Source organism: Erinaceus europaeus, chromosome 21, assembly GCF_950295315.1.
Source record: "Erinaceus europaeus chromosome 21, mEriEur2.1, whole genome shotgun sequence".
Taxonomy (NCBI): Eukaryota; Metazoa; Chordata; class Mammalia; order Eulipotyphla; family Erinaceidae; genus Erinaceus; species Erinaceus europaeus.
In genome coordinates this window covers 20,753,567-20,825,655 of record NC_080182.1, presented here as the reverse complement: position 1 = coordinate 20,825,655, position 72,089 = coordinate 20,753,567, and the positions used below count along the sequence as shown (strand labels likewise).

At 40.7% G+C, this 72,089-nt stretch overlaps 1 long non-coding RNA gene across 1 annotated transcript; it reads right to left on the bottom strand.

Annotated features, from left to right (window-relative positions):
• Positions 1–19,489: 19,489 nt before the first annotated feature.
• On the bottom strand, positions 19,490–35,313 carry LOC132535247 (uncharacterized). Its single transcript, XR_009547016.1, has 2 exons — positions 35,061–35,313; positions 19,490–19,660 (listed from the first exon to the last, which is right to left on the bottom strand). It is a non-coding gene; the product is annotated as an uncharacterized LOC132535247 (long non-coding RNA).
• Positions 35,314–72,089: the final 36,776 nt, after the last annotated feature.

Sequence of the window (72,089 nt, the reverse complement as noted above, 5' to 3'; positions counted from 1 at the left end):
GCTAACTGCTGGAGGCTTGGATTTATCTGGGTATATCTGATGACTTCAAACTGCCAGACAGGTATTTTGCAGAGTGATTTGCCTATAGGGAGAGAGCTTACAACCAGGAAGAGGACATTCCTGTGAAACCAGTTTCATAGCCCCATAGGTTGAGTCCAGTCCCTGGGAATGAATTTTGTGAAGATAAATACTGCAGCAATGAGGTGTTTCTCAAAAGTGTGGACTCTGAAATACCTGGGGAACATTGTTACAAACATAGGTGCCTGGCTGGCTTTTACTAGAGCCCATTTGAATCAGAATCTCTGGTGGGAGATCCTAACAATTGGAACCCCAGAGGATTCTGGCGTTTATCCAAAGCTTGCTGCTTTATGTATAACACAAGGTCAGTCTCACCTGAGAGCTTATAAGAAGGGCAGAATCTCAGGCCTCAGTTTCAAATCTTTTGAGTCAGAGTCTGCATTTTAACAAAAATTGTTGAGGTGATTTCATTTATTCATCTATTCATTTTTGCAGTTAGAGCTACTGCTAGCTTCAGAATCCACTGCTCCTGTTGTTCATTTTCTTTTCTTTTCTCTTCTCTCTCTCTTTTTGATTGAGACAGAGAGAAATTAAGAGTTAGGGGTGTTAGAGAGGGAACATTGCTTCACAGCTCACAAAAATTCCCCCCTGCAGGTGGGAAGCAGATGCTCCACGCATGTGCGAACACTCAGTCCCTGATCCAGGTGATTTTTAATGAACATAAAATTTGAGAACCACTGGCCCAATGTTTGAGAACCAAAGAGCCTTAAGGTTTCTTTCCCTGACAGGAGTGAAAGAGAGATAGTGAAAAACATCAGACTTTTTTCATGCCTGGTGTAGCCCCTCCTCTAGGGAGCCTAGAATGATTCTAGCACAGTGAGAACTATAGGGGAAGTATCAAGCTGCTGTCCCCAGGGTTGGCGTCTCTGAATGCACCTGCAGGCAGCAGAGACATCCCTGTAGACTCTGACCTCTGTAAGAAGGAGAGGTACTCAGGTGATTTACCAATGGTAGATGGAGGCGTGAGGGTTGGAGCATGGGATTGGGAGGGAGACTAGGGCAGAGGAGAGAAAACAATGGCAAGGACTATGTGTGGAAGCTCTGTGTAGCTGAAGACTTTCGCAAGCATGAGTGTGATTCCCAGAAAGGAGAGACTGTGGAGCTTTTGGTGGGCTGACAGTGTAATACACTACCATCGTGGGTGAGACCTGGGGACATAACCCATTCAGAGTCTGGGAAGGCTTGGAGAAGGCAGGTTACATTATAGTTTGTTATACAAATTCAGTGTAATTAGAGGAAGTGTTCATGTATCCCAGTGATTCTCAAACAGGGTTTAATTTTAGGTCCTATGTGGCCTTTGGCAATGTTTGAGATACTGCTATCTTGTTGGGGGAGGCCATGAGCTTCTGTTAAATATCTACAAGTACAGGGCAGCACCTCTGACAAAGGATTATCTGGCTCCAAACCGTTGATAGGGCCTGGACTGAGAAAATCTCAATTATCACCCAAAGATGGATTTGCAGGAAAAAAGCAAAAACAGTGTTCTTTTTACCATTTTACAATTGCCACTGGTGTTTTACCACAGGGGCTGAACGGTAGCACAATAGTTATGCAATCGACTTCCACTAGAATAAACTAAAATTGAGCAGTGTTCCAGTTTATTTAAAAAAAAAAATCAAGGGAGTCAGGCAGTAGCGCAGTGGGTTAAGCGCAGGTGGGGCAAAGCTCAAGGACGGCGTAAGAATCCCGGTTTGAGCCCCCGGCTCTCCACCTGCAAGGGAGTCACTTTGCAAGCAGTGAAGCAGGTCTCCAGGTGTCTATCTTTCTCTCCCTGTCTCTCTGTCTTTCCCTACTCTCTCCGTTTCTCTCTGTCCTATCCAACAATGACAACATCAATAACAACAATAATAACTACAACAAGAAAAACAAGAGCAACAAAAAGGAAATAAACAAATATTAAAAAATTAAGAAAGATTGCTGCAGAGGGCTAAGTTTGCAAAGAGAAATCCTTTTGGCTGTCAATGAAGCTGATAACAACATCACTTCAAATTGACAATTTTTTTTTTTACCTTTGCAGATATTGACATTAAACTGATCAGTCTTGAATAGCTGATAGAGTCTCCTGATCTTTTGAAAATAGTGGGCATTCTATTTGTCCTGTTTCTTCATTTTCTACTCATTTCTCTTCAGTCCTATCGGTTTTGAAAAATAATGACGAGTGACTCAGCAGTGATGCCACCTATTCGTGCTGTGTGCTGGGAAGTGTGTTATCAGAACCCACCACTCCGAACATTCTCACTTTATCACATGTCGCCTCTGCACCAGGGGAGGCGAGGAAATAATTATACAGCATACACTGGCTACCAGCTCTTGCTTGTCTTATCTGATCAGTTCTGAGCTTAAGAAACAAATTACACATATATAGAAATTACATTTTTGGAATAACTATTTATTAGGTTTTTATTTCTGTTATCACTGGGCCACATAAAAAACTTACAAAATAAAGGACACACAGAGAGAGGATACTAGCAAGTCAAATTTCCAGGCAGGGGGAAAGAAAGAAAATACTTGAGAGGGAAGCCTTTGGACTGCAGCAAAAATCAATCAGGAGACATAACAACTTTTGGGGGGCTAGGAGGTGGCTCACCTGATGCAGTGTACATTTTTTTAAAAAAATATTTATTTATTTATTTTTTGCCTCTGGGGTTAGTTATCTGCTCCTGGAGACTATTTTTCCTTTTTGTTGCTCTTGTTATTTATTGTTGTTATTATTATTTTGTTATTGTTGTCATTGTTGTTAGGTAGGACAGAGAGATCAAGAGAGGAGGGGAAGACAGAGGAGGAAAGAAAGATAGACACCTGCAGACCTGCTTCACTGCCTATGAAGCGACTCCCCACTGCAAGGTGGGGAGCTGGGAGTCGAACTGGGATTTTTACACCGGTCTTTGAGTTTTGCTATGTGCGCTTAACCGCTCCGGCTCCCTACAGTGTACATTTTATCATACATGAGAACCCAGGTCTGGCCATCACATGGGAGGGCCTGTACTGCAAACCTTCATAGGTGGTGTGGAACAGTGTTGTGGTGTCTCTCCTCTCTTTGTCTTGTTCCTTTGCTGTCACCCATTATGATACAAACAGACAAAACAAACGGAGTTTACCAAGAGTGGAGGGCTCCGTGAGTGTGCAATTCCAGTGACAATCCTGGCGGACAGAGAAGAAAAAAGAAAAAAGAAGTCAAATTATTTCATTTTATGGAAAGTTAAAGTTAAAAAAAGACACATGCTATAGGTAAAAAGTCATGGGATTTTAGAGCAGGCAGACTTTTGTGTGAATCCTGGCTTTGTGACATGCATGACTATGGGCTTGTTCTTAATGTTGCTATTCCAGTTAGAAAAGGATAATACTGCCAAAAAGAGGACAAATACCGAATGATCTCACTTATAGGTGGAAATCAAGAAATAGAGACAGAAAGGGAAAACACAAAGTAAGGTTCAGATTGGGTGTGGTGTGTTGCACTAAAGCAAAAAACTTGGAGGGAGGAGGAGGGAAAAGGTTCAGAGAGCCGTGGGGGCCTGATACATGATGATGTAAGATGACCCAAGTTGTGGATCAGAGTCTGCAAATAATTTTTATGCAAATGAGAAACTGTACCCTCGTGACAACTAACAACTGCTTTGTAAATCATTACCCCTCCCGATAACAATGATGAGAAGAAAGACATAATACTAATTATCTCATGGGGAGTGTATTGGGTAGCTGTTGCTGTGTACCAAAGATCATAAAACTTCAGCCTCAATACATTCCTATTTAGGTCATGCACCTTTGGGGCACTGGGGGGAGCTGGGAGTCAGATTATTTGGGTTGAAGTGTTTTCATTCGGAGAGCCTCATCCTCTTCCTGGGACCAGAAAGTCCGAGAATGCTATCTCCTGTAGTTCATGTTCTTGCTGGTATCAACATCTACAAATACTCTTTTGACTAAAACTTGTTACATGACCAAATCTGAAAATAAGGGGAGGGGACTTATATCCAACCCAATATGAAACCAAAGCAAGTCACGCAGGTAAACTCAACTTCACTAGTTTTGGAAGTTTATGCTTCCATGAAAGTGAGGGGGAGGAATGAGCATTTCAGAACAGTCATCTAATCTAACACAGGCTATTAAAATGATTAAATGAATTTATGTCTGTAAGGCACCTTGCATAATGTCTGGCACTAAAATGTTTAATAAATATTAGTTCCTTCCTCCTCCAAACTCTGACTTTACAATGAAGAATGAGGAACATAAACCTAATTTCAAAGATACAATAACTATTTTAAAATAAGCTTGGGTTCTGTATTATGAACAGGTGTGAGAAAAGGAATGAAAGGAGAGAAAATAGATGTTGAGGACAATAATAAGAGCAAGAATGAGGGTAGAAAGAAACAGCATCTCTTCAAAATTCTCAGGTGTTAAAATGGGATAAGAAACCTAATACATCTATCAACAAAAGGAAAAAAACAAATAGAAATATAGTAATAGGATAGAGGAATGACAACAAAAAGAACTAGTGGGAGGAAATGACTTATGGGAATCATCATGATATCCAGGGAGCTTTTTACCCCCCAAATATACACATCTTTCTTCCTTCCCATACCTCTCAGATTACAGATGATATATTTTTTTCACATGGACAGACTAAGAAGGGAGAGGAGCGTTCATAATCAAGTCATGTCTTGTGAGGTTTATGAAAGACTAATCAGTTTTAATCTCTGTTTACGAGGTCACTGAATACACTTTAACCTCAATACTTTAGAAACTCTAATAAGAATGTGGCTATTATTTCAAAATGCTCAAAATGAGCAATCGTTTTCCAAGAGTGTGCAGTAAGGCAGAGAAATAATATCATAGGGATCACATGAAATTGACTTGGGTATTTTCACTGTGATTATTTGGTCCACACAGAGAAGAGAAAATTCTCTGTATAACTTTGATAACAAATTTTTTCACATTACTTTTTTAGTAAGAACATGGAAGGAAGTTCTGTAGTAGCCAGCGAGGGGTCTGGTTACCAGTACAGGACTCATGTGCATAAAGATGACATTTTTTAGCCTTGAGTTTGATTCTTGCTGTCATGTATGTCATGATAGTGGTAATTCTCTTTCTCATAAATAAATATTTATTTATGAGTGTGTACTCCTATGTTCATAGCAGCACAATTTATAATAGTTAAAACCTGGAAGCAACCCAGGTGCCCAACAACAGATGAGTGGCTGAGAAAGCTGTGGTATATATACACAATGGAATACTATGCAGCTATCAAGAACAATGAACCCACCTTCTCTGACCCATCTTGGACAGAGCTAGAAGGAATTATGTTAAGTGAGCTAAGTCAGAAAGATAAAGATGAGTATGGGATGATCCCACTCATCAACAGAAGTTGAGTAAGAAGATCTGAAAGGGAAACTAAAAGTAGGACCTGACCAAATTGTAAGTAGAGCACCAAAATAAAAACCCTGTGGTGAGGGGTAGACGTGCAGCTTCCTGGGACAGTGGGGGGTGGGAGTGGGTGGGAGGGATGTGTCACAGTCTTTTGGTAGTGGGAATGGTGTTTATGTATACTCCTAGAAAAATGTAGACATATAAATCAGTAGTTAATTAATATAAGAGGGGGGAAATCAATTGTATGTCTCAAAGTTTTTCAGAACACAAACTGAATCTTTTAAATATATAAGCTGTGTATTTGATATGCGGACTCTCTCAAAAGCCTAGACCAAGTAGATCAGAAGCATCCAATAACACAGCTATATACAAGATACTGGGTACTGTACAGCAAACCATAACAAAAGGACTTTTCAAAGTTAACCCAATTACCAAATAATGTGATGATAACATTAACTATTGATTGTCTTTTTGAACCCTAAGACAGCAGGAACCTCACATCTCCACTATAGAGTCCCTACTTCCCCCAGTCCTGGAACCCTTGGATAGGGCCCACTTTCCTGTATGACTCTCCCAGTCCATATCAAATAATATTGCATCCGCCGATCACAACCTAACGAACGCAACGATTGCCACCTCAACATGCTTCACTTCGGATTGTGTCCAGAGACTTCACGTGTGGAATGACAACCCTTCAGCTTCATTACTCGGGTGAGACCTTTCCTTTCATAGTATACTCTAATTCCATCTCAGGTGGTTCACTTTCTAACAAAGTCCCCAAACCTAGATATACACCAGTTTCTGTGAGAGAAAGAATATGTTCACACGTATCCGTAAACCACTGCAAAATATATACCTGAAAGCAGAAGTACACTAGAGTTTGCAATGAGTACCTCCCTAACACTTCCTCTCCACTATTTCAAGCTTTGGGTCCATGATTGCTCAGCAATTTGTTTGGCTTCGTATGTTAACTCTCTTTTCAGTCACCAGGTTCCAGATGCCACCAGGATGCTGGCCAGGCTTCCCTGGATTGAAGACCCCACCAATGTGTCCTGGAGCTCAGCTTCCCCAGAGACACACCCTACTAGGGAAAGAGAGAGGCAGACTGGGAGTATGGACCGACCAGTCAACGCCCATGTTCAGCGGGGAAGCAATTACAGAAGCCAGACCTTCTACCTTCTGCAACCCACAATGACCCTGGGTCCATGCTCCCAGAGGGATGGAGAATGGGAAAGCTATCAGGGGAGGGGGTGGGACATGGAGATTGGGTGGTGGGAATTGTGTGGAGTTGTACCCCTCCTACCCTATGGTTTTGTTAATTAATCCTTTCTTAAATAAAAAAAAAAAAAGAAAGAAAAGCTTCCCATCAACATTAAAAAAAAAGATGCCTTTTTTACATTATTATTATTGTTATTATTATTATTATTTTAGATAGAGACCATGACAGGCAGAGATAAAGAGTGAAATAGACCACAACACTGGGGGCCAGGTGGTGGTGCACATATCACCATGACCAAGGACCTGGGTTCAAGCACCCACCTACCCCCACCTGTAAGGGGAAATGCTTCATGAGTGGTGAAGCAGGTCTGCAGATGTCTATCTTCTTCTCCCCTTATCTCTCCTCCCCTCTCAACTTCTCTCTGTCCTGTTAAATAAAAATAAATGAAAAAAAAAAGAAAGCTTCAGTGTTGTGGGGTCTGTGTTGTACACAAGGACTTGTAACTTTGATCTCAGCATCAAATATGTCAGAGTACACTCTGTCTCTCTACCTTATTTTTGTACCTCACCTTTTCAAAAATATTTTTTATTTATTATTGATTGGGTAGAGACAGAGAGAAATCAAGAAGGAAGGGAGAAATAAAGGAGAGAGAGAGAGAGAGAGAGAAGGAGAGAAAGACTTGCAGTACTGCTTCACTGCATGTGAAGCTTTCCCCTTGCTTATGGGGACTGGGGATTTGAACCTAGGTAAATTATAATATGTATGCTCAACCAGGTGCGCCACTGCCCAGCCCTATTTTCTAGAAGACAATAGAACCTTCAACATAGTAACACTCTATCCAAAAATACCTTCTAGATTAAGATCAAATTTGACTTGGTTAACAAGGAATAAAGGGATCCCTATTAAGATTTTTATTTTGACAGTAGTATTTAATCAGGTGCTCATTATAAGGAGCACTAGCAAATTGTCTTTGGTACATCTCATGCTTAAAGAAACAAAGCCATCAAAATTCAGCTTTCTCCATTTTTCATTTTGAAACCTCACTTGCTTGCACCATCTTATTTTGTGGTCATACTGCTGATAGTCAATACACAGAAAATGCTTGGAAATTGGGGCAAGGTCAGGAAAAAGTCATTTTTGCTATTATAAAAAGCAAAAATCTGGGGGCCTGGAGGTGATGCACCTGGGTAAGTGCATATAGTAGTACTATGCAAAGACCAGTGCAAAGAGCCGGGTTTGAGCCCCCACTCTCTACCTGTAGCAGGGAAGCTTCATGAGTGGTGAAACAGGTCTGCAGGTGCCTATCTCTCTTTCTATTTCCCCCTCCTCTTAATTTCTTTCTGTTCTATCAGATAAAATAGGAAAAAAAATGGATATTTGTAGTGCAGGCACTGAACCCTAGTGATAATCCTGGCAGCAAAAACAAAAAGTAAAAATCACACTCATCATGGATTGGAGGGCTTATGGGGAAGCAAGGATTCTTCCCATACTCACATTCCTTGGAAAGAAAAGCAACAACAACAAGCAAACAAACAAATAAACAAAACAACTTTGTACAGCTTAAATAAATGAGAGTGCTTTCCTTTGACATTTGCTTTGTTTTTGGTGAGTTTGTCTTATAAATATTCAGGGTTTTACATAAAAAAGACAGGTCTGGAATATAAAGAAGTAAATATATAAATCAATAAAGTAGGAATCTCTTGAAAGGTACTGTAAACTAGCAGCCTGATGTAAGGAGCAACTTAAAAAAAGAGTCCAGAATGCCAGAACATTCTAGCACTTTCTATCTGCCATTTCCACTCACTCCTGCTGGCCTCTCTGTTCTTGCTCCATCTAGCACACCACACTCATGCCACCTTCAGACATTTTCACCTATTCTACCCTCAACCTGGTGAACATTTTCTCACTGTGTGTTCCTTCCCCACTGAAGTGTAATTCACTTTAGAGACCTATCTGACCTTACCTAGTATCTTTCCCCGAGGCTCTCTTCTTCTACTTTATTTATTATTATTATTTTGTTATTTTTATTGCCATCATGGTTAACACTGGGACTCAGTGCTGGCACTATGACTCCATGGCTCCTGGCGGCCATTTTTTCCTTTTCTATTTTTTTATGTTATTATTTTTTTTCTTTATTGGGGATTAATGGTTTACAGACAATGGTAAAATTCAGTAATTTGTACATGCGTAACATTTATCAGTTTTCCACATAACAATTCAACCCCTTCTAGGTTCTTCTCTGCCATCATGTTCCAGGACCTGAACCCTCCCCCTAAGCCCAGATTTTTTTACTTTGGTGCAAAACACCATCTTTTTTTTTTTTTTTTTTTAAGTTGAATAGGACAGAGAGAAATTGAGAGGGGAGGAGAAGATAGAGAGGGAGAGATAGTAGACTTTCACCATGCATGGAGCATCCCCCCTGCAGGTGGGAAGCGGGGGCTTGAACCTGGGTTCTTGTGCTTAGTAGTATGTCTGCTTAACTGGGTTAGCCACCATCCAGCCCCAGGGCTCTCTTCTTTAAGTGGGTATTACTTACTATTACTTCCCTTCTCACCACTTCATATTAGCTTCATGAGATTACACATCCATTTGTTTTATTTGTCTGCTGTTCCTACCACATCAGACTGTTAGCTCCATAAGAGCAAGAACTTTGTCTCCCTCATGACTACTTTCTCAGCGTCTAAGTAGAACTGAAAGATTCTTGACTAGATCAGTGTCTTGTTCATAAAATGTATTTCAGTTAATTTTGTTAAGTGGGTGATTTTTGTTAATTGGTGGATAGATTAGACTATCATTGGTAATATTAGGCTATGGCCTGTAGGTCGGGAGGGACATCATTTTTGACTATTAATCACTGTTCTAAAGATGAAGATATCCCTAATGTGAAGAAGGGCAATTAAGAGTTCTATGAAAAATTTACTTGAATGTGTGTGTTCATGTCTCAAAAAGCCAGTGGTCTCTGTTGGGCTTGGGACACTGTACAATGGTGGTGTGCACTGTTAACATAAGTGAGGCAGGGACTCAGCTCTCAAGGGGGTGATAATCTACAGTTGGAGTGTACATAGACTCATCTACACAAACAGAACAGATACTGAGAACTAGCTTTTTTTTTTTTTTCCTCCAGGTTAATCACGGGGGCTTGGTTGCCTTTTGTGGCACAGTTAATATGAAGAGATAGATTGAATTTCCCTTGATGACTAAGTAGTTCTTTTTTTTTTTTTTTTGTCTCCAGGGTTATTGCTGGGGCTCTGTGCCTACACTATGAATCCACTGCTCTTGGAGGCCATGTTTTTTCCATTTTTGTCACCCTTATTTTTGTTGTTATTGTTATAGTTGTTATTGCTGTTGTTGGCTAGGACAGAGAGAAATCAAGAGAGAAGGGGAAGATAAATAAGGGAAGAAAAAGATAGACACCTGCAGACTTGCTTCACCTCTTGTGAAGTGATCCCCCTGTAGGTGGGGACCTGGGGGCTCGAACAGGGATCCTTAAGCTGATCCCTGCGCTTCTCACCATGTACTCTACCACCTGGCGCACAGAACTAGCATTTCTTGTCTTTTCCATGAGCTGGTGTTTCCTGATGACCTAGATGTCATAGAACTCTCTCATTTTCTTTGACCTGTAGACATTTATTCTTTCCTTGCATAAACAGGATACTGTACAAAGCAGAAGAAGAAGGGCTGATGCAAATTTGACTTTTTAATTAATTATTTTATTTTATTGACACCAGGGTTATTACTAGGGCTTGAGGCTTGGTATGTACACAACAAATCCACTGTTCCTGGTAGTCATTTTTCTTTTCTTTTTTTTTTTTTTTTGCCTACGGGGTTATTGCTGGGGGTCGGTGCCTGCACTATGAACCCACTGCTCCTGGCAGCCATTTTCCCCCATTGTTGCTGTTGTTATTGTTGTTGGATAGGACAGAGAGAAACTGAGAGGGGAGAGGAAGATAGAGAAAGATAAACACCCACAGATCTGCTTCACTGCTTGTGAAGCAGCCCCCCCCCCACAGGTGGGGACCTGGGGACTCGAACCCAGATCCTTGTGCTGGTCCTTATGCTTCGCATTATGTGTGCAGCGTAGCACTGCCTGGATCCCCTAATTTCCCTTTTTTTAAATTTAATAGACCAGATAGAGAAATTGAGGGGGAGGGGAGATGGAGAGACATCTGCAGCACTGCTTAACTGCTTGTGAAGCTTTTCCCCTGTAGGTGGGAATCCAGGCTTGAACCCAGGTTCTTACACATGGTAATGTGTGAGCATAACTAAGTACACCACTGCTTGACACCCTCCCCAAATTTGACTTTTAAAAAGTTTGAAGACAATGACAGAATTTCTTATTATTAATTTTTTATTTCATGGTGAGTGAGAATGCTATGCAGCCACTTATCATAGAAGATGAAAAATTGTACCCGTGTGTCTTCATATTTATGTTAAAAAATTCATTCATTTATTTAGAGACCTTCATCACTGATTCACTGCTTGTGAAGCTTCCCCTCTGCAGGTGGGGACCAGGGAACTGAACCCTGGTTTTTGTGCATTGGGGTGTACTACCATTTGGTCCTCCCATTTTCATTTTCTGTTCAGAGAGGGAGAGAGGCCAAAAAGGAGAGAGAGAGAAAGACTGAGACTGGAACACTACTCTGTCACATGCAATGCTAGGCATGTACTCTGTCACTGGGTTACCTCCCCTCCCTAGCCACTACTGTAAGATTTTTACTCATCTATTCATCTAACAGGATTTATTGGGACATCTGTTATATAATAAGGCAAGCAGCAGAAACTGGAATACAAAAGCTATCCCAGCATAGTCTCTGACTGCAGGTTGCTTCTAATTTAATAAAGAGACAATCATTCGGGCAAATCCAGCACATGGGGTAAGAACACAGTAGGGCTGACAGAGAGGACGCAGAAGGGCCTGCCTCCCTACTCTGTGTGGGCAGTGAGGGAGATCTGAGCATGTTTCCTGCAGGGGCTTGTGACTAAGCAGGGTCTCTGCGGGGTAGCCTGTATACCATTTATACCTCTCTAATATAGCTGATTATGTATTGAGTGTATGGTATTTGCGTCACTTAAGGCTTTGTTTCCTAGTAGTGTGTTAAGTAGACATTCTCTAAGTCTGGAAGAAAAAGGTCTGGGGGCAGGGGATTTACTAAGGGCAAAACCCTGAGGTGACACTGTCTGGAATTCAGTCTGGAAGTAGCAGAGAACTGAGGGACGGTTGGGTGCCAGTCAACCAGGTGTCTCTGAAGAATTGAAGGCTAGGATGGGCATAGCACCGTGTCTGAGCCCCTGGCAGGGCATGTGGATGGGGAGATAGAGAGAGAATCTCAGGCAAGGTAGATCCCTGCCCTGGCTGGTGTCATATAAATGGCCGTGCCATCTGCTGGGGTGAAAGGGAAGACAGGCAGTGTGGATGCACAAGCAGGCAAGGAGTGCCATATTGCTGACTCTAAGAGGCTGAAGCATGTGCTCTGCCCGTGTGTCCTATTTTATTACTTGATGTCTTTGTCCCTTTTTCCTTTCATCTGCTCACAGAAATTGTGCTGAGCTACACTGAAGGAAAAGGAATCTGCTTTACTCACAATTTTTGATACTGAGGGGGCATTAGAGTGTATACGTTGCCATGTGCAAAGAACAGGTTCAAGTCCCTGTTCCCACCTGCAACAAGTAGGGGGCAGTGAGCTTCCTGAGTGATGAATCAGTGCTGCAGGTGTCTCTCTCTCTCTCTTTGTATCTCCCCTTCTCTTGAGTTCCCTCTGTCCTATCAGTCAATCAATAAATAGAGGGGCCAGGCGGTGGCACACCTGGTTAGGCACCTAGCCCCTACAATAACACTGGTGGCAGTAAAAAACTGACTAAATAAATAAATAAGTAAATAAATAAAAGTTTTATGGATATGATTTGTCTGTAATGAGGATGGACTTAGCTAATCACTTGAAGGCTTAGCTTGAACAAAAATTTTGACCTTCCTGAAAGTAAGAGAGGATTTTTCCCTACTTCTCAACTTTTTTTTTTTTTTTCCTTTTTTTAAACCAGAGCACTGCTCAGCTCTGGCTTGTGGTGGTTCAGGGGATTGAACCTGGGACTTTGGAACCTCAGGCATGAGAGCCTGTTTGCATAACCATTATGCTATCTAACCCTGCACTTCTCAACTTTTGAGCTGAGATCATGACCTTTCCCACTTTTAGACTTAAAACAGAACACAAGATTTTTCTTCTTTCGTATTATTTATTTATCTTTATCTAAAGCCTTTTTAGCTTTTAGACTAAAATTATACCAGTAGGGTTTTGGGGTCTCCGGGTTGCTAATTACAGATCTTGGGAGTTCTCAACCTCTTTAATCATGTGAGCCATTTCTCTGTCTTTCTGTGTGCATGCATTCCCCCCCCCCCATTTATTCTGTTTTTCTTTTGTTCTTTTTTCTTCTTTTTTTTTTTTTTACCAGAGCACTACTCAGCTCTGGCTTATGGTGGTGGTGTGGGGAATTAAACCTGGTGCAATGGAGCCATAGGCATTAGAGTCTGTTTGCATAACAATTACGCCATCTCCCCTACCCTTCTGCTTTTCTTCAGAACACAGACTAACACACTGAGTTGTCTGGAACCTCTGAAATCTTTCAGCCTCCACCCTTTGCCTCACTCAAGACACCCTAGCCTCACTTTGGAACCCATTCCTCTACCTCCTCATACACTTCCTTCCTCCATTTTCAAGTTTCTTGAAGACATGAACAGGGGCCTAATTAGGATCCAAAACACTAAATCTAGTAGTTGGTCCATTTTCAGTGTATAGTAACTGTTGAATTAATATAAATAACAAATTGTAGAACAAGGCACTCATTTGTTCTGCAAATGAGCTAGGCATTGTTCCAGGAACAAGAATAGGTAGTTTAATGGAAGAGTTTATCTGTTGAGATGCTCACAGACTGGCAAGGGGGCCTGAGGGAAAGCAACTTTACAAGAGGGAGTAGACCCGGATTACGGAAGTCCAGGAAATGTGGTTTGTTCATTCCTGTGGGCCCCAGGGAAGCTTGGTTTACCTGAGGAAGTGCCACCTTGCAGAGTTTAGTAGGAGAGAGAGGGTTTCAGTGCTTAAAAATAAAGTGCATTGTAGGTGGATGAGAGGGGGAAGGAGAACTGGGCATGAGACTTTCCAGGGAAGAGGAGTGGCTGGGAGATTACATAGGTGACAAGGCGCAGCGGTGGGGAAGCAGGGTTCTCTCTGGCTGTGTTGGGGTCAGGAAGAAGGCATGTTTGTGGAGAGCAGGTCGAGAAAGAGAGCAGCTGCCTGCACTTGCTGATGAAGACAATGATAATGAGCATGGGAGGGGCATGGAACAAAGGTGAATAAGAGGAAGTTGATAAAAAGCAAGTAAGGATCAGGTGGTAGTGCACCCAATAGAGCACACATGTTACCATAAGCAAGGACCCAGGTTCAACCTCTCCTCTCAACACACACTTGCAGGTGAAGCAGGGCTTCATAAATAGTGAAGCAGGGCTGCAGGTCTCTCTCTTTCTCTCTCCCTCTCTACCCCCTTCACCTTCCAATCTCTCTCTGTCCTATTAAACTGTTAATTTTTTAAAAAAAGTAAATAAGAATGGCACTTCTCTAATTTCACATGCTATACAGAAACAACTGTCCTGATTATGTAGTTTTGCAAACAAATTTGATCTCTAATAGAGATCAAAATGAGGAAACATATCCACCAATGTTTTTGCCATCCCAGGTGAGTGTTTTTCACCTTTGGACCCTTCCTGGTTCAGCAGGAAAGTCTGCAAGGTTTTTCTATCTCTGCAATCTAGAGAGCTGATAGGATTTTATGGTTCACCGGTCTCAAGTTCATGGTTTGGTGCGTCGCTTGGCAACATACAAGGGACAGCTGTGCTTCTCTTTGCAATGTCTTCTGCAGATGCATGCTGGCTTTTGCTGTAGAACCTCAGTGATGAGGTTTCAAGGAAGAAAGGGGAGTGCAGGAGCTGTGTGGAAGCACCTTGTTAGCTCCAAAACACCCTGCTCCCCACCCCTGAAAAAAAGATGGATGTATGTGGCAGAAATCAAAGAAGGTAGATTGTTTAAATGGTGGATGTGGTCCGGGAGGCAGTGCAGTAGATAAAGGGCTTGTAATATTCTTCCTCCATCAAGGAGGAAAAAGTCTTGTTCATTTGATCAGTCCAGAGCTTTCTCTCATTCTTTTCTAGAGTTGGTAAAAGTGAACAAATAGGATAAAACAAATATGACAAAACCCCTTCAACTTAAGTAGTAAAGCTGCATAAAAAGGTGAAGAGCTGAGAATAAAGAACTAAGGTAAAGAAAGGGCAAGGACCACCAGGAAATGGAATAATTATCTTACAAACACAGTGATATTAAAATTATTAAATTATTAAATTTATTATTAAATTTATTAAAACACAGTGATATTAAAATGACATAAACACTGGTAAATGTTTAATACAGGCTTTCTGAAAAAGTAAAGATTTCTGTGTGCAAACATACAGACAAGCCTGTTAGAGGTTTTATTGTGTAGTACACAATTTATTAAAATGATAAACTATGTAATATTCTTCATTATAAATTCTCTATAAACAATTGATCCTCAGAGAATGCTTTCACTGATTTTTGCTGAACTCTTGTAATCCACTGCAACTGACAAATGAATATAGCTCTAACATAAATGCTGGTTAATATTTTCTTTTATGTTAACAAATTAAACATAGGAAAGTGAAGTGGCAAGGAGTGTGCTTAACTTTACACATTTGTCTACGATATGAGTGACTTCTTTGCTGAAAAGAATAATAGGTTTTGAATATCAAAATAATACTTTCTTAATTTTTATGCTCTTTATAATGTAATGGCTATGGACACAGCATTTTAAAGTTTAATGTTTATTAGGTTTTTTTCCCCCTATGACTGCACTCTAGCCAATCAACAACAAAATCAAATCCTGATTTGTAGTTATTTACTGATGTCATGTGAACACCTGCATCATGGCCAAACTTATGCTACCAACGTGATTTTTCTAACTTTATTATTATATTTTATTTCTATAATACAGAGATGTAAAGAAACCTTAAGAATGAGGGCATGCCAACATGACTGAAGGGGGGACTGTGTTTACTTCCCTGTACAGTTAACAACAAAGTTGCACTGATATTTGGAAAAATCTGCAAAGAAATGGATCAGAAACCCAGAGGAACAAGTCTTCATAGTAGGCGTCAAAAAGTCAGGATTCCTGTGTTGAGGACACAGTGAGACATATACCTCTAGGAGAGAAACGCATGCTGTGAAAACCATTATAAGGGGAGGGGGGAAAAAAGCTCTATAATGTGTGGAATTTGAATCTAGGAAGCAGGGTGTGAGGGAAAGTAGGACAGGTTTTCTTTTTTCTTTTTTTTTTTTTTATTAGTGATTTAATAACGATTGACAAGATAAAGGGATACAATTCCATACAATTCCCACCACTAGAGCTCTATATACCCTCCCCTCCATTAGAAGCTTCCCTATTCTTTTTCCCTCTGGGAATATGGACACAGGCTAGTTATGTGGCACAGAAGGTAGGAGGCTGGCTTCTGTAATTGCTTCTCTGCTGGAAACAGCCATTGACACATCAGTTCATACACCCATCATGTATCTGTCTTTCTCTAGTGGGGTAGGGCTCTGGAGAGGTGAAATTCCAGGACACATTGGTGAGGTCATCTGACCAGACATCAGGTTGGCATCATGGTAGCACTTGCAACTTGGTGACTGAAAAGCATTAAGAACTAAAGCAGGGAGTCAGGCAGAAGTGCAGTGGGTTAAGCGCAGGTAGTGCAAAGCACAAGGACTGGCGTAAGGGTCCGGGTTCAAGCCCCCGGCTCTCCACCTGCAGGGGAGTCGCTTCACAGGTGGTGAAGCAGATCTACAGATCTCTTCCCCTCTCTGTCTTCCACTCCTCTCTCCATTTCTCTCTGTCCTATCCAACAACAATGACAACAATAATAACTAAAATAAGGGCAACAAAAATAAATAAATAATAAAAAATAAAGAAATAAAGCAGAACAAAGTGTTTAATAACCAGGAACCTAGAGGTAAGAATATAGCAGATGAGATTTGGGGGTCTTCATATTGGAAGAAGTTAGGAAGTCTGTTCTAGAACTATTCCAAGGAGCCCATGACTTTACTAATTTTTGTCTGAGCTCAATAGCTAACATGCAGGTGGACTGAAAGTATGTCTGGGAAGATGGAGTTAAAGTTGGAAATAGGAATAGAAAGCTGGGTCAGAGCAGAGAGAAGCTCCCAAATATGAGGAAAGTATATAAATACTGTTAATTGTAAACCCAATCGATCTGACCTAGGGCCCATGTCTATTCATATTTAGCACAGGAACCTGTGTAACCTTTGCATCCCTGTAGGTCTGAACTCACATTCCATGGTCATAGGTAGGAACATTCTAGACTGCACTCATTTCAGGACTAGTTTTCCTCACATGGCAGAGTATGTTAACCCAGCCTCCCTTCAGAGAGTGGAGCAATTTTCACCACTGTTGTTTTACATTGACGGCAAGCTCCTGTAGAGGCCCACAAGAGGGTTTATGATATTGTTCCTGATGGATATGACCAGTCATGGTGGAGAGAGGGATCTGTTAGAGGTCTAGGTCTATTTTATCTATGTGGAAATTCCAGGATTCCCTGACTAGGGCCCCCAGATGATGAGGTTTGACTCTCCCTCTTTATGGAAAAAGTCATCCCAGAGCACTGAAGTCCCAGAGATGACAAGAACAAACAAATTAATGCTAGTAATGGCTTAGGAAAAAAGAAGTTTACTTATCTCCTGATAAATAGTCTAGAATGAGCTATCTTGGATATGGCTGTTCTGCTCTAATATGCAGAGATCCTTTAAGCCTTCCACCTTACCATTGCCCTGTAAGTTTCTTGAATAGTCACATGACTAAAGTGGGCTCACTTCCACACTGGTACTAGAACTAGGATGAGAAAAACAGGATCCAGGTCAATCTTTTAGGAGAATACAGAAAAGCTGCTTGCAAGTTGTGGTATATAGACACAATGGAATACTACTCAGCTATTAAAACTGGTGACTTCCCCGTTTTCAGCCCAACTTGGATGGAGCTTGAAAAAATTATGTTAAGTGAAATAAGTCAGAAACAGAAGGATGAATATGAGATGATCTCACACTCAGGCAGAAGTTGACAAACAAGATCAGAAGAGAAAACACAAGTAGAACCTGAACTGGAATTGGCATATTGCACCAAAGAAAAAACTCTGGGGTGGGTTGGGGGGAGAATACAGGTCCAGAAAGGATGACAGAGGACCTAGTGGGGGTTGTATTGGAAACCTGGGAAATGTTATGCATGTACAAACTATTGTATTTACTGTCAAATGTAAAACATTGATTCCCCAATAGAGAAATTAAAAATAAAATAAAGTCCTCTACTTAAAAAAAAAAAAAGCTGCTTGCTTTGTGTTTACCCACACACTGGTCTAAAGTAAGTCACATGATCACACTTTGGTGCAGGGGAGACTGAGAGTTGTAATTCATTTTCCTTGGGTGGTTATCTGACTTGCTAAAACATAGTGGTTCTCTTACTAACATGATGGGGAAAATGTATAGTTTTTCTAAGTCTCTGATTAGAATATCTCCTAGGACAACCATGTGTCAAAAGAACTAATATTGCCTGTATACTAGACATTTACATGAAACAATTAATGAAAACAATACTCACAATTAGAATATGTGTCCTGTGGCAAATACTGTTTCTAATAGACAGGTAATACATTCATTATTCCTATATCTGTATCATTCCTCTGTTGTTCTCCTGTCATCTTTAGCATCTTTTGGAGATGTTAAAGTAGGTATTTTCCAGGGCTACATACTTTTGTTGATCAGTCAATAAATGGTCATATGCCTACCTGTTCTCATGAGAAATAGGAACTAAGAGAGATTCCTGCCAAAATGAAATGAAATGGTATTGATTGATAGAGGCAGAGAAACTGGTCCGTGGGAAGTTATTTCTCAGCTTTCGTGGTGAGGGAATGTGGCTAAGGTTTCCAGGAATTTGAAATTTTATTAGAATCCAGAAATCTAGACTTTTAGGCATATAATTTCTACTTATAAAATATTGGGGGGCCAGGTAGTAGCACACCTGATTAAACATTCACATTACAGTGCAGAAGGATCCAGGTTCAAGCTCATGGTCCCCACCTGCAGGGGGAAAGCTTCATTAGTCATGAAGAAATGCTGCAGCTATCTCTGTCTCTTTCCCTCTCTATGTCCTTCTCCGCCTCAATTTCTCTCTGGCTCTATCCAATAATAAATGATAAAAAAATTAAAAATCATATTGGCTCAGACATTTCAACATCATTCTATGGATTAAAAAGAAACATCTCTGTAAGTTGAGAATGGTCTCCATTCTCTGATACCCATTTTGAGGAGTTGGGTGAAGATGGAAAGTAATATTTTATAGTGAAGATGGAAAAATTATATGTACTCAAGGTGAATAATAATGATCATATCTGATTTTTTCCACAATAAATCTGGCTTTGAATTAGGAATTTTCCTTATTTCATTCAAGTGGGTGGGAAGTTTAGGATGGATACTGTAGCTATTATGCTTTATTCAGGCAGGAGATATTTAAAATCGGTTTGAATTGGCTTTGATTTTTGACCAAATTTCATTTTCAAGCAAACTGCCTCCCTTTGTTAATGTCTTGAGCCCCCCCCCCCCCTTTGGGAGGGTTGTGATAGTGTAATAGAATCTCAAGAAGCTTGCTTAAATTATCCTTTGTGCACCTCTCCACAGTAACAGAATAGTGTCAGGTGTAAAATGTTTTAAAACAACAAAGTGACCTTTAAAGAAAAGCAATTTATTCATAAAATAAATCACCAGGAAAAAGGAAGGAAAGGTCTTCTTATATATTGCTCGTATCGGGTCTCTGAACTGGTGATTGTTTTGCATCACTTGCGTTGGTTACATGCAGTGTATGAAGAGTTCCTTATTTCAGAGCTGATGGGTCCTGTGAAAGAGGAATACTGAGATTTACTACAGTACAAGAGACATCGTCTGTTCTGCAGAAAGCCCCACAGGCAAAAGCAGTGGCTGCCAAATGCAAATGGTGAATGAACACTTCCAAAACACTGGCAATCTGCAGTTAAACATCTTCAAAACCAGACACATTTTCACAGGATAGCTAAACCCTTGATCTCCCTTACCATCATCATCACAATAATACTACTTACAGATACTCATCACACCGATCCTTTGAGTCATATATTGTATAAACTGCAATATATGTTTCATCTCACTAAAGTCTCTCAACAACTCTATGACTAAAGGGCTATTATTCTCATTCTTCTGAAGAGGATATTAATATTTGGGCATATTAACTAACTTGTCCAGTCTCATTCATTTGGAAGTGATGTTACTTGGCTTCTAATCTAGCACTACATGGTATGAATGCTCATAATTCTATGAGGTAATGGAAATTTCGAAATCTGAGGTGGAGCCAACCTGTGGCATACCTGGTTGTGCACATACATCACCATGCTCAAGGACCCAGGTTCAAACCCCATCCCTACCTGCAGGGGCACGAGGTGGAATCTGGGTGGGGCTTTATAAGTGGTGAAGCAGGGCAGCAGGTGTCTATCTTCCTCTCTCCTCTTTCTCTCTCAGTTTCTGTCTCTACCCTAAATAAATATATAAAATATTATTTAAAAAGAAAGAAAAGTGAGGTGGAAAGGAGAAAGGAAGGCTAATTTTGGAGCTTAATTCCTTTCCCAGAAGATAGGTCTGAACAGAGTGCCTTCTTGTAGGACTTTCTGGAGATGAAGGAAGTAGGCTGCTGAAGGCTGAAGAGAGAGAAGCCAGAAAGGGAAAGGGAGGCAGCAAACAAGCAGTAGAAGACTTTAGCAACCAACTTCCAGTGCTTTGCAATTTTGTCAGCAGTGTAGACAACTTTAAAAAAAAATTTTTTTAGATTTATTTATTTTCCTTTTTGTTGCCCTTGTAATTATTATTGTTGTTATTGATGTCGTCATTGTTAGATAGGACAGAGAGAAATGGAGAGAGGAGGGGAAGACAGAGAGGGGAGAGAAAGATAGACATCTGCAGACCTGCTTCACTGCCTGTGAAGCCATCCCAGGCAGGTGGGGAGCCAGAGGCTCGAACCGGGATCCTTCTGCCAGTCCTTGCGCTTTGCGTGCGCTTAAGCCGTTGCGCTACCGCCCGACTCCCCAGTGTAGACATCTTATAAACAGTTCCTTGATATTCTGACCTATTTGTGCTGCCTGAAGATGGCTTTTATGAACTATACTGGTGATCACCATCCTGGAATTCCTGGGAAATCTTTTCAGATGAAAAACTCTGTTTCCATTGTCCTCATCAGTACACTCACATTTGTTAGACGTCATTTGAGAATCATGGTCTTGCAATTATGGATCTTTTAGTGCCAGCTCAATGAGTCTAGCTAGCGAAATAGTATTTGTCAGAAGACTGGAACATACTAGTGACAGCTCAGTCAATCTCACACTCTGCTGTGTGGAAAGGGAATAGTTTAGGACTCTGTCTTGTGGGGTGTTTTTTTTTTAAATTTATTTCTTTATTGGGGAATTAATGTTTTACATTCAACAGTAAATACAATAGTTTGTTCATGCATAACATTCCCCAGTTTCCCATTTAACAATAGTGGGGTGTTTTATTCCCACTCTCACTACACTAATTAATCTAAACCTCACTCATTATGGTAACTTAATATATACCTTACTTTTATCATTTTATTTTATTTTATTTTATTGATTTAATAATGTTGACAAGCTTGTGGGATAAGATAGGTATAATTTCACACAATTCAGTTCCCACCACCAGAGTTCCATATACCCTCCCTTCATTGGAAGTTTCCCTATTCTTTTTCTCTCTGGGACTATGGACCCAGGATCATTATTATGGGGAGCAGAAGGTGGAAGGTCTGGCTTCTGTAATTGCCTCTCCACTGTATATGGGTATTAATAGGTCGATCCATATCTCCAGCCTATTTCTATCTTTCCCTAGTGGGGCAGGGCTATGGGGAGGTAGGGTTCCAGGACACATTAGTGAGGTTGACTGCCCAGGAAAGTCATGTTGGCATCATGGTAGCATCTGCAACTTGGTGACTGAAAAGCATTAAGACATAAAGCAGAACACAGTGTTTAATAATCCGGAACCTAGATGAAAGAGTATAGCAGATAAAATTTGGGGTCTTCATGTTGGAAGAAGCTAGAAAGTCTATTTTGGCTATATTCCAAGGGGACCATGACTTTATTAACTTTTGCCTGAGCCTGACAGCTAACATGCAGGTGGGTTAAAAGTATTGTTTGGGAAGATGGTGTCAGAGTTGAGAATAGGACTAGAAAGCTGGATCAGGGTAGATAGAAGCTCCCAAATATGAGGAAAATATATAAATACAGTTAACTGTAAACCTCATTGATCTGACATAGGGCCTATGCTTTGGTCATTTTTAAATACAATTGGTGGTCTGGATGCATTTATCTATATTTACAGAATGTTGTCCTTGAATATGTGAAGGGATATTTTTGACAAAGAAACTGTTTAAAGTTACTGACCTTGAATTGGGTAAGATACAAACTAGATACTTGTAGAAATGAGATGAAATGTCGTTCTGTACAATAGGCTGGGAGAATAAATCCCAGAGATTCTTATCACAGTAAAAGTGAAATAGTGTTTACTTTATTTCATGCTGGGTTTGGAGCTCCGTAGCCACATCTTGCTAAGTAGTGCTATGAAAATAGCAGTAGACATTGGGATATCTGTATTCTAGTTTTGTCTTTGTATAATATGAATTCTTAGCATCTCACGTCAAAATACGCATTTTCCTGGGAACTAAGAAAGAACATCATTTTCTCTATTTATTGACTACATCAGAATTATTCATTATATTCCAAGATGTACTTATTCATGTATTTTGCCCATTTAAGTGTTGTGTTGTTAATGTGCTTTTTCAACAATCATACACTTTGTGTACTCAGGATACGAGTACTTTGTAGGTTACCTTGCAGAAACTTAGTCCCAGTTTGTGCCTTCCCCTCCCTCCCTCCTTTTCTTCCTTCTAATCTTCCTTTTTTCCTTCCTCTCCTTCCCTCCCTGATTTTCTTCCTTTCTCCCTTTCTTTCTCTTTCTTCATTTCTTTTAGATAGAGACAGAGGCAGAGAGAAACTGAAAGAGATCATAGCACTGAAGCGTCCTTCAATGTGATGGGCATTGGGATTGAATCTGAGCCTCACACTTGAGGAAGCAACACATTTTTCAAGTGAGTTACTTTAACAGTTCCTTCCTCCTTTGCTTTCTAATGGTATATTTTGATGAATATAATATCATCATTTTAACAGTTCAATTTGCCAGTCAATCTGGACCTAGAGGTTTATACTTTTGGTGTTATGTTTAAGAAAATTTCCTGCCCCCTCCTAATTTCTTGGGTCATAAAATATTGCCTTTTATTTACTTTTTTGAAGCTTGAATGTTTCACTTTACATATTTCAATTGTTAATCCACTGGGGATTTACTGTGCGTGGTGTAAGGTAGGATTTGACTTTTACTTTTCCATAAGCACAACCAAGTCACTGTGTTAAGACTGTCTAATTCCAGGACTGTCTTTCCTGCTGTGAAGTGTCCTCTTTACTGTGCTGGCTGTTCAGTTCCTTTGGCTTATTTGTCTGCTCCTACATCAGTAAATGCATATGTGTGTTGAAAGCTTTGGATTTCCACATCGCTTGTGTTGGGATGTGAATACAGCACCAACGTAGAAGAGGAGACTTCTCATGTCTCAGCTTTTCCCCCAGCAATGTTCTGCTAATCTGGCTTGATGAAGCTTTATTAAAGTCTACCTAGTAGATATTATTGTTATCCTCTGTTAGCATCTACCCATTTGTAACTAGGGTATTGCTTGGGGCATTTAATCACTTGTGGTATTTGAATGAAAGAAATTGACTTTCAAGATGTGAACCATTTGGAAAAGGTCATATATATTTTCTAGCCTGTAGAAACCCTGGAGCCTGAGAAACACTTTTGGAGAGGAAGCTGAAAGGATAACAGCTTAAAAATGAGGGTGTGTGTGTGTGGGGGGGGGAGCAGCTGAGTGATAAGAAGTAAGAAAGGGGCTACAGAAAGTTGGGCTTCCAGGACACACATAGACCTCCCAGCAAAGCCTCGAAGGAATAGAAATTGGGGGCTCTTTTTGCCTAGTCACATCATTACTATTGGTGAAACACAATGTGAATAAAATAAAGGCACATAAAACTTGCCAGATGGAACATAGATTTAAAAAAAATATATGATTTTTGTGAATATAATTTTTTTGTCTACATTTTTCTCTCTCTGTGAATAGGTTTTACCATCATTGTATGCACTATCTCAATGTGGTTTTTATATTAACAAGACATAGTAACAGGATTATTATCTCTACATTTTAATTCAGTTCCCTCTCTGGTGGCAGTGATCATCTTTGTTGTTCCACAAAATAAATTTCTTTGCCTGCAGCACTCTCAAAGAACAGACTTGAGCGAAATTTCATGAAGCAGAGAATTTTAAAAGGCTTTAAATAAGCTAACTCTACCAGAACAAAAAAAAAAAGGAGAATACGATCTTCGGACTACATGATTAAAATAGAAACTAGGCTGCAGCTCAGGGGTCCTATCTTCTTGACTGTAGTGCTTGGTACATGGTGTATGTAGATGGTGGATATTGATACTAATTATAAGTATGAATTGACTGTGCAGGAAAGCAGCTGTCCTGAGATGAATTGGACCAAAGCCACATGGAAACACTGATTAATTAAAAACCTTGGTCCTCGTTAAAATCGCCATTCTACTTAACCGAAGCCAGTCATGGGTATACACAACAAGGTTAAAGACTGCATGCACAATTTAGCTATGGTTGTGGGCTTGACCTTTGGCTTCCGTGTTTTGTTTTTTTTTTTAACCAGAGTACTGCTCAGCTAGCTGCTCTGGTGTAGAGGGGAGGAGGTTGAACCTGGGACTTTGGAGCCTCAGGCATGAGAACCTCTTTGCATAACCATTATGCTATCAACCACCCCCCTGACTTCTGTGTTTTAACAAGATGACTCTCAGCCACCCTGGGATCAGGATCCTCTGAATCCTTACCCCAGGCAGAAACCCCTCCTCACCCATGGGCAATATCCCTAGAAGAAATGATGCAGACTTTCTTTAGAGAAGGTGGGGGATGGGACTTGTAAAATTCCACAGTGAACTAGTTTAAAGGTTCCCTTCAATATTCGGATTTCCCCAATCTTTTGAATTAATTAATTAATTAACTTATTTATTTATACCATAACACTGCTCAGCTCTGGTTTATCATGGTGCTGAGGATTGAACCTGGGATCTAGGACACTCTGGCATGAAAGTCTTTTTTTTTTTTTTTGCATAACCCTTTTAAGCTACCTCCCCAACCCCTCTCTAATCTTTTTAAATTTTTATATCTTGTTTATTTATTTTGGATAGAAACAGAGAAAATGAGAGGAAAGGGGGAGGAGACAGGGAGAGGGAGAGAGACCTGCAGCACTGCTTCACCACTTATGAAGCTTTCCCCCTGCAGTAAGGAACCTGGGGCTTGAACCTGGGTCCTTGCACACTGTAATGTGTGCACTCAAAGTGTAACGTGTGCACTCAGCCAGGCGCACCACCACAGGGCTCCCCTCTCCAGTCTTTTGAAAGGGGGCACTTTTCTTTCTGGCTCCTCCTAGATAACCCCCAAGCATGGCCATGCTATATCGTCCTCAGTACACTCTGCCCGTTGTGCATCCCAAGTTCTTCTCATTATCCATCCCCGCCTTTTAACATTCATTTTAATGAGTGAAGAAGACAGAAATAAAAGGTGACTTTAAACATGTATTTTTAAAATTTTTATTTATTTTCCCTTTTGTTGCCTTTGTTGTTTTTTATTGTTGTTGTAGTTATTGATGTCATCGTTGTTAGAAAGACAGAGAGAAATGGAGAGAGGAGGGGAAGACAGAGAGAGGGAGAGAAAGATAGACACCTGCAGACCTGCTTCACCGCCTGTGAAGTGACTTCCCTGCAGGTGGGGAGCCGGGGGCTCGAACCGGGATCCTTATGCTGGTCCTTGCACTTTGTGCCACCTGCGCTTAACCTGCTGCACTACAGCCCAACTCCCTAAACATATGTATTTAATGAGAGGGATAGAGGCAAAGGCCAGAACACCCCTGTGGTTACACGCAGGTCAAACCAGGAAGGAGCCTCCAGCTTTCTGAGTATGACTCTAAGCATCCCCTCTCAGTTCCTTCTCATTCTCCTAAGCACAGGTGGCTAGCTGTAGCATTTCATTTGGCCATGTCTTGGAGTCTCTTCTATTCCCTCTAAGGGGTTTATTTATTCATTCAGCAGTTAATAAACAAAGGATAGTTTATTAGGTGCCTACCATGTGTTAAGTTCTACTGTAAGATGTGAGGGAACAGCAGAGAGGAAAACAAAACAAAATCCTTACTAACAAGAAACTTGTCTTCTAATGGAGGCAGGTAAAAATAAATAAACAAAACAAATGAATGGTAATTAAATGTTTGTAACATGTCAGAGTGATAAGAGCTATGTATAAAATTTAGGCAAGGAAGCTCCAAGGAATTTTCTCTCTCTGTGTGTGTGTGTGTGTGTGTGTGTGTATATGATTTTTAATAGGCTGGATAAGGGAAGTTTTTGCAGACAAGGTAACATCTGAACACATTCATGAAGGAGGTGAGAGAGTGAGTCTCAGCTTTGTCTGAGGTAAGAGTATTTCAGACAAAAGCAAAGCCACAGTATGGACTTGGTGACAGAAATGTGACTAGCTTATTTCTGGGATGACAGGGAAGTCACTGTGGCTGAAATTAACTAAGGAAGGTCAAAAGTCAATGCAATGAGAATGCAGAGATAATTGGGCGAGATCCTGGAGGGCCTTTCTGAACCTAGGAAGAATTTTGTTTCTTTATTAAGTGAGCTAGGGAGGCCCAGAGGGTGTTTAGGTAAGATAAATGACACGACCTGAGATTGTGCTTCAATCTCTCTGTGGTTACTGAGCTGAGAGCAGACAACAGAAGGGAAAGGGAAAGGTGATGGAAGGTTTATCTCATAATCCAGGCTGGAAAAGTAGTAATTTGGAGAATGGTGAATGAGACAGTGGTGGTGAGAAATGTTGGCTTCTGGATAAAATTTCAAGAGTGTTAAAGACTTGACTGGTATTTGGTATGGCTATATGGAGGGAAAAGAGGAGGGTGAAAGATTGCACTAAGGTTTTTATCTAAAAGAAAGGATTTTCAGGCTCTGGGTGGTTGTGCAGCTGGTTAAATGTGCTGTCACCGTGCTGACACCGTGCTGAAGGACCTTTGGGAGGACCGGGTTCGAGCTCCCACTTCCCCCCTGCAGCAGGGACACTTCACAAGTTAAGCAGGCCTGCAGGTGTCTAACTTTCTCTCCCTGTCAATTTCTCTCTGTCCTATAGAAGAAAATAGAACAAAAAAACAAAAGGAATGGATTTTCATTTTCAGTGATGGGGTAGATCATGGGGGGTGAGAGGGTGGAGACTAGGAATCTGATTTTGGACAACAACAAATCTGAGACAGCTATGTGATATCCCAAGAGAGATATTGACAAGGATACTGGGTATAAGGCACAAAGTTTAAGGGAGAACTCTAGACTAGAAGTATAAAACTGGGCATCATAAACATAGATCACAGCTAACAGCATAAGAGTTTCCAAGATCGCCAAGGTGGTTGGTATAATTTAATAACCTGATAGTCCAAGGTTATCAGAATATTTCATCTAAACCACTAAGCTGCTCTTGCTAAGTGACTGCCTTTTCTGGCAGGGTGCAGACACACAAGACCCTACGTGATCTCATCTTATATTTCCTCTGACCAGCCTCCTCCTTTCTTGCCCTTGCTATTTCTGTTCTTGGCATACTACACCCTTACTATTCCCTGAATATGTCACATTAGCTTTGGTTTCTTAAGATAATAATTCACTACTGATGTTTTAACATTACAAAATGAAAAGATTTCATATCTACATAATGTATGTGTGAGAGTAACTCAGCACACCTACCATGAATGTGGTAGTTTTCACAGCCTAAAAGTAGCTCACTATTTATTCTTTTTTGCACATTTATTTGCTTTAATATACTTTCCATACATGAGTGAAACCATTTGGTAGCTGTCGTTCACCTCTTTCCTTATTTCATTTAATATAATCACCTCCAATTCCATCTAATTTGTCCTAAATGATATAATCTCAACTTTTGCGGCTGAAGAGTAATTTTCCACTGAATATATATTCCAAAAGTTTTATATTTAGTCATTTGTTGGTGGGCATTTAGTTGCTTCCATATTTTGGCTATTGTGGTAAATGTAGTTATAAACATAAAGAAGCACATCTTGCAAATTTGTGTCTTTGTGTCATTTGGATATATGACTAGGTATTGCTGGATGATATTGTTTATCTGTTCTGATTTTTATAATGTTGGCATTTGCCTTTCTTTCCACCTGGAAGTTTTTATCTTGTTTGCTTCCTTCAATATTGTTTTATGCTTTACTCATCTTGCGCTGCTTTACAAATTGCTCTAAGACCTAGTGACTCAAAACAATAAACATTCACTGTCTGACCATTTCTGTGGACCAGAAATTTGGAAGCAGCTTAAATGGCTGGTTCTGGTAGAGGGTTTCACATTAGGTTGAAGTCCAGTTTCAGCTGTGGCTTCAGTTCCTAGCTGGAGTTTTGACTTCCAAGGTGGTTCAGTCACATCTTTGCAATAGTAGGAGGTCTGAGTTCTTTTCCACATACATACAATTGTCTCTCATAACTGCCTGAGTGTTCCCATAATACAAGGGCTGGTTTTCCCAGAAGTGAATAGTTCAAGAAAGCAAAGTGGAAGATTTCAAATACCTTTGAGGAATCAACCTCAGAAGTTAAATGCCTTAACCTCTGCTGTCCTGCTTGGCGAGAGAACTGATTTCTTGAGGGATGGTGCTACAGTGTATGAATACCACAAGATGGAATTCATTTTGAAAGCTAGAAACCACACAGTATTATCAGAGATAACTTCTCTGATGGTCTGTGTATGATGGAATGAATGCTTGTGTTCCTTTACAATAGATATGTGAAGCCTTAAGCCCAGTGTATTTGGCATAAAGTAATAATTTATATATATATATTTTAATTTATAAAAAGGAAACATTGACAAAACCATAGGATAAGAGGAGTACAACTCCACACAATTCCCACCATCAGATCTCTGTAACCCATCTCCTCTCCTGATATCTTTCCTATTCTTTATCCCTCTGGGAGTATGGACCCAAGGTCATTGTGGGATGCAGAAGATGGAAGGTCTGGCTTCTGTAATTGCTTCCCCACTGAACCTGGGCATTGACAAGTCAATCCATACTCCCAGCCTGCCTCTCTTTCCCTAGTAGGGTGGGGCTCTGGGGAAGCGAAGCTCCAGGACATATTGGTGGGGTCACCTATCCAGGGAAGTGTGGTCAGCATCATGCTAGCATCTGGAACCTGGTGGCTAAAAAGAAAGTTAACATACAAAGCCAAACAATTGTTGACCAATCATGGACCTAAAGGCTGGAATAGTGCAGATGAAGAGTTGGGGGGAGGGGGTACTCCATTTTGTAGCTAGCTAGTAGGCATATTTTAGTTATATTCCAAAGGGCCTGTGACTATACTAGTTTTTTTTTTTTTCCCTGACCCTGAAATCTGATATTCAGGTGGATCCAAGTTATTGTCTGGGGAGATAATGTCAGGCTGGAAAAGTACCAGAAAGCTGGATCAGGGAAGAGAGTAGCTCCCTAATATGGGAAAGGGGTATAAATATAGTTGACTGTAAACCCCATCAATTTGATTGGGTCTGGGGCCCATAGTCAGCTTAGGAGCCTATGTGACCTCTGCATCCCTGTAGATCTGAGCTCACATTCTGTGGTCATAAGTAAGAACATGCTAAGCTGCCCCAGTATCAACCCATCTTCCTCAGGTATAGCACAGAGTATGTTGTCCATCCTCCCTTCAGCGGATGGAACATTCTCTACTGTTGTTGATCCAAGTTGAGGGCAAGGTCCTATGGGGGGCCTACAAAGGGGTCTATTTTGTTGTTCCTGATAGAAATGACCGGTAACAATGGAGAGAGGGATTTATTTGAGGTCTAGGCTCATCATGTCTGTTTGGGAATCTCAGGACTCCTAGAATAGGGCCCCAACTGATGGGGTGGCCTGATAGTGAGGCCACTGATAGTGAGGAGGGTATCTAAGTTTAATTAGATACTATTTCATTAGGAACTTTATACTGATTCACTGCAGACTGTTGTGTACTTTTGCTTTCAGGTATATATTTTGCCCTAATTTATGGATACATGTGAACATATGCTGTATCTCATTGGACCTTGTCTATATCTAGGTTTTGGGACTTTGTTAGGAAGTGAACTGCCTGGAATGGAATTAGAGAATACTATGAAAGTAAAGGTCTCACCGGAGTAATGAGGCTGAAGGGTTGACATTCCATGCCTGACGGCATAAAGTAATAAGGTTACATGAGGTCATAAAGCAGAGAGGTTCTATTCTGATAGGATTAATGTCCACATAATTGGGGGGGGGGCAACAGCACCTCCTCACTTTTTCTATTTTACACACCTGGAAGAGATTGTGTGAGGATAGAGAGAATGTAGTCCTTTGCAAACCAGAAAGAGAGCTCACACCAAAAATGGAATCAACTGGAACCTTGATCTTGAATTTCTGGACTCCAGAACTGCTAGGAAGATTAATCTATACAGTTTGAGACACACAGTTTATGGTGACTTCTCAAGGTTGTCTGAGCTGATGAACACACTGTTTCAAAGAGGAATCTTTCTTAACACTTCCTGTCCCTCTTTTTCACTCTTTTTTTAAAAAAATATTTACTGAAAAAGAGAGAGAACCTGATCATCACTCTTGCACATGTGCTGCCACACGTCAAACTCAGGACCTCATGCCTGCAAGCCCAGTGCACTCCTGCTGCTCCTCCTCTTGCCAGTGACAATTTTCTTGATTTGTTTTATTTACTGTCTGTCTCTCCATTCTAGAAAGTAAGCTGTCCATGGTCAGGAACTAACCTATTTAGTATACTGTTTTATCTTCAATTCTGGTTTTTGTTTATTTATTTGACAGAGACAGCTAGACATCAAGAGGGAGGGGGATAAAGAGAGGGAGAGAGACAGAGAGACACCTACAGCCCTGCTTCACCACTCCTGAAGCTTTCTCCCTGCAGGTGGGGACCAGGGGCTTAACCCTGGATTCTTGCGAATTGTGTGTGCTTAACTAGGTGCACCACCTTCCTGCCCCTTATTTTCAATTCCAAAAGCAGTGCTTGTCACAGAAAAGGGATTCAAAATTATTTGGTGAATGACAAATGGATAGTCAATCCTGGTTTATTCCTAGTTGCTATTCTTCGAGTGGCCTGGATTGTTTTTACTTTTGGTAGCCATTTACACTTTGGCACCAATTTGAAGATAGGCATGCAATAGAAATATTAAAAAAAAGAAAATCAATCTGGTGCTTGTTTTATTAATTGCAGCAGGTTATTTGGAATTCAGCACAATGAAGTATAACCCCATCTGAAGTAACTTTGAGGTTGCTCCTGCCTAAGTAATAAGTTGTTGGAAACCTGGAATTCTTGGGGCTGTTTTTCCTGCCTCAGGATGAGAATTCTATACCTTTATAGAAAGTAGAAAAAATATGTAGTGGCTAATTCTGATGAAATACTATATGTATTTTTGTGGCTATGTAATAACAAAAGATGCTGAAGCTGGAAAGAAACAGAAAATGTACTTCTGTATATTCCATTTCTTTCCTATCACGTGTATGTAGTACTTCTGCAGTTAGAAATGTAAAAAGGTAGAAGAGATTAAGTAAAAAGTAATAATGATAATTTTGAAGTTGAATGAATTCATTCCTATCTCTTCTCTCCCTCTTACTGATCAAGCTATTTGTTTAAATCTGAATCTTCTTACTCTGTAGATAAGCAGACAACAATATATTCAATAGAACTTCATTCTTGATTTAGGTAGAAAAACATCACAGTGTTGGAGTATGTTGATTTTCTCTTTTTCTTTTGAGCAGGGTTATTGTTGGGAGTTGGTGCTTAAATGATTCGACCATTTCCAATGACCTCTTCTCTCCTCTCCTCTCCTCTCCTCTCCTCTCCTCTCCTCTCCTCTCCTCTCCTCTCCTCTCCTCTCCTCTCCTCTCCTCTCCTCTCCCCTCCCCTCCCCTCCCCTCCCCTCCCCTCCCCTCCCCTCCCCTCCTCTCCTCTCCTCTCCTCTCCTCTTCTCTTCTCTTCTTTTCCCTCCTCTCCTCTCCTCTCCTCTTCTCTTCTCTTCTTTTCCCTCCTCTCCTCTCCTCTCCTCTCCTCTCCTCTCCTCTCCTCTCCTCTCCTCTCCTCTCCTCTCCTCTCCCCTCCCCTCCCCTCCCCTCCCCTCCCCTCCCCTCCCCTCCCCTCCCCTCCCCTCCCCTCCCCTCCCCTCCCCTCCCCTCCCCTCCTCTCCTCTCCTCTCCTCTCCTCTCCTCTCCTCTCCTCTCCTCTCCTCTCCTCTCCTCTCTCTTAACCCTCATGTCAGCAGCTCATTGTGTAATCTTAATGTTTTAAGTTTGAAAGTATTTCATTAAAATTTTTCTTCCCTTTTAAAAATTGCTTGTGGAACCACCAAAAATTTTCAACAGATAGTGACAACTATTCCTCTCTTTTAAAAATAATCTGGAGTGGGTGCCAGGTGGTTGCATACTCTCTTGAGCGCACACGTTATACACAGGGATCCAGGTTCAAGCCTCCATGTACCTACCAGCAGGTACCTTCACAAGCAGTGAAACAGGTCTACAGGCTATCTCTCTCATCAAATAAAATAAAAAGGAAAAAAATGGCCATATGGAGCTGTGGATTTGTAGTGCTGGTACCATGTCCCAGCGATAACCCTGGTGGAAATGAAAACATTTCTCCAGACTTTTGTCTGGAGAAACCATACACAAAATAGCAGTATTTCTTTAAAACCAATTTCCCCCCTCTCATATTAATTAACTAGTGATTTATATGACTACAGTTTAATAGTGTACATAAACACCATTCCCACCACCAACAGACTGTGTCCTATCTAATCCCCCCTCCCCCCACCCAGTGAAGCTGAACTTCTGCCCTCACTGTACAAAATAGCAGTATCAGGCCAGGGAGCATGCACAGTGGTAGTACATAGGATTTGCATGCAAGAGGTCTCAGGTTTGTTCTGCATCACTCAAAAAAGCTAAACCTGGTCAGTGTTCTGGTCCCTCCCATGCAAAAGCAAAAACAAAAGTTGATTTTTCTTTCATTTTACCTTATCTGAACATAGCTAAGTTCACAGCAGCTTAACGAATTACATATATATACATAGGAAGTCTGTAACTGTAAGGGTAAAGGCTTTGTGATATCCAGAAAGAAAGCAGTTGAGAAGCAGTCTTCACAATGCCAAAGAGAAAAGACATTTGGCTTTGCATTAAATCATCCGTTCTGTACTCCATGGGTGGCCATTTCTTTGATCGAGGATGAGTAACAGAGTTAGAAAGGGAGAGAGATAAAGTGAGGAACACACCCCTGTAGCACCGCTCCGCCACTCATGAAGTTTTGCCCTGTAGCTTTACTAGGTGGACCATCACCCCACCCCATCCTTCTTGCAGCCTTCAGTAATGTTGTAGAAGTGTGGAACAGTTTCATCCAAGCTGATCCTCGTAAGTAGCTAATGAAATATAACTGTTACACAAAGTCCTTTCTGGTTTGCAAAAACTGAGGCAGCCAGCTGACTTCACTGGCTAGGACAGGCTCCCAGTTTACTCTGCCTGGGTATAGGACCATGAAAACCTACTCCTTTGCGGGCGGATGAGATAGCTCACTGGGGCAGTATGCTTGCTGTGTCATGCTCATAACCCAGACGTGGACGGGTCTCCCACCGCCTTGTAGAAAGTGTCTGTGTAGTGGCATGTTTCTCTCTATCCCCGCCTTTCTAGTCAAATAGGTGGTCTGGAGTGGTGAAATCCCAGAAACAACAGTAAACAACAGCAAAAACAACAAAAACTGCTTGCTTTATTTCATTTTATCTAAACAAACCAACAAAACACTCTAAACATGGTAGAGGAAGACCTAGTGGGATGTTGAATTGTAATATGGAAAACTGAGAAATGTTACACGGGTACAAACTACTGTATTTTACAGACAACTGTAAACCATTAATGCCCTAATTTAAAAAAAAAAAAAAAAAGGACTTTGCTATGGTTATCTTGCTTTCTTTCTACCATTATTCTGGTAAGTATAATATGTACAGGGTAGGGGTAGATAGCCTAATGGTTATGTAAAGAGACTCTCTTGCCTGGGGCTTCAGAGTCCCAGTTTCAATCCCTCCACACCACCATTAGCCAGAGCTAATATATACATATATATAATTGAAAATATTTTAAATTTATTTTTCATGTTTGATTTAAAAAAAAAAGAAAGAGAAAGGTCAGAGCACCACTGACCTCTGGCATAGGGTAATGTGTGCTATCCTTTTGCTGTCTCTTTGGGCCCGTATTGAAAATATCTACACTTATCACTTAGCTACATGATGCCAGACTCTGAGAAGTCAGATGTGAACCTGACTGGGAGGAAAACACATTGCCCAGAAATGCTAGACTCGACACTAGCTGCAGTAATAGTGAGAATTTTTTGGTCATCTGCCTCATAAAGCCTCTTGATCCATAATAAATGTTACTGTTGCCATCATTGTCATCATTATTAATGCCACTATTTTCTCCCCTCCTGCGGTAACACAGACACCATCATCAATCTCATTTTAATCTGACCTACTCTATCGTGTGTGGGCTTGAGTTTCTATAGCAGTGTGATCATGCTTACAGGTGAGCTTTTTAAAAAGCCAGAGTAACAGCAGATCAGCAAGCTTTAAGCTAGCAGAGTGCTTGGAAGAATCTAAGTCAGTAGGGATAAATTAGTCATAATGCTGATATTGATGGACTCCGACAAGTCTAATCAAACTGGAGTGAGAACACAAGAATTCAGAAAGGCAGATCAATAGACGAGAAGACCCGCTGAAAAAACTACCTATAATGATTGGCTTTCCCATCTTTGGCCTTTTTTTCTGATTCTTCCAAGGTGGGCCAGTGCTGTGCTCCTCTCTTTTTTATTCTTCCCATCTGCAAGGTTTCCCTCTCTGACTTCTTTCCTGTGTTTACCTTTATATCCTTTCTCAGTACTTCACATCTTTATCAGCACACTCTCTCTTAGCTTTTACATTTGTATGGCCTGACACACTTCTTACAGCTTTTAAAATCTGTCAACTTACATATACTGCCAAATGAAATAGACTTCAGATTTACTTACTATGGACCGAATGCTTCTTTTCTTCAAGATTTATATGCTGAAATCTTAGCCCTCAAGGATGATAGTGTGAGGAGGCGGAAGGTTGGGAAGGTGATCACATCATGAGGGCGGCACACTAAAGAATGAGATTAGTGCCTTTACTAAAGAGGTTTCTGAGTGATCCTTAGCCCCTTTCATTAAGTGAGGACATAGTGAGAAGGGGCTGGCTATAAATCAGGAAAAGTACTCTTGCCAGAGAATATGATCATGCTGGCACCTTAATCTTGAACTGCCCAGTCTTCAGAACTGTGTGAAATAGATTCTTGTTGTTTGTAAGCTACTGTGTCATAGCAACGTGAATGGACTTAGACACTAGCTTCATAAATACCATCAATACATTTTTAAAAATTCTTTATTGGGGAATTAATGGTTTATAGTCAACAGTAAAATACTATAGTTTCTACATGCAATAACATTTCCACATAACAATACAACCCCCACCAGGTCCTCCTCTGTCATCATGTTTCAGGACCTGACCCCCCCACCTCCCACCCCAACACAGAATCTTTTCCTTTGGTGTAATATACCAACTCTAGTTCAAATTCTGCTGAGAGTTTTTCCTCTTCATCCTGTTTTTCAACTCCTGCCTATGAGTGAGATCATCCCACATTCATCCTTTTGTTTCTGACTTGTCTCACTTAACATAGTATCTTTAAGCTCCATCTAAGATGGGGTAAAAAAGGTGAATTCACCATGAACCTAAGACTTTGCAGCTTTAGGAATAAGCATCTCTGTATAACCATTATGCCATCTACTCCTGTTCACATTTCTCAGTTTTCCACATAACAATTCAACTAGGTCCTCTTCTGCCCATCAATATATTTTTCTGTTAAGTTTTTTAAAATTTATTTATTCCCTTTTGTTGCCCTTGTTTTATTATTGTTGTTATTGATGTCATTGTTGTTGGGTAGGACAGAGAGAAATGGAGAGAGGAGGGGAAGACAGAGAGGAGGAGAGAAAGATAGACACCTGCAGACCTGCTTCACCGCCTGTGAAGCGACTCCCCTGCAGGTGGGGAGCCGGGGTCTTGCATCAGAATCCTTCCACCAGCCTTTGTACTTTGTGCCATGTGCGCTTAACCCACTGTGCTACCGCCCGACTCCCAGTATCCTACTTTCTTGCTATCAGTGCCTTTAAGTCTTTAAATAGGCACTATAAAGATGAAAACACTGCAGAAAGAATATGCAGAAAGCAGTCTTTCTCACTCAAGATCCTCCTGCCTGCGAGCTCCTCTTTCATTAGTGTTTTTGTATTCCTTTCCAATGAAGTTACAATTGTGCACATATTAATCTATATCCCTCATCATGTTATAATCAAATGGCAGCAAAGGGAAGATTATTTTGCTTCTTCTTTCTTTCACTTAGTGACATAACTGAAAAATGACTTCACACCAGCACATTCGCTCATTCTTTCTAAAGCCAGCATAACATTTCATTCTTATCACACTCTGTGATTTACTTCAGTTTACTGTTGAAGCTGTAGCTTTTGATATTTTATGACTACAAACAATCCTGCAACAGACAACTTTGTATATATCCGGGAAAGGGGATACATGTCAACATACCTCTTGGGTAAATTTTGAGAAGAGGAATTGTTTGGTGACAAGATAGAAGCCATAGTGTGCTAGAGTCAACTGGGAAGGGTTCAGGAGAAGCAAATTTAGTACATCCATTCCCAGTACTGCGATCAATGGAATCCTGTGGGCAACTTAAAAGTACCCAGAGTGAGAGTGTTTGCATCATGGAAATCTGCAAACACTACACACTAGGACTCCCCCACTCCTCCCGGAGGACTGGCTGGGAAACACTGCAACTAAATTCTGACACTGCCAGAGTTAGTGCAGCCATCACAGATTAAGGTTGCTGTTCCCAATAAAACTGTCCTCACTTCTGATGCCAACTGCAGGTACAGGGGCTTCAAGATCACCTACACTTGTGATCAGCTGGCTCCAAAAGTCACGTAAATGATTCACAGAACACAGGAAAGGACTTCACTTACCAGTATATTTTTATGATGAAAGATAGAAGCCAGGATTAGCCAGATGAAGAATATTACTGGGAAGGCCCTGCAGGGTCCCAGATGTAGAGTAATAATAAGCTCCATAATAAGCTCCTTCCTGGAGCTTCAGGACATATTACAGTGCTGGCACATCAGTGCAGTCTCCAACCAGAAAGCTTTCTGGAGCATCCAGAAACTAAAAACTGAGGACTGATTATATAGGTATGGTTGATTGACTACAGAGCTATGCTACTGGACTAAATCTCACTATGTGCACTTAGCTCAGTGTGCTGTTGCCCGGCCCCACTGTACTCAATCTCTAATGCCTCTATCTCCCTCGAGTCAGGGTATTGGGCAACTAGTAAGTAGTTTTGAGTATTTTATTTTTAGTGACTGATATAATACTGATTCACAAAGTTATAAGATAATAGGGGTATAATTACATAATGTTTCCACCATGAGAGTTCTGTGACCTCATTCCCTCCACTGGAAACTACAGTAGTTTCCCCATGGTCACAGATGTGGGTTGACTATGTATCTATATATTTATATCTATGTCTATATCTATCTCTCTATATATTTGTCCTTTTTTTCCCTCTATGTTTCTACCTTCACTTCCTTCCTAAGTCACACCTATACCTATTACTACTTTCAAATGTTCCTTTTATTCCTCTTCTTTCTCAGATAAGTGAAACCGTGCATGGCTTCCTCTGCTGTTTCCCAGATTTGCTTCCCTTTCTGTGATGATATAGGAACAAGATTCCTGATGACAAATACTTCAGGTCCTGGTAGAACTGGGATTGAGAGCAGCTTTGGTCTTCTTTCCCTATCCTTTACCCCCATGGGAGTATGGGCCAAGATTTTTTTTTTAATTCCTTTATTGGAGAATTAATGCTTTACAGTCAACAGTAAAATTCAATAGTTTCTACATGCATAATATTTCCACATAACAATACAACTTTCGGGGTGTCTCTCTCCTTTTCCAGCAGGGTGGCCTCCAGGGGAAAGGTAACGGGCTGGTTCTTTCTCGCTCACGACAGGGGTGACATGAAGTACAAGACACCAGGGGACTCTTAGCGTGAATCTAGAATCTGAGTCTTTAGAATCCCAGAATCCTAGAGTCTGTTTATTGGCAAATGGACATGAGTTAAATAGAAAAGCAATGGAGGTAATTATTGTTGAAATATGACAGAAATGACAGGTTTCTTAACAGTCAGCATGCCCCTAAGGTAGAGGGCTGGTATGACAGGAATTGATGAGATACAAGACAGTTATTCTCCATGACACAAGCAACTTAATTATCCAAAGGTATTTGAGAGAAGCATAGGGGTTAAACTCATAGGGTGAGACAGAGAGAAGATGAATATCAAAGGGCCATATAGTTTGGAATCTCTCTTGTCTGGGGTCTGAGGTGTGTGATGAAGTATGTGATAAGGTGTGTTCTTCTGTGATCAGAAGGTGACTTTGAATAAGTGAATCTGCGGCCATGTGGCCTGCAGTTAATGGAGGGAAGTACTGGGGTATCTGTGGGCCTGAGAGTCAAGAAGGAAAGAACCAAGTCTGAGTTTCCCCCCTTATGCTCACCTCGGTTGAGAGAGACTTACCAAGAGGTTATCTTCTCAGACCTCCATCCAAGGACGGGGGTGGTTCTCCCTAAGCTCTATCAGGCTTACACATGTTACCAACATACAACCATCACTAGGCTGCCATCATGTTCCAGGACCTGAACCCCCAATCCCCACACCCCAGAGTCTTTGACTTTGGTGCAATACACCAACTCCAGTTCAAGTTCTGCTGTGTGTTTTTCCTTCTGATCTTGTTTTTTCAACTTCTATCTATGAGTGAGGTCATGCCATCTTCATTCTTTTGTTTTTGACTTATCTCACTTAACATGATTTCTTCAAGCTCCATCCAAGATGGGTTAAAGAGGGAGTCAGGCTGTAGCGCAGCGGGTTAAGCGCAGGTGGCGCAAAGCACAAGGACCGGCATAAGGATCCCGGTTCGAACCCCGGCTCCCCACCTGCAGGGGAGTCGCTTCACAGGTGGTGAAGCAGGTCTGCAGGTGTCTATCTTTCTCTGCCCCTCTCTGTCTTCCCCTCCTCTCTCCATTTCTCTCTGTCCTATCCAACAATGACAACAACAATAATAACTACAACAATAAAACAACAAAGGCAACAAAAGGGAATAAATAAATAAAAATAAATATTAAAAAAAATTATACCAAGATGGGTTAAAGAAGATAATTCACCATTTTTAGTAGCTGAGTAGTTATTAATTGTGTTATCCATATACCACAGCTTACTCAGCCACTCATCTGTTGTTGGACACCTGGGTTGCTTCCAGGTTTTGGCTATTAGAAATTGTGCTGCTATGAACATAGGTACACACAGATCTTTTTGGATGGGTGTGTTGGGTTCATTAGGATATGTCCCCAGGAGAGGAATTGCAGGGTCATAGGGTAGGTCCATTTCTAGCCTTCTAGTTCTCCAGACTGTTCTCCACAGGGTTGGGCTAATTTACATTCCCACAAGCAGTGCAGGAGGGTCCTTGTCCCCACAACCTTTATTAGGGGATTTGTCTCCACAACATTTGTCCTTTGTCCCTACAACCTCTCTAGCTTCTGTTGCTGCTACCTTTTCTGAGGTATGACATTCTCACAGGAGTGAAGTGGTATCTGATTGTTGTCTTATTTGCATTTCTCTGACAATCAATGTCTTGGAGCATTTTTTCATATTTTTTTCTATTTATTTCTTTATTTTTATTTCTTTATTGGGGATTAATGTTTTACAGTTGACAGTAAGTACAGTAGTTATGTACATGAATAACATTTTTCAGTTTTCCACATGACAATACAACCCGTACTAGGTCCTCTGCCATCATGTTCCAAGACCTGAACTCTCTACCTCCCACCACCCACCCCAGTGTCTTTTACTTTGGTGTAATACACCAACTCCAGGCTAAGTGCTGCTTACTGCTTTTTCTTCTTCATTTCTTTCATATGTTTATTGGTCTTTTGGATCTCTTCTATGGAGAATATTCTGTTCATATCCTCTCCTCAATTTTGGATGGGGTCATTTGTTTTACTGTTGCTGAGTTTGGTGAGTTCTTTATATAGTTTGGTTACTAGCTTCTTGTCTGACAAATGGCATGTAAAGATCTTTTCCCATTTTGTGGGAGAGGTCTCTTTGTTTGGGTGGTGGTTTCTTTTGCTGTGCAGAAGCTTTTTAAGTTGATGTAGTTCCATTGGTTTATTTTTAATTTAGTCTTCTTTGTGATTGGATTTGTTTCATTGAAGATGTCTTTAAAATTTATATGGAAAAGAGTTTTGCCAATACGTTCTTCTAAGTATTTGATGGTTTCTGTTTAACATCCAAGTCCTTAATCCATTTGGAATTTACTTTTGTGTTTGGTAAAATATAATGGTTCAGTTTCATTCTTTTGCATGTTTCAATCCAATTTTTCCAACATTATTTGTTGAAGAGACTCTCCTTTCCCCATTTAATAGTCTGGGCATCTTTGTCAAAGATTAGATATCCATAGGTGTAGGGGCTTGCTTCCAGGTTCTCAATTCTATTCCACTGGTCAGTGTGTCTATTTATGGTCTAGTACCAAGTAGTTTTGATCACAATGGCCCTACTATACAATTTGAGATCTGGTAGAGTGATGCCTCTAGTTCTCTTCTTTCTTCTCAAGATTGTTTTAGCAATTCTAGGACTTCTCTAGTTCCAGAGGCCAAGATATTTATGGGATTCAGATGGTGGGAGTTCTGGTTTCTGCAATTGCTTCTCTTCTAGACATGGACGTTGGCAGGTTGATCCATAAACTCAGACTATTTCTAGCTTTCCTAAGGTGGGTAGAGCTCTGAAGTGGTGATTTTCTGGAACACATTGGGGAGGTCATCTGCCGAGGGAGGTCAGGATAGAAACATAGTAGCATTTGCAACTTGGTGGCTGAAAGGCAGTCAGATATAAAGCAGGATAAACTGTTTAATCAATAGGAACCCAGCCTCTCTTTGTTGAGTGGGGCAATCCTCACAACTGCTAGTAGGTAGTTTCAAGTATTACCTATCTAATTACATGGTTGGTCTTTCTGGAAAAGCTGTTCTCATCTTGAAACTTTTTAGGAACCCACTCTTAAGTTCACTTTTTTTAAAATTTATAAAATAAAAATATTGACAAGGCCATTCTTTATCCTTCTAGGAGTATGGACCCAGGATCATCACGAGGTGAAGAAGGTGGAAGATCTTTAAGTTGATTGTTTAACATGAACCCTTGTGTGATCCAGGAAGCCCACCATGAATAACAGGGATGCTCTTATCATTCAGGTAGCTTCAGGGGTATAGATATTCTGTCTCAAGAATCGGGGACAAAAAATCTGGGATAATAGATCATTCAAATTCTCTACTATCACTTAATAATGTCACTGAGGATAAGAAAGTGTTGAAATATTCTTCTAAATTGTCCTGAGAAGAGGTTATACCAAATACAGTCTTATAATATAAAAGAGTACATTCAGAAAGAAAGTCTTGATAAAGATGATGCTTTATAGTAACTCACTAGAGTATGCTAGTTATTTCTTTGAGATTAGGCACGAGAAATTCTGAGTTATCTATAAGCCTCTGGGAGAATACATTTATATTCTTGCTGAGATCTTCAAATGAAGCCCAAAGCTTGCAAACCTTTCTTATGACTTTATGTTCCTGCAATATAGGCAAATAGTTGGTGAAATTTACCAGTTATTGATGGAAATGTGATTTCAAATGTCTCACTTGTGGTCTTTAACCTTTCTTCACTTCCGACTGTTTATTAGAAGTTTTCTCTATATAGATTGTCTTATATGAGTAGCTTCCATATATGGAAATCCTTGCAAATTTGGGAAAGGTCATTCTGAAGGATTGAGGAATAGAAATAAGAATGCATGTAAAAAAATAAGAATGCTTTTGAAAATATTATTGTGCATTTTTACTATTTTCTTATGTATGCCAATGCTGATAAGTTTAACAGCATTGTCAAATCGTATTGGATAATGCTTTAAAAAAGATAGCCCCAGGGATCTGCTAAAATAAAATAAAATTAAAAATAATTACAAAGAAAAACATTTGGAAGGCTTCAAGGCATGGGACCCTTTATCTCCTTTCCTTGTCTCGTGTAAGGTAGACATCCAGGGGTGTACTTCTTTGGGACACTTTTGGGTACATTTTCTTCTAAACACTCATGGGAATTTACACATTTTCCAGGAGCAAGCAGCCATGATTTCAAACACAAGTGAGCTTCAGCAGGAGACTGACAGACCTGTGGGTTCTTCTGTTTGACTGCAAAATGCAGCTTATCTCTTGGAATGGTCTCAGGGATCTTGCCATTTGCTGTTGAAGAATAAAAAAAGTCACAGTTGGTTAATCCCATCTGCTTTTGAGAAAGCAGAAAACTCGTGTCTTGGTTCTCAGACTCCGTGGAAGACATGTTTCCATAGGGCTCCTATAGGTTCACAGGATTTCAGGCTCTCCTGTAAGAAGAGTCATTAAAACCCCCACTGTATTAGTTTTCTATTACTGCTGTAAAGAGTCATGACTAATTTAGAAGTTTAAACTAACAGGAATTTTTTATGGTCTTACAGTTCCGGTGGGTACCACTAGTCTAAAACTGAGGTGTTACAAGCAGTATTTCTCCCTTCCCTAGCCTCCCTCTCCTTTCCTCCTTCCATTTTGCCTCTCTCTGACTCCTGCATCTTTCATAAAAGGACCCATCTGATTACATTGGGTTCATCTGGATAATCCAGGCTATTCTCACATCTTCAAGATTCTTAGTTTAATCATACCAGTAAAATCCTCTTTATCTTGTAAGGTAACACACAGACTGCAGGGATTAGGATCTGGATATATTTGGGGACCATTATTCAGTCTACTACACCATGAGACAAGGTGGAGAGAAAACACAGGGTGTTGAGCTTAATTCTAAGTCCATATTTAGTGAGGAAGGCAGTTTCTATGTGCTGATTTGAACATTATTTGGCAGTTAAGCCAAAGTTAAATCAGCCTCAATTTCCCTTTTCCTTGTCCTCTCACTATTATAAAGGAAATACTTTAGGTCTCAGTTTTTTCTTATTTATTTATTTATTTATTTATTTATTTATTGCTTGACCAGAGTGCTGCTCAACTCTTTTTTAAAAAATATCTTTATTTATTTATTGAATATAGACAGCCAGAAATTGAGAAGGTAGGGGGTGGTAGAGATGGGAGAGAGACAGAGAGATACCTGCAACACTGCTTCACCACTTGCAAGGCTTTCCCCCTGCAAGTGGGGACTGGGGGCTCGAACCTGGGTCCTTGCGCATTGCAACATGTGCACTTTAACCAGGTACACCACCACTCAGGCCCTCAACTCTGGTTTATGGTGCTGCTGAGGTCTGAATTTAGGACCTCTGAGCTTCAGACATGGAAGTCCTTTATCTAACTGCTGTCCTATGTCCTTAACCCTCAGATCTTTTTTTTTTTTTTTTTTTTCTCTCCTTAGGGTTATTATTGGGGCTTGGTGCTGACATGACAAATCTGTTGGTTCTGGAGGCCATCCCCCCCTTTCTTCCTTTCTTTCTTCCTTCCTTTCTTTCTTTCTTTCTTTCTTTCTTTCTTTCTTTCTTTCTTTTGCTTAGCTCTGGTTTATGGTTGTGCAGGGGATTAAACCTGGGTGGGACTTCAGAGCCTTGGGCAAGAGAGTCTCTTTACATAACCAATATGCTATCTCCCTCAACCTCTCTTTCTCTCTTTCTTTTTCTCTCTCTCTCTTTCTTTTCCTCCCTTTCTTTTTTTATTTATTTTTATTTATTTTTTATTTAAGAAAGGATTAATGAACTAAACCATAAGGTAGGAGGGGTACAACTCCACACAATTCCCACCACCCAATCTCCATAACCCACCCCCTCCCCTGATAGCTTTCCCATTCTCTATCCCTCTGGGAGCATGGACCCAGGGTCATTGAGGGTTGCAGAAGGTAGAAGGTCTGGCTTCTGTAATTGCTTTCCCACTGAACATGGGCGTTGACTGGTCGGTCCATACTCCCAGTCTGCCTCTCTGTTTCCCTAGTAGGGTAGGTCTCTGGGGAAGCTGAGCTCCAGGACGCATTGGTGGGGCCTTCAATCCAGGGAAGCCTGGCCAGTATCCTGGTGGCATCTGGAACCTGGTGATTGAAAAGAGAGTTAACATATGAAGCCAAACAAATTGTTGAGCAATCATGGATCCAAAGCTTGGAATAGTGGAGAGGAAGTGTTAGGGAGGTACTCACGGCAAACTCTAGTGTACTTCTGCTTTCAGGTATATATTTTGCAGTAGTTTATGTATATGTGTGAACATAAGCTCTGTCTCACAGAAACTGGTGTATATCTAGGTTATGGGATTTTGTTAGAAAGTGAACCACCTGAGATGAAATTAGAGTGTACTATAAAAGGAAAGGTCTCACCCGAGTAATGAAGCTGAAGGGTTGTCATTCCACACGTGAAGTCTCTGGACACAGTCTGAACTGAAGCATGTTGAGGTGGCAATCGTTGCGTGGGTTAGGTTGTGATTGGCGGATGCAATATTATTTGGTATGGATTGGGAGAGGCATACGGGAAAGTGGGCCCTATCCAAGGGTTCCAGGACTGGGGGAAGTAGGGGCTCTATAGTGGAGATGTGAGGTTCCTACTGTCTTAGGGTTCAAAAAGACAATCGATAGTTAATGTTATCATCACATTATTTGGTAATTGGGTTAACTTTGAAAAGTCCTTTTGTTAGGGCTTGCTGTAGAGTATCCAGTATCTTGTATATAGCTGTGCTATTGGATGCTTCTAATCTACTAGGTCTAGGCTTTTGAGAGAGTCCGCATATCAAATACACAGCCTATATATTAAAAAGATTCAGTTTGTGTTTTGAGAAACTTTGAGACATACAACTGATTTTCCCCCTCTCATATTAACTACTGATTTATATGTCTACATTTTGCTAGGAGTGTACATAAACACCATTCCCACCACCAAAAGACTGTGACCCATCCCTCCCACCCACTCCCACCACCCACTGGCCCAGGAAGCTGCATGTCTACCCCTCACCACAGAGTTTTTACTTTGGTGCCCTACTTACAATTTGATCAGGTCCTGCTTTTAGTTTCCCTTTCAGATCTTCTTACTCAACTTCTGTTGATGAGTGGGATCATCCCATACTCATCTTTATCTTTCTGACTTAGCTCACTTAACATAATTCCTTCTAGCTCTGTCCAAGATGGGTCAGAGAAGGTGGGTTCATTGTTCTTGATAGCTGCATAGTATTCCATTGTGTATATATACCACAGCTTTCTCAGCCACTCATCTGTTGTTGGGCTTTTCCTCCCTTTCTATTTTAATTGTTAGGGCTGAGAGAAATTGAGAGGAGAGGGGCATAAAAGGAGAATCACCACTCCTGAAGCTTCCCCTCTTGCAAGTCGGGAGCTAGTGTTGAAAGCTGGGTTCTTCCTCATGCTAACATATGCTCTCAACTGGATGTGACACTGCCTGTCTCCAATCTCACTTTCTTTTTAAAGAACAAGTATGCTTAGAGCACTTGTTGCCTGTCCCCCAGGTCCAGGGACACAAAGTCACATGGAGGGAAGAAATAGATGACAGGACAGAGCTGCTATGCAGAGACATTTGGAGTGACTGAAGAGATAGCTCAAGTGGTAGAGTAGGAGGGGACTCACATTCCTGAGAGTTTGAGCCCCAACATCACATGTAATGAAGTGGTGCTTTGGCTTCTTGCTTTCGGGAAACTCTGTCTAGCTAGTGTAAATTAAAAAAAAATTAATTAATTACAGGACTGGGTGGTGATATACTCAGTAGAGTACACACATTACTGTGTATGAGGACCGCAGTTCAAGTTTTCCATCCCCACTTTCAGGAGAGAATCTTCAGAAATGGTAGAACAGTGCTAGAGGTATCTATCTTTTCTCTCTCTTCTTCCTCCCTTTTTCTCCCCCTTTATCTAAAAGAAAAAGGGGGACAAATGGTCTTCTGGAGTTGTGGAGTCACTGTGCAGGCACAACTGTGGGTGCAATAAGAAATAAAATCTTAATATTCAAGCTTGAAATACGTCTAAAAATCAGTGTGAACCCAGTGACATGATCCTGGACATTGGAGGGCCAGTTCTGCACAGACACTGGATTGAGGAAAATTGAACCTCTGACATGATGATGTGTCTGCTGTGTGGTCCTGGGATTATAAAACCACCAGTGCTGAACAACCAGTGTTGGGTAGTGCTGAACTGGTGTGTGTCCAAACCACCCGCAGAGCTTGCTAATCATACAGATGGGGGTCAGGTGATAGCATAGTAGGTTAAGCGCATGTGGCACAAAGCACAAGGACTGGTGTAAGGATCCCAGTTTGAGCCCCCAGCTCCCCACCTGCAGGGGAGTCGCTTCACAAGCGGTGAAGCAGGTCTGTAGGTGTCTTTCTCTCCCCCTCTCTGTCTTCCCCTCCTCTCTCCATTTCTCTCTGTCCTATCCAACAACGACCACAATAATAGTAATTACAACCATAAAAAGAAACAACAAGGGCAACAAAAGGGAATAAATAAATGAATATATAAAAAAATCATACAGATGGCCTCCCCAGCCCACTACCTTCAGAGATTCTGAATCAAAAAGTCTTCAGTGGGACACTGGGACTAATATATTTGACAAATGCTGAAGGTTATTCTCACTAACATTTGAAAGTATCATTGCACTTCTGTCTTAGAACCCTTATTAACGTTAAAAACCTGAAGGCAATTTTTGTGAAAGAGAAGTGTGTCATAGGAACTCAATCAAATGCCAGTTGGGTAGTTACAATATTTATTACCATAAAGCTACACTCTCAATATAGCCTTTTGCAGGGCTCATTCTAAATGTGGTCAATATGCCTGAAATTGCAATAGGTGAGAGACAGTATTTATTTATGCCTACAGATAGCTCTCCAAGCTTTGAGTGTAGCTGTTTCTTTATGGAAGGGCCCGTCAGGGACTACATCAGAGAGGAAATGTAATTTTTCTCTTTGCTTTTACATATTTATGTTTAATCTGAAATCTGTACTGTTTTCCTTTTGGTTGAGTTGAGGTAGATTATCTCAACTAAATGAAGTTAGCCATATCTCATCTAAATGAAGACATCACTTTTCAGGTAGATCATTACTTTATGTAACATAACAAAAGCAAAGTCAGTGAAACTATAGTAGCTATAAAACACATTCTTATTTCATAGATGTGTAAGTTTCTCGGATGGAGGAAGGTGCATTGTAATTATTTCCAAGATTGCTGCTTCCCACGTAAGAGGATGCTGTTATTTTTGGGATGAGATCAAATTTCCCTCAAAATTTTTTTTTTTTTTGTAGGCTCTCTTTTCCACACTTGGTGCTCATGCATGGGAAAGCAGAATTTAGTTTGGCATTAGCATATATTTTGTGTTACATTGATCTTGGTATTGTTAAATAAAGAACAATGTCTCATAGAATAAAAGTCAGTGATTATGGAAACCAAACTGAGAATGAAGAATAAAGATAATGTTTAACCAGGACATATAATGACAGGAAGTTAAAACACTGTATCCTTTGTATCATTTAAAGATTAACACACCCAGCAGGAAGAAAAGGGGGAACATATTGTCCTACTTGTGGAATCATCCCAGAAAAAAAAAGTTTGCTGGTACTTTATGCGCTTAAATGTCCTTCTATACTATTTATTGAACTTTCATGGTCAGATTTTACCCTAGGAGCTTAACAAAAGGCATTGGAAGACATCCCCCCACCCACCCCAAAGTAGGCACTGAGAGAACAAAGCTTGTTCTCTGTCCCTTGTGAAGGAAAAAGTAGGTGAGTCTGGACTCATATCCACTACATTGTACGTCATAAGATAAAGGGTATACAGGTGCTGGAATTTGTCTTTAAACATATACACGCCCCCTTAAGTGCTTAAAATGAACAACCAAAGTTGAGAGCCTCTGATTTTAGGGCTATAGAATACTTGCTCCTAGGGTTTTGCAAGTGTCAGCATGGAGACTTGAGTTTGGTCTGTACTAGAAAGGAAGCTTCCTGGAAGTAGAGACTAGAATGTTTGGATGGGAATAACCTCTCTCTTAGGGGCAGGTTCCCCACAGGCAGACTGTGAGGTGTGTTTGTGTACAAGTGGTTCCAATTAAAGAGTATTCCCAGGAGAAACCTGTTAAGGGAGCAATCAGGACAGGGGAGGGGATGGGTGGAGAGGTGAGTGGGAGCTGGTTTCCAAAGGCATCTGCTTTCCATTCCTTGTCCTCTGATTATGACTGCCACACCTCTCACCAGTATGGGACAGCTCTTCCTTCTTGGTCAATTTACATGATAGAAGTGTTTCTGGGCCAATTTCAGATTTAGTTGTTTTTTTTTTCCTAAATTTATTTTTTATTTAAGAAAGGATAAATTAACAGAACCATAGGATAGGAGGGGTACAACTCCAAACAATTCCCATCACCCAATCTCCATATCCCATCCCCTCCCCTGATAGCTTTCCCATTCTCTATCCCTCTGGGAGCATGGACCCAGGGTCATTGTGGGTTGCAGAAGGTGGAAGGTCTGTAATTGCTTCCCTGCTGAACATGGATGTTGACTGGTTGGTCCATACTCCCAGTCTGCCTCTCTCTTTCCCTAGTAGGGTGGGTCTCTGGGGAAGCAGAACTCCAGGACACATTGGCGGGGTCTTCAGTCCAGGGAAGTCTGGCCGGCATCCTGATGGCATCTGGAACCTGGTGGCTGAAATGAGAGTTAACATACAAAGTCAAACAAATTGTTGAGCAATCATGGACCCAAAGGTTGGACTAATGGAGAGGAAGTGTTAGGGGGGTACTCACTGCAAACTCTAGTGTACTTCTGCTTTCAGGTATATATTTTGCACTAGTTTATGGATATGTGTGAACATATGCTCTCACAGAACCTGCTCTATATCTAGGTTTTGGGACTTTGTTAGAAAGTGAACCACCAGATTTAGTTTTTTAAAGGTCTAGAGATTTCTCTCTTGAAGGGCAACCAGTTGCCATGCCATTATGATATTACTGAAAATTACCCAAAATCTAGTATTACTAAACTGTGTATGCAATAGTTCATTTGTGACATGAATGAATTGAGATGTGATATATGACATTAGCCATGCCCCCCCCTTTTTTTTTTCCATTTTGGTGATCGCTATTACTTGCATGATGACTTCTTGCATCTGGTGCTTCCCTTCCTCCCTCCCTCCCTTCCTCCCTTCTTCCCTCCCTCCCTCCCTTCCTTCCTTCCTTCCTTCCTTCCTTCCTTCCTTCCTTCCTTCTTCCTTCCTTTCCTTCCTTCCTTCCTTCCTTCCTTCTTTCCTTTCTTTCTTTCTTCTTTTATTTCTTCCTTTATTTATTGGCTAGAGACAGAGGGAAATGGAGAGAGAAGGGAGACATAGAGAAAGAGAAACTTGTATCACAGCTTCACTGCTTCTGAAGCTTCACCATGCAGGTGGGGACCAGAAACTTGAACTAGGGTCCTTGTGCATGGTAATGTGTGCTCAACCAGTTATGATAGTGGCCTTGCCCTTTCCTCCCCTCCCCTCCCCTTCCCTTTCTTTTTGTTCCTCCTTTCATTTTTTTCCTTTTCTATAGAGAAAGAAATAGAGTGACAGAGAAAGAGGTGGAGAGTCAGCTGCAGCCTTGCTCTATAGCTTGTGAAGATTCTCTGAATGTGGGGGTTAGGGGCTTGAATGTGAGTCATTATGCACGATAATGTGTGTCCTCTATGGGTGGCATCACTGCCCAATTCCATTTGTCCAGCCATCTAAGCCACCGCCTCTCATCTCTTGAGCCATTCTAACTGATGTCTTCCAACATCACATACAAATACAAGGTGCACTCATCATGGCTTCTTTGAATCCCTGATCTGGAGACTCATGAGCAAATAAAACAATCTATTTTAACTTTTTTTTTTTTGGGGGGGGGGAGTCTGTTATTTAACAATAAATCTTGGAAAAGTGACACAGCTCAATAGAAATTTCAAACAAAATCCTTTGGAGTAGGGACCTTGAGCCTGATATATAATAATTGGGGAGATCTGAATCATGTCTCAGTTCTCTTAAACATAAGCTCCTTTACATTTACATTTAAGATTTATTTACTATTAATGATAGAGGAAGAGAGAGAGAGAGAGAAAATCAGAGTAACACTATGGCATATGCAATGCTGGAGACTGAACCTGGGACTTCATGCTTAAGAATCCAATGCTATATCCACTATACCACCTCCAGGGTCACAAAATTCAGTTAGCATATTCCTGACTATTGGATAAAGGTCACCCTGAGCGACAGAGTGACATAACTCCCAAGCTCCTTCTGTTTCTATAGCAAACAAACAGAGTCAGTCACCCCATGGTCTGTGGCATATACCATATCATACTGGAGCTTGTGGTAGGAGCTCTTTGCTGATATTATTTCCTAATATTTAACAGATTATACAAACCAAGCTTGATTTATTTTAATTAATTAATTTACTTTAAAAAGGAGACATTTTATTTTATTTTTTTAAGTGCATGTATCTTAAGCATAAAGTTTAAGTCTGGCTGATTAAAGGAAATCAGGACATTCATAATAAAGCATTAAGAAGGAATCTTTCTAGATAGAACAGGTAGGTACATTTTTTTTCTTTCTTTTTTTTTTTTGCAAGATAGGAAATATGCTCTGAAAAAGAATGCAGGCAGAAGATGCTTGCTTAGCAAAGCACAGGAAAGCAGTTTTCTGACAACACTGAACATTTCCTGCTGTTCACAAAGCATGAAGCAGGAGACGCTAAATCGTTGGCAGGTGTGTTTGACATAGTGTTGGCACAACTCACTTCCTAATTTCTGACCCAATTGAAGTTGTACCCGTGGTCTTTTCGTTGGGATTAATTAGAGCATCTATATGATCTACTTTTTAAAAGTGGAAATTGGTTAGAATTTCATTATTATTTCTATGAAGGAGAATTATTTTTCAGCAAAGTGTTCTAGAAACCTGTGCTGACACCTTTGGGAGGAAGATCACATTTATTTATTTATTCATTCATTTTTACTATTCTGTGTATTTATTTATTTATTGAGTAGAGACAGACAGATACTGATAGGGAAGGGGGAGGGAGATAGAAAAGGAGAAAGAGAGAGAGAAAGAGAGAAAGAGAAAGAGAGAGAGGGAGAGAGAGGGGGGGGGGACCCCTACTGCTTCACTGCTTTTAAAGCTTTCCCCCTGCAGGTGAAGAGGTGAAGACTGGAGGCTTGAACCCCTGGTCCTTGAGCATGGCAACAGGTGTGCTCTATCAGGTGTGCCGCTGCCTAGACTGGAAGATCACATTTCTAAATGATCAATTTTGGCTTCTTCTGCCCTATCTCTGTTATCACAACACATTTTAAAAAAGCAGAAGTAGATTTTTTTAAACTTACAATAGGGACTGGGCAGTGGCGTACCTGGTTCAGTGCACAGATTATCATGCCCAAGGACCTGGGTTCGAATTCCTGGTTTACATCTGCAGAGTGGAAGCTTTGTGGATGGTGAAGCAGTGCTATAGGTATTTCTCTTTCTCGCTCCCTTTCTAGCACCCCTCCTCTCTCAATTTTTCTCTATCCTATCAAATAAAAGAAAGGAAAAATTACAATAAAAAGAAGCACATTTTGTGATATTCTTTCCAGATCCATCTCAAAATAGTAATTTTTTTTTTTTTGCCTGCAGGGTACTCAGTGCTGGTACTACAAATCCATTGCTCCTGGAGGCCTCCCCCCACCCCATTTTTATTGTATAGGACAGAGGGATATTGAGAAAGAGAGGGAGAGAGAAAGATAGACACTTGCAGACCTGCTTCACTGCTTGTGAAGTGACCCCTACAGGTGGAAAGCGTGTGTGTGGGGGGTTCAAGCCCAGATCCTTGTGCTTCATGCTTTGTGCACCACCACTGGCCCCCTAAAACAATTCGTTAGTTGATGTATAGTTTTCAACATGCAGAGTGAATAAGGTTTATATATCACAGTGAAGCGTGACTTATTCCCTTTGATGTGATAGAAAACCTGGGCCTCTACTGTGTACTCAAAGCACTGCTATGGTTTTTCTGGGTGAGTTGGCAGTTTTGGGTACTGCCAATATAGCTTAAGTACTAAGGTTAAGCTTGGAGCACTGGGTTAATGTTACCTAAAATGACTGCTGGCATCAAAGCCAAATTAGCCAAGGAATCAATTACCCTCCCATGACTGACACAGACCATCACTGCTGGAGTTTCCAGGCGAAAAATATCTGGTCACATCAGGCAGCTGAGTATGTCAAGGAATATAGCACTCATCTATTTCCTGGGCGGTCATTTCCTTTCCACAGACTCTCGCCCAAGGGACACAAGCTAGTCAATTGCCTCTAAGTTAACAGCCCTTCAAGTCCCTGAACAGTTGTGCCCTCCTTCCTCCAGATGCCATTTCTGGAAATGGGGGAATTCTAATGGGAGAAAAGAGCCCAGGGATTTCCAAGAGCTAGCTGATGGAAAGAGGTCTTTGGGGTTACAGACATATTCATCACTGCATCCATCCATCAGACCTGTGATTGCTCATTGCTGGGAGTGACTGGCATTTGCAAGTTGATTAGAACTGGAAATTTAGTGGCTGAAATAGAATATCTCAGATAACTGCTGGAAATGGGCCAACACCTTTGCTGGCCAACACTCCACATGGCAGACTGCATGCTCTCTGACTGAAACCAGATCCACAAAAGACAGAAGAGATTCTTAAGGAAAAACCTGAACAGGTGCTTTGAGTTGCAAAGCATAGAACAGGAGAGGGGAGTGTGGATGTTCCTGGGTTTCTATTCCTTTGTGTGAATGTAGTTACCAAATGAGTGTCAGAGCCTATTCAGGTTTTTAAAATTAGTATTTGACACACAGTCTTAAAAAAGGAGGGAGTTGGGTGGTGGCGCAGTGGGTTAAGCGCATGTGGTGCAAAGCGCAAGGACCGGCATAAGGATCCCAGTTCGAGCTCCCGGCTCCCCACCTTCAGGGGAGTCGCTTCGCAGGCGGTAAAGCAGGTCTGCAGGTGTCTGTCTTTCTCTCCCCATCTCTGTCTTCCCCTCCTCTCTCCATTTCTGTCTGTCCTATCCAACAACGATGATATCAGTAACAACAACAATAAAACAACAAAGGCAACAAAAGGGAATAAATAAATAAATATTAAAAAAAGGGAGAATTTAAAAAAGGAATCCTTGGCATTAAGTGTGAAACGAAACAACATCAAGGCACAACTATTTCCTTCTGGAAGCAGTTTCAAAGGGAAGCCTCTTTCTTTTTGTACCCGAGTCTTTTCTTCGGTGATTTTGTGGTTTACTCCTGTGAATATGTGTGTTTTATGGTTTTTCCAGTGCTGAGAGGCATATCTTTTCCTTGACATAGTATCTGATTAAAAAAAAGTATCTAGTTGAAACAGCATGTCTGAAAAGCAACTGAAGCTTGCGTTCCCAAATCAAGATCCCAGACAATCTTGTACTGCGCCAACATTGAAAATGTCTCAGGCGACATCTTTGATTCATTAAAAATATCTCTTTATCTGTCAGATGTATCTCCTGAAACTAGTGAGGGGTACCGGTAAAAAACACCTCTGTACCCTGCAACTTTCCCCAGAAAAGAACTGGGTCATATTGATCTATGGTCTTAAAGAAATCTTGTCCTTTGACTCAGCACCTCTTCTAGAACCTAGCGTTCAGGAAATAACTGAGGGTGTGAGCAAAGACTCTCTTCTCATGTGTTCTCTTATGATAGACCAAGGTTTGGCCTAACACATTATTCTACTTGGGACCATCACAACAGTGTGTATTCAATAACCATGAAGGTGGTGGAATTCCAACTTTATTTTGCTTATCTGTATTTTTTCCCCATCTTTCTTTAGTGAATGCACTATTCATTTAGAAATATATTTTTAAAGAAACCTCTTTTGAACTGTAAAAGAATCTTGTTATAGTGGTTTGTCTACTGACATGAAAGTGTTATTCACAGGGTTGTGAACAGATGTAAATAGAAGACCATTAAGCTGTGGGATGATTCTATTCTTTAAAAAAAGAGAGATCAGTTTATTCTTTCTCTGTCTCTTTCTTCCCTCTCACTGCATATCCACTCATCTGGAAGCAGCTGCATCAATTTATTGCAGTGACTTTATGTTGGTTTAAAGATAGAGTCATATAATTTCTCCTGTTTGCTCATCTGTATAACTTATAAAATACAGCTTAATTGCAGATGTAATAGAAAAGGCACTAGAACTGCATATATGAAGGGAAAGTGTTAGGAGGCTCTGCCCTTCACCCTTTCTGCTTAACATATGTTGGTGATACCTTGTTTTGGGTAAAATAGAATGCCTCTTCTTGTCTTGGGTAAAATAGAATTTCCCACGATCTGGGAGGCGATCTGGCACAGAAAACTTCAGAGAACCACCAAGTAGCTACTTAGCGGCCTTCAGGAAAGCAGTTATAGGAAGGGGGAAAGATTGCAGCCTGCCACCTCTACAGATGGCACCAAGTGCCTCCCTTTCACTGGCTTTGCCTGACCCAGCCTGCTGGCTCTGAAGGTCTCCAGCTCTCTCCCCCCTGGGATGACATATACAGAGGTGCTGATGTGTTAGAGCCAGAAGCTCTCCCCAGGCTCACATAAAACACACTGCTCTTAAAGTCGCTTACCTCAGCTGTTTAGTCCCTGAGCAAAGTCTGTGTGTAAGTGGGAGAGATGGAGGAGGGATTAAAGCATCGCTTCTCCCATCTGAGAACTTGCCAGGCAGTATTGCATAGTGGTTAGAAACAGGCTTTGATGGTGCCAATTACATCTGGGTGTGCACAACTGACACAAACTAGTGCAACTGTGGGCAAATGATAATTTTTCTGGATTTTGTTCTCATTTATACACTCTAGATGACAATGCTATAGTGATTAAATTAGGTCATATGTTTATGTACATACAAGCAGTTTTTCTAGTAAAGCCTGGCAACTGGCCAATGCTCAGCAAATGTTATGCTACAATTTCCACAAATGCTGTTTTGTTATTGTTCCATATGGCTGTTTCTCTCATTTTAGTTAGTGTTTTGAATGGGGAATACCTATTCATGGTACAAATTGGAAATGTAAAGAAACAATGAACAGTGATGGCAGCTGAAATAAGACCTCCCTTGGCCAAGATGTCTACACCCTAGTCCATAGTTTGTGATTGCACTGGATGGCACAAGGGACTTTTGGATGTAACTGAACTGATGAATTTTAAGATAGGGAGATATTGGCCTCCTCCATCTCTCCCACTTATACACAGACTTTGCTCTGGGAATAAACGGCTAAGGTAAGTGACTTTAAGAGCAGTGTGTTTTATGTGAGCCTGGGGAGAGCTTCTGGCACTAACACATCAGCACCTCTGTATATGTCATGGCATGGGGGAGAGAGCTGGAGACCTTCAGAGCCAGGCTGGGTCAGGCAAAGCCAGGGAGGCGCTGGGTGCCATCTGTAGAGGTGGCGGGCTGCAATCTTTCCCTCTTCCTACAGGGAAAGATTGCAGCCCGCCACCTCTACAGATGGCACCCAGCGCCTCCCTGGCTTTGCCTGCTTCTGAGAGCTGCAGTCTTTCCCCCTACCAGGTAAGCCACCAAGCTTGAGGATCTGGGTTCAAATTTCTGGTCCCTACCTGTAGGGGTATCTCTCCTTCACTCTGTCTTCCCCTCTCTCTAACTCTTGTCTTTCATTCTTTTGAAAATATTTTATTTATTTATTGATTAGAGACAGGGCGAAATCAAAAGGGATATGGAAGATAGCAAGGAAGTGAGACACGTACATCACTGCTTCACCGCTCATGAAGCTATTTCCCCTTGCAGGTGAGGGCTGGGGGCTTGACCTTGATCCTTGCACATTGTAATGTGCATTTAACCAGCTGTGCCACCATACAGGTCTTTTTGTTTTTCATTCTCTGTAGAAAAAAAAAAAAAAAAGGTTGTTAGGAACTTGGGAATGGTGGAGTTGTGTAGGCTCCAGCAATAACCCTCATGGGAAAAATGGAAAGGGAGATATTTAGGTGTGACAAATCTATTCAAATGAAAACTTAAAAACAAAAATTTCTTGGGCTGGAAGGCAGATACTTTACTCTATGACTAATATTAAAGAAAATCTTGAACATGGTTTGGTCCAAACTAAGAAATACACAGATTTTGAATGTAGTGTGAGGCTAAGGGCACACTAGCTAACACTCTAGGACTCCTGGCTATATTTGATAGTGCCTGTGGTGTCATCACGGAGAAAATACAGGTGCAGAAAGAGACCTCACCACAATAGCAGCTGGAACCATGACAAGTATATTTACTTGCACAGAGAATATTCTAGGGGCAGCATGGCTACTTCCAGGGCCAACACTCAGCCTCCTCTGTGTACTGGACAATCACTGGGAACATATGAAAGCCTCCTTGACCCACACTAATCACTTCAAAGATTTTTATGAAAGGGGGCTCACATAATATTTTTTTATGATGGCAAGGAATCAAACCCAGGAATACAAAGCATGTGCTCTATCTCCCCAACCCTTGAATCAATTTATGTCAGTATGAAGTAACTCTGTCTTCTACCTACAATTAATCTGGAAATTTGGAGGTTCTGATTTACTGTGGGGAAGATCATGATGGATGGATCAGGAATGGTACTCTGGAATTCCAGCCACTAGAGCACTGAAATTAAAGCCCTTTGGTGGCTGAGTGGAGAAATTCTTGTATCTGTTTTCTCTCTGACCCTCTAAATCTGCAAACCATATACCACTAAAACTCAAATCATGCTTATTGTCAATACTCTATCAATATATATATTTATTTATTTTTATTATTATTACAGAGACAGGGAGAAATTGAGAGAGGAGGGGAGACAGAGAGGGAGAGAGACAGAGAAATATCAAGCTTCCCCCTGCTGCAGGTGGGGACCAGGGATTTGAACCTGGATCCTTGCACAATGTAATTTGTGCGCTTAACCTGGCCCCTGTCAATATATTTATTTAATGACCTGAATCTGTCAGATTACCCCACATATATATTTATAATGGAATTTATATTAAAAAAATCAAAAGCAAGATTTAATTGTTGCTAACGGGAACCACATAGAATATATGCAGTCTAACTGTGCAAGATCAGCCCCTGACTGACAGCCAGAAAAGAAACTAGAACTTTAGTTTTAGAATACAAGAAATTAAATTGAGCAAGTGCCAGGCTTGTGTCACGGGAGTGAGACCAGGAACTCATGGCGGCATGGTAATACAATTCTTTAGTCATGCGGGAGCCCCAGAGTCTGGTGTGAGCACAGTGGGTTAAGCCACATTGGGTCAAACTGCAATGGCTGGCATCTGCCTCCCTGTCTGCACGCCTGCCCTCCTCCAGGTCGGGACATGGAAAGAAAAAGAAACCAGAAACTGAAGTGGCTTTAAAGGATAAAACCGGAAGTGGCAAGTCGGAAAGGGAAACGGCTAGGAAAGGGGGTGGAGAAAGGAAAAAGGCACCCTGGGAAGGTAGAACTTCCTTAGCAACTGTTGCGATGGTTTTAACCGGTGGGATTAATGTTATCCTGCTGGCAGGATGGGTCTCAAGGTAGAAAGAAGATAGATCAATGGGTGGGGATCTTTCAGGCAAAACAATGATTATGTAAATAGGCCATAGTATCAGCATTGGAGCAGGGGAGGCTGGTTTAATGTTTGACAAGCAAGTACCTAAATGAAGTGAAAAGCAGATCATTCCATGAAACTGCCAGTAAGGAATGAGTCTGGCTGACATTGTGATTTTAGCCTTATTGAAACCACAGCAAACAGTGTAACCCCCCTCCAAAGAATTGGGGGGGTGGCAGAGGGAGGGAGTGAGCCAGAGAGAGCAGAGCCCAAGAGAGAGCCAGAGAGAGCAGGAGCGCATCACTCTTGATATATTAATGCTGGATATTACATGCAAGTCCTGTGCTTTCTCTGCTGAGTAATCTCCTTGTTCACTCCACTCTGAGTCCTGATAGTGAGATAATCAATTTCTTTCTTTCTTTCTTTTTTTTTTTTTTTTTGCCTCCAGGGTTATTGCTGGGACTCGGTATCTGCACCATGAATCCACTGCTCCTGGAGGCCATTTTTTCCCTTTTGTTACCCTGGTTGTTTTACCATTGTTGTGGTTATTATCATCGTTGTTATTGATGTTGTTGTTGTTGGATAGGACAGAGAGAAATGGAGAGAGGAGGGGAAGACAGAGGGCGAGAGAAAGATAAACACCTACAGACCTGCTTCACCACCTGTGAAGTGAATCCCCTGCAGGTGGGGAGCTGGGGGCTTGAACTGGAATCCTTCTGCCAGTCCTAGCGCTTTGCGCCACGTGCGCTTAACCCGCTGTGCTACCACCCGACCCCTCGAGATAATCAATTTCTATTCTTCTGAGCCATGAAGTTTTTTCATAATCAATACAGGAGGAATACAGGCAAAATTATGTTTCACTATTTTGCTGTTTAGTATTTGGATTCCTATCCCTGAAGACACCTACTTTATGCTTTGAAGAAAAAGAATGTAAGAACAAGATTTGCTCTTTGGAGTATTTTTTTTTCCTTTGGAGCATTTTAAGCTAAGAGATTTTTGCTTGAGAAGATCAAAGAGTGAGAAAAATGGTATTTTTGGATGTTTTCTTATATATATCTTTAAAGGTATATTGTGCCCAGTGTAATAGTGTTCATGTGAAAATAGTTGAGAAGACGATAAACACATTTGCAATGTTTATGAATATAGGTAGAATCTCTCAACTCCTTAGAAAATATGGATAGTTATGAACACCATGGTGAAATAAAGATTTGAATGTATCAGAAAGGAAAATTCCTTATGTGAAGATGTTTTCTTTTTTCTTTTTTTTTTAAGTCCAAGGCTCTAGACAATGGGACAGAGAGAGAGTGAAAGGGAGGAAAGGGAGAGGCCATTTGCCAATGTGAAGAAGAGAATTACAGGAACAGAAAAGAACTGTAAATATCCCAAATAGAATCTGAGTTTGAATCATTTCACACAGGTCTGGGACAAGGCAGACAAAAGAAGCCTTTTGAGACAGATGGGGGTCATTTTGTGTGTCTCTGCTTCTCCTGACAGTTGAACCAATAATCAGTCTGCGGCCTTTTATTTCTCTTGCTGACATTTGGAAAGTTGACAATCCATCTGCTAATATTTGTATGTTAAGCCTGATGTTTTGGGGAATTTATTTATTTATTTTTTTCCTGATGATGGTGGAGTGGAGGAGAAGAGGTCAGGAAAGGATGGCAATAAGTCATCCAATGGCTGATAAACAAGCTGGTAAAAAAAAAAGACTGAATCTAACACAAACCGCCGCAGGCTGAAAACTGACTTACATGGTGAAAACTCTTTGTGACTTACTCAATCCAACTGGTTCATAATTGAGAAATCAATTTTTAAAGTGTTTCTGAATATTTGGAGGACATAAAGTATGTTGATGAGTTTGATGAATGTTAACCCCAGTGGGAACATTATAATCTTCCCTCCATCCTATGGACAGTGGAAATAATCGTTCATGTATGAGTTTACAAATAAGGCAAAAATATTAAAATGGAAAATGGTACTGTCAAAATTAAAAAAAAAAAATAGAAAGCAAAATTAAAAACCTCTATTGCCATGCTACCATTTTCTCAAGAGAGTTCTTCCTGAGTAGTATAAGAAGTAGCTGTCGACTTTTATTCCCACCCAACGAATATATCACAACATATGTGATTACCTAGGAGTTCACTTATAGACTTGTAAATCCCCAAACTTGAAGTTAGTTATAGTTGCATTTATTTCAAGGAAAGGCCAGAAACAATTTCCTCTGAAGTCTTTCTGCCTGTTAACACACCCCACAGAGCACCGTGAATGATGCACCCCACGTGGCCTCTTTTTCCCTAACAAAAAGACTTGCTGGGAGTTGAGTGAGCACTTTCTATAGCCAGGACTCCTGCTTTTGGCTGAATAAGAAAGGTGTCTCAGCAAAGGTACTTTTGATTAATAGAATGCCTTCAAGGTTAGCAAAAAGAACTTGGTTTAATTTGCTTGAGGAATGGGGACTAGTGGTACCTATTTTAGGTGGGGGAAATGACAGGTAGATATACTGTGATACTTACATTGAGACTGTAGATATTGAGTATGGAGTTAGATTTCTGAAGATCTTCTTTGCTCTGACCCAAGTTCCCTCTGTGTGTTTAATAAAGAAGACATCACATGGGCAGCAAAATAGCTCACTTAGGTTGTGTGCCTGCTTTGTCATGCTCAGGATCCAGGTTTGAACCCAACCCCCACTGCATTGAAGGAAGATTTGATGCTGTAGCATCTTTCCCTCTCTCCCTCTGTCTCTGACTTCTTACTTGTCTCTGTTTTTCACAAAGATTTGCTCGGAGCAGAAAAGAACACCATATGTAGTAAAAATAACTTCCAGAAGAATCTACCACCTTAACTGTGAGAGTTAAATTTATATAATAATTTGTTCATCATATTCACATATCTTAAAATGAGAAAGTATTAAAGGTAATGCAATTGTCTTGCTTATATTCAGTTTGCTAAGAGTTCTCAGTCTTCCTTTTCAGTTGAATCCAACCGCCTGCACCTGACTCCCAACTGGATTATTGTTAGCTAGACTGGGTAGTTGCTGGTTTGTGAGAAATAAGAATCATATTCTCTGAATCTGATAAAAACATGACATTTTTTAAAAAAAAAAGCAATGCACATTTCATCTTCAAAACCAAGAGAGATATTGACTGTTGATACTATTAGCTGTTATTTTTCTCTTTGCACTAATCCTCAAAAAAGTTTTCAAATACACTTGTCAAGGCTCCTCCTTCTTGTTCCACTTATAAAACTGCAGTTTTATACCTCATTATCTTTGAAAGTCTGTATCAAAAGAAGTAGAGCACTATTCTTGACTCTGGGGAGGGTGTGGTTACCATATCTGGCAGGAGTTTTGTGACTATTTTAAAGATTTTGAGTGAATCTCAGTTCTGTGATGACCCATCTTTTAAACTTTGGGTATTTGCATTTAAACCTTTTCTTTGTGTTGAAAATAGCCCTTGATTTGTTTCTCCACTTAATTGTCTTATTGTCTGCCTGATGGAACAAGGTGGGTGGTTTGCTGCTGAGCTCTGATGACGGATATGCCACACCTGGTGGAAAACTTCTTGAAGGGGAAGTGGGGAGCTGACAGTGCTGAGAATCTCTGTGGGCAGTAACATGAGCTGCCATGTGCTCTGATTAATATTCCACAAATCTCCGATGTCTTAGCTTCCAAGCCACTTCCTTAAGGAAACTTTTTCTGACTCTCCCACCTGAATGTCTCTGTTTCACATTCCACAGTTTCTTGCATCTTTCTATTCACAATATATTTCCCCACATACTACAAACTCTATCTGGGATGGAGACTGTGTCCATCTTGTTCATGTTTATATCTCTAGTACTTAACACAGCACCCATGTCTCAATCAAGGGTGAACTATATGCCTATCATTCAATATATATATCACCAGTCTATTACTAATCCTGGACCCTTCAAATGTATAATACCACTGTTGTGATCTCTCTTGCTCAATTCTCTTATTATTTATTTCTTGAAAGAGAGAGAAAGAGAGAGAGAACCAAACACAGATAGGCGAGTGGTACTACAGCAGTGTTTCATCTGTGGAACTTTCCCTGTTGCCATCCATGATGTTTCTGTGGGGTGCTGGGACTTGAACCCAGGATTTCAAGTGCAGGGATGCATGTGCTCTACCAAGTGAGCTGTCACCTGACTCCACTTCTTTCTTTGTTGACTGCAGCACTTGTGTTTTAGCAGGTGTCAGTTTTGGTAGTTTAGGGCTATCTTTGTCTCCTCGTTTTAAGAAAATTTCCTGTACCAGGGTAATTCCAGCCTTCCTTGTTAAGAAGTTCAAATTAATGGGAATGCAAATTTTCCCATGTTTTGTGGGAGAGATTTACTGAAGACTCCACTGGAGCTTGCTTATTTGACCCGTTTGGTACATGTATGCACCAGCTCAGAAGCAGATGTGAGGTCAGGGCTTCATTGCTTGGTAGGTAAGCAAATTCTGCATCCGAAGTCATTCTTAGTAGATGCTTAGTAAATACTTTCTGAGGTTGGAAACCACTGGTAAAGGAAGTAGTCCTGTGGGTTAATAAGCTTAGATGTGGGAGAGCACATTTGCCTTCCGATATTTGGATCCTGACAAAAGGGTCTCAGATCTGTAGTAATAGTATTTCTATTTTTAATCATGTTTTTCCATGGAATTGCCATTTAGTAGTCTACAGTAGAATGATTTGGGGAACTTCAATTTATGTCTCTTTGGGACTGAAAGCAAACTAATGAAAATAAAGTGCGACTCAGATAGTCTGCAGATACAGCTAATTGCTTTAAAAGCCTCAGGGTTGCTTCACCTCTTTGCCCCTATTGGGGTTAAGTGCTTTCCTCTCTGGGAATGAAGAAGGTTTCTTTTCTGCTTGCAAGGCTTTTGTGCATTTACAGTCTTCTGGTTCCTGCCCCAAATCTTTTCGAATCACAAAGTTGCCTTCTCCCTTTTGTTTATTTCAGATTCTATTGGTGATAAAAAAAAAAAAAAAAAAAAAGGTAAGAGTTAGCATGGGTGGGAAGTAATTATAGTTTTCAATTCCCATCTTTAAGGCCTTTCTGATGGTTAAGAGTGCAAACCTGTGGGCGCTCTTAGATACTGTGGGAGAGGCTCTGCACATGGCAATAAATTCCTCCTCCCTCCCTGAAGCAAAGTCCTGGGAGACAGCTGGAGGGAATATAATCTTAGGAGCTTTGCGGGAGGTTGTGGCTCCTGTGGGTGACATCATCAAGATAGCGACAAAGGTCATTCTTGACTTCGCTTCCTTTTTCAAGAACAGCTAAGAACTATTCAAGAATAAGGCACCACAGAGAAAATCCTAGAACATGGAGGTGAGGTTGAAGCATTCCCTTTACATCAGATCCAAGACAGACTGCTTCAGTAGGTATGAAGAGAAGCAGCTAGACAAATGTTCATTTCATTGTTCTTTCCTCAGTCTCTCCTCAGGCTTCCAGTTCCTCCACTAGGAAACAAATTTGCAATGTGGGTAAAACAAACTTCCCAGGGCTGTGAAGTCCTTGTTCTCATCTCTCACCAAGAGGGGTCAGGTCTGTAGTACCCAACCACTGGAAATCCCACTTTGACAGAGAAGAGTGGATGGGCCGTCCATAATCAGCACAAAAGTGGAGTTCATACCTACAGAGCTCAAGTGATAATACTAACCAGCACCTCTGTTCAACTACAGGACCAAATCAGGCATGTACTCTAATGAGGAAATTCAGTGGGGGAGGTGGGCAAACGCTAGAAGAAGAAGAGTGGGGGAGGTAATGTGCCTGAACTGCATCCCTAAGTGGGGAAGTTTTGGTGTCACTAGAACTCAGGCTAGGGGCTGAGTCAATTTTTGTATAGAAAGTTGACAGGCCTTGTCTGAGCAGAAAGACTGGCAATAAGTTGTGCGGTTTATCGAGCTGGAGTTGAGAGTCAGGATAGCAGGCAACAAAGCAAAGCCAGCATCAGGTGTAGAGGGCTGCCAAGCCAGGCAGTGGGGTTAATTCTCCTCCTTCTCCTTCCCCTTCCCCTCCCCTCTTCCTCCTTCTTCCTCCCCTCTTCCTCCTTCTTCCTCCCCTTTTTCCTCTTCTTCTTCCTCCTCTTCTTCCTCTTCCTCTTTTTCTCTTTCTCTTCCTCTTCCTCCTCCTCCTTCTCCTCCTCCTCTTCCTCCTCCTCCTCTTCCTCCTCCTCCTCCTCCTCTTCTCCTTCCTCCTCCTCCTTTTCCTCCTCTTCCTCCTCCTCCTCCTCCTCCTCCTCCTCCTCCTCCTCCTCCTTCTTCTCCTTCTTTTTTGCCTCCAGGGTTATTGCTGGGGCTTGGTACCTGGACTAGGACTCTACTGCTTCTGGAGGCTATTTTTTCCCTTTTGTTGCCCTGGTTGTTTGTTGTTGTTATTGCTATCATTGTTGTTGGATAAAACAGAGAAATCAAGAGAGGAGGGGAAGATAGACAGATGGGGAGAGAAAGATAGACACCTGCAGACCTGCTTCACTGCTTGTGAAGTGACCCCCGTGCAGGTGGAGACCCAGGGGCTCGAACCGGGATCCTTACTGGTTCACTTCAAGCCACATGTGCTTAACCTGCTGCACTACTGCTTGGCCCACATGGGTTAATTCTTACCCAGCATTGATGGTAGCTTCTGGCCACTCCCAATCATAGAATTAAGGCATTTAACCTGTCCGACCAGAACACATAGGAAGCTATTTCTGTTTATCCAGCAACCCTACAGTAGCATTTCAAAAGAGTGTATACCCTGAACTTTCCCGTCTGCAGAGAAAAACCTTCTTTTGACCAAAGAATTCAGTGCACTCAGACCTGATTTGAGCCCCTAAGTAATGAGTTATTTAGGCTAGGTTCTGGCCTGCTACTCTTCTAGGGCAGGGAAGTTAATAACCCCATCTTCTACAGACTATAGTACACAAATGTGACCTTCTAGTAAGCTTGACCAGTGAATCCAGGGAAGTGCACAGCTCCTATTACAGCTGTACTGGCAGAGAACAAAGCCAGCAGTCTGATCCAGCTGTTCTCAGTCAGTGATTCTCCTTACACCCATGTCAACAGAGCTCTAACAGTTGCTTTGCCTAACAGCAGACCATTATAGTATTTTCCACCTGCCCAAGGATGTCATCAACAAATTCACCAGGAAACCTAAGCTGAATTGATCACTGAAGAACTGTCTTTATCAAAGAAAGCCCCATAAATCTGGAAGAGGAATCCTATTATTCAAGTGTGTAAATACCTGCCTAAGGACTAAAAGGTCATGAAAAACAAGATAAATATGACATCACCAGAGGAAACTAAGAATGTTCCAATAATGGACTTTAAAGAACTGTAGAATGGGGGCCTTGTGGCAGTACACCTAGTTAAGTGAACCTAGTTAAGTGCACATTACAGTGCACAAGGTCTTAGGTTCAACCCCCTGGTCCCCACCTGCAAGGGCAAAGCTTCATGAGCAGTGAAGTAGGTCTGCAGGTATCTCTATCCTTCTCTCCCTCATCTCTCCCTCCCTTCTCAATTTCTCTCTATCTCTATCCAATAATAAATAAATATTAAAGACTGATTCATGATAGAAAAAAAAGAACTAGAGATCAATAAGCTGACAGAATTCAAAATAACACTGTTAAGAAGTTTAGTGAACTATGATTATCTCATACAAAATGTCTCTCTAATCACAATAGCATAAACTAGAAATAGACGAAAAGGAAAAAGTGGAAAATTCATGAACACATGAAATAAACAGCTCTCTCCTGGGGTGGGGAAACGGTTTAATGCCAAAGAACCAGAATGAGCTCCGAGACCCTAGAGTTCCTAGTTACCACCCATCCCAGCACCACCAGTATGCTAGAGCTCAGCAGTGCTCTGGCTACTCTCATCCCCTTTTCCTTTGTCATAATAAATAAATACTAACAACAACATTTTCCTGGTCAACAAGTGGGAAAAAAAATCAAAAGAAAAGTAAAATCCATTGAGATAGACAAAAATGGCAATACAGTGCATCAGCCATTATAACATGAATCTAAAACAGTACTCAGAGGGAAGTTTGTAACAGTAAATATCGGGGTCTGGTGATAGCACAGAGGGTTAAGTGCACATGGTGCGAAACGCAAGGACTGGTGTAAGGATCCTGGTTCGAGCCCCCGGCTCCCCACCTGTAGGGGAGTCACTTCCCAGTCAGTGAAGCAAGTCTGCAGGTGTCTATCTTTCTCTCTCCCTCTCTGTCTTGCTCTCCTCTCTCCATTTCTCTCTGTCTTATCAAACAACAACAGCAGCAATAACAACAATAGTAACAACAACATTGATTAACAACAAGGGCAACGAAAGGGAAAAAAATGGCCTCTAGGAGCAGTGGATTCATAGTGCAGGCACAGAGCTCCAGCAATAATCGTGGAGGCAAAAACAAAAACTAAAAAAAAACCCCAGTAAATATCTAAATTAAGATAGATTATATAATCCACCCAACTCTATGGCTTAATGATGTAAGAAGGAAAAAAGAAAGAAATTGAACTCAAAGTTAGCAGAAGAAAGGAAATAATAAAGATTGAGCAGAAATCATAGGGGAAAAAATCAATAGAAAAGGTAAGTGAAACTATGAGCTGGATTTTTTTTTTTAAAGTTTAAAGAAAAGAGAAACCCTTATTTAGACTGACAAATGAAAGGAAAAAAGAGTCAATCAACAAAGTTACAAATGAAAAAGAGAAATTACAATTGGCACCACAGAGACTCATAAGAGACTACTTACTACTAATAGCTATGTGCAAATAGAATCAACAACCTTGAATTAATGGAAATTTTTTTTGAAATGTACAATGTACCAAGATGGAACCAGGCAGAAATAGACTAGTTGAGTAAAACAATTATTAATTAGGAGATGAACTTAGTAATAAAAATTCCCCCAGTGAAGAAAATCCTAGTATTAGATATTTCTCTGGTGATGTCAGCAAATATATAAGAAGTAACACCAACACCTTTCATTATAATGTGTCCTTTGGGATTGTCAGCAATTATGATTAGTGAAGTATGGAAATAAAGAGCAGCTATGGGATTATTTTACTTATATGTAAAATATAGAAAATTGAAATACATGAACTTTTAAAAAGAAAAAATATATAGTCAACCCATATCTATACCTCGGGAGAATTATGATAGAGCTGAAGTTCAGAGCCCTCTTATCTTTACCCTCCTATCACTTCTCCACTGGGAGTATGGATCAAGGTTGCTTTTGGGGCACAGAAGGTAGGAGTTTTGGCTTCTGTAATTACTTCTTTGCTGGATGTGGGCATTGGCAGGTTGATCCATACCTCAGGCTTGTTTCTATCTTTCTCTAGTGGGCCAGAGCTCTGGAGAGGTGAGGTTCTAGGACACATTGGTGAGATTGTCTGCCCAGAGAAGTCAGGATGGAGTCATGGCACCTACAACTTGGTGTCTGGAAGGTGGCAGGACTGAGACAAAATTTAGGTTAAAATAAAAAAGTAGGATTAGAGCAGATGAAATCAGGGATCTTAGGATAGAAGAAAGTTAGAAAGTATATCTTAGACATGTTCCTGGGACACACAATTATGATAGTTTTACTTGAGTTTGATAGCTAGGCCGAAGTTGTATAAGAACTTCTGAGAAAATGGTGTCAGAGTAAAGAAAAGGGCTAGAAAGTTGTATTAGGGTAGTGAGTAGCTCCCATTCTTGAAAAAAAAAAATCTGTGGATAAAATTAACTATTTACTGGAGTTGGGCGGTAGCGCAGCGGGTTAAGCGCACGTGGCGCAAAGTGCAAGGACCGACTTAAGAATCCTGGTTCGAGCCCCTGGATCCCCACCTGCAGGGGAGTCGATTCACAGGCAGTGAAGCAGGTCTGCAGGTATCTGTCTTTCTCTCTTCCTCTCTGTCTTCCCCTCCTCTCTCCATTTCTGTCTGTCCTATCCAACAACGACGACATCAATAACAACAACAATAAAACAAGGGCAACAAAAGGGAATGAATAAATAAATAAATTTTAAAAATTAACTATTTACCTCTATCCACCTGACCCAGGGCCTATATATATATATTTATATTTAGTACCAGAGCCTGTATAACTTCTGAGTCCCTATTGGTCTGAACTCTCAGCTCATGGCCACAGCTGGGAACATTATAGGTTATACTCATTTCAGGACCAGCTTTTCTCAAGTGGCAGGGCAGGATTCCCCAGTGTCCCCCCAGAGACCTGGGCTATCCCTACTGTCACTGCTTTATGGCAAGGGGAAGGTCCTGGGAGGGCCCATAACTTAGCTTATGGACCATTTCTTGATTTTAAACTATGTTGTAAAAATATAGTCATAAAGATAGTATGCTACTGGGATAAAAAGAGACAAATAGACCAATGGAACAAAACTGAGCCATGAATGTATGGTTGACAAATATTTGACAAAGGACATAAGAATGCTCAATGGAGAAAAGATAGTTTTTTAAATTAGAAGTGCTTGGATATTTGAATATTTACATGTGAAAGAATGAAACCAGATTGATATTTTAGTTTACTTTAATTTTTTTATTACCTTTAATTATTGGATAGAGACAGGCAGAAATTGAGAGGAAGGGAGAGATAGAAAGGAAGAGAGACAAAAAAGACACCTACAGCACTGCATCACCAGTAACGAAGCTTCCCTCCTGAGGTGGGGGTGGGGCCTTGAACTTGGTTCCTTGTGCTTTGTAACATGTGTGCTTAACCAGGTTTGCCACAACCCAACCCTTTAAAAAAATTTTCATTATCTTTATTTCCAGATCAATATTTTATACCACTCATAAAAATTATATATAGACTCCAGGGTTATTGCTGGGGCTCAGTGCCTGCTCTACAAATCCACTGCTCCTGGAGGCTGTTTTTCCATTTTTTTGCCCTTGTTGTTTATCGTTGTTGTTGTTATTATTGTTGTCATTGTTGTTGGATAGGACAGAGAAAAATCTAGAGAAGGGGAAGACAGAGAGGGAGAAAGACCTGCTTCACTGCTTGTGAAGCGACTCCCCCTGCAGGTGGGGACATGGGGGCTTAAACCGGGATCCATATAACAGTCCTTGTGCTTTGTGCCATGTGTGCTTAACCTGCTGTGCTACCTCCCAACTCCCAAATCAAAATATATTAATAAACTTAAGTGTGAGACTTAATGATCATAAAGGAAAACAAAGGAATAAAAATCTTTGATATGAGTTTTGCTAATAATATTTTGATATGACAACTAAAACACAATCAACCAAATAAAAACTTCCAAGTGGAAGTATACCAAACTAAAAGGTTTCTGCACAGTGAAAGAAACTATCAACAAAATGAGGAAACAAGCTACTGAATGGGAAAAACACATTCAAGTCATACATGAGGCTAATATCCAAAATACATAAAAAACTCACACCTCAATAGCAAAGCATCAGATCCATTAGTTAAAAAATGGGCATAGAATTTGGATAGACTTTTCTCAAATGAAGATATATGAAAGACCAACAGGTACATGATAAGATGCTCAACATCACAAGTCATTATGGAAATGAAATTTCATAATGAATAATTCATAATGAGATGCAACTTCATGACTGTTAAAATATCCATTTTCATATAAGCAAAAGATAATGAATTCTATAGTGGATGTGGGGAAAACAATAGCCTTATGCTCTGTTGGTAGGAAGCTAAGTTGGCATAGTCACTACGGAAAACAGTACGGAAGATGCTCAAAAAAATAAAAATAGAACAAGCATATGATTCAGTAATTCTACTTCTGGTAACACTGACATAAAAAGATATTTCCCTCCCCACATTCATAAGAACACTATAATAGGGAGTTGGGATGTAGTGCAGCGGGTTAAGCGCAGGTGGCACAAAGTGCAAGGACTGGCGTAGGGTCCCAATTCGAGCCCTGGCTCCCCACCTGCAGGTCTGTGGGTGTCTATCTTTCTCTCCCCCTCTCTGTCTTCCCCCATCTCTCTCCATTTCTTTCTGTCCTACCCAACAATGATGACAACAATAATAATAACTACAACAATAAAAAACAAGGGCAACAAAAGGGAATAAATAAATATTTATAAATAAAGGGAATAAATAAATATCTTTTTAAAAGAACACTATAATAAGCAAACTATGAAATCAACCTAAGTGTCCGTCATTGCATGAAAGGACAAAGATGATATATACAAGGATATTATTATATTATATTATATTATATTATATTATATTATATTATATTATATTATATTATATTATATTTACTAGAATATTATTCCACTATAAAAAATCCTACCATCTGTAATAAGATATCTATATATGCTAAATTAAATAAATTGAACAGAGTAAGAAAAATACTGTGTTCTCTTATCTATAGACTCATAAGTAAATAAATGAATACAACTCAAATACAACAAATTCACAGAAATAAATCATTCTTAAAGTTACCAGAGGTAGTGAGAAGGGAAATTGGAGGGAAAAAGTATGGACAAATGATTAAAGCTCCCAGTTTTAAGATAATAAGTAATAGGGGTGTAAATAAAATTCAAAATGATGAGTATTTTGTATATAATTGCTCTATGATATATAGATATGGAAGTTCTGAATGTAAATTCTTTATTTATTTATTCCCCTTGTTTTATTGTTGTAGTTATTATTGTTGTCTGTCTTCGTTGTTGGATAAGACAGAGAGAAATGGAGAGAGGAGGGGAAGACAGAGAGGGGGAGAAAAAGATCAATACTTGTAGACCTGCTTCACTGCCTGTGAATCAACTCCCCCGCAGGTGGGGAGCTGGGAGCTGAATGTAAATTCTAAGAGTTCTCACCACAAGGAGAAAATATTTCCCCTTGTTATTGCATCTGTATGAGATAAATGTTAGCTGAATTCACCGTGATAATCATATGTAATATATGTAAAACAAACTGTTATGCCATACACTTTTACTTCTTATTTTGCAACTTCTATGAGTGAGATCATCCCATATCCATCTTCTCTTTCTGGCTTATCTCAATTTACATGGATCTTTCAAGCTCCATCCAAGATGAGGTGAAGAAGGTGAAGTCACCATTTGTAATAGCTGAGTAGTGTTCCATTGTGTATATAGACCACAACTTACTTAGCCATTCATCTGTTGTTGGACATGTAGGTTGGTTCCAGGTTTCAACTGTTATAAATTGTGCTGTTATGAACATAGGTAAATACAGATTGTTTTGGGTGGGTGTGTTTGTTTCCTTAGGATGAGGATATAATTTTTATACCCCAATTCTATTTTGATTTCTAGAGACCAGCATGACCTCGACTTTCGGGCTTCTTGTAGTAGATTGTGTTATTCAAAAATTTAATTGTCCCTTCATGTGGTGTCTATCTTGCTGGAGGATTATATATATCCATGCTTTGTGCAAGGAAGTGTGAAAATGATAGGTGAGACTTCCAAGTGGAAGATCCAAGATTATGAGGTCTCACCAGAGCTCTTTCCTTCCACTACCAACTGCCCAAGGCATCAGTAGAGACCACTCCATCACCCTGAGTCCCAGGATGAAGCTGAACTGGAGAAGCACCATAGCTGATCTGTTAGAGACATGTGGCATCAACAGGAAACAAGTTGCCAACACTTGGGGTCATTTGTGATTATACAGCAGCCTACCCTGGTTGATAAAATAGTGAAAATAAGGCCTAGAAAGTCAACTTTTTTTTTTTTTTTTTTTTTTTTTTTGCCTCTTTCCCTCTTTGATTTCTTCTAATAGAAAGTGACCTAGCTTATGCAAGTGTGCTCGTCCAGGCTACTCTGCAGGTTTAGGAACTGACTGTGAAGCTGCTCACGGAAACAGAAGGTTTCTACATAGTCATAAACAGCGTGTTTGCTCCGTGAGGGTCAAATCACACTGGTTTTTCTCACTGCTATATCCATGGTGCCTAGAAAAGTGTCTTTTATTGTGAGATTTTATTTGGTGGCCAAAGAAGTGGTTCAATGAATAGAGGACGTTCCTTGCATGAGTGAAGCCCCAGGTTTGATCCAAGTTATAACAGACAGTCTGATGCTCTGGATTCTCTCTAATACAATGAATCCTTTTTAAAAAAATCTTTTTAAAACTTTATTTATTTTATTGGCTAGGACAGAGAGAAATTTAGAGAGAAAAGGGTAGAGAGGGAGAGAGACACAGAGACACAGAAACACCTGCAGCAGTGAAGCTTTCCCCCTGCAAGTAGAGACTTTTGGCTTGAACCTAGATCCTTGTGCACTGTAATGTGTTAGTTAACCAGATATGCCACTGCCTGGCCCCTTCCAATAACTTATTAATGTGATATTTCTTTAAATTAGTAATCATCATACTTATTCATTATATAAATGAAATTATTTGGTGAGAGAGAGAGGTCATAGCATGTGGGGACTTTGATTGAATCCTTTGCTTTGTACATGCAAGGAATGCTCTACTCATTGAACTGTCTC